Here is a 70,546-nt window from a genome sequence, read left to right as displayed (position 1 = left end):
ATTTCCAAGTCGCCCCCACACATCAACACGATTTTTTTACTCTTTATTATATGCTCACTGAAAAAGAATTGTTTTGTGTCACTCTCAAAGAATTATACACTGTCGTCAATGGTGACACCCGATTGTCTCTTTGAAACTTCTGTTATATATGCTCGGATTAGGGGAAAAAATATTCCCTATTAAGATCCATGAAGAAAAAAATCCTGATAAAAGGTCTTCCTCGATTCTACTTACGATAAAAACGATTACTTTCTACCAAGATAATTTTCATGTAAAATATAAGTTTGGTGAATTTATTATATTTTCTATAGGCGTGGCAGATATCCTCTATTCTGTAGAGGAGATGACGTTTCCATAGAATAGAAGAAAATCGTTATTATGATTGTGCTGTTTGATCTACACTGTTAGAAAAAATAAAAGAAGTTCCTGCAGCAGAGTCTCGAGAACACCTGTAATCTTACCGAATTGCGTAATCTTACAGGAAATTGGTATTTGATGTATGGAATCTTACAAATTTCCTTGAATAAAACACCCTTTTCCCCTTTTTAAACAGACCTGTTCTGTTAAATTGCAGAAAAATTCTTGTTTTATGAATTTACAGAATGATTCTGTTATTGCTTTCTACAAAATCTTCTGTTTATTTTCTGTAAAATCATGGGTTTTTTACCAATTTCCTGTAAGATTACGCAATTCGGTAAGATTACAGGTGTTCTCGAGACTCTGCTGCAGGAACTTCTTTTATTTTTTCTAACAGTGTATCAGGATAGGCTCAATGACTATAATGCTTGCTTTCTATAATTTATCTTGTATGGCTTCTAAGATGTCTCAGAATATCTTTTGACGATTACATTTTTTTTTCAGTTTTCATCCGATTACTCATTCATTATTAACAATCGCGATTCTTCTTTTGTACATTGTGTATCTCACGTTGAAATGTCATGTAAGTCAAGATTATTCATATAGATCCGGCCAACACCGTGCTTGAACTCTGAAAGCAACAATGCAAGACTTTGCCTGTGACATTAAATATTGATAATCGATGTCCGGTAATCCTTCCTTGATGATGACACACCGTCAACTCTGATAATCTACAAGTTGACATTTACCAAGAAACTTCACCCCTGAAAAATGTCAGGTATTTTCAAACCAACTATGTTTGGCGCAGCTCACCTGAGATACTGACTTCCACGTCACGCTTATTTTATAAATGTCCGATTTCCGATTAAAAAAATCCTGATGTGAGCATTTCACCTATGGTTTAAATGCACAAGTTGAGACAAGCCACACAAAATTGTTATCATTTCGTTCTTGAGATTTTAAAGAAAAATCTTCTTGACCCCCCGTTCCAAGTGCTCCCGAAACATTAAACGCTTGCTATTTGCAATAAAAGTATATATAATATTTTTGGGTGAATACATTCAGTATGAGTTATTACATAAATTCCTTTTGCATGCATAAAAAGACAACTTTTGCACCCAAATACATGATGGCGCTTAGAAATCGAAATCAACCTTTCTGCAGAGAATACAGAAGCCATTTTAAGAAATAAGTTGGAAGCTATATGGTTAATGTTTGTTGAGGACATCAACCTGTTCTTTGCAGAGCATACTAATCTATCCGTAAGACACGGGATTACCCATTTCAATTTGTTTTGCAGAAATTCACCACATTTCGGTGTAATGAGGTAAAAATGCATGTCTTATGGGAGATCATTATGGTTTATGAAGTATGTTTATGCAGGCTTTATGTCATAGGGAGACATTGACGTTTTGGACACCGAAATTCATCCTCGTTTCATATTCGCACGATGATAGAGCTATGCAGTCACTATAATAATCATTGCGGATAGTGAAAATGGTGAAATGGCTCCAAATATTCAGAGAATATTGCAGATTCGGTATCTCGGAGATTTCCTCATCAATATCAGTGTCTTTTGGCATCCTTAAAATAAAAGTTTGATATCATCTGTTTTCAATTTTTCCCTCACCAATTTTCAATATTCATTTTGTACTGGGAAATGTCTATGTACTTTCATTGTGCTTGGTATACGCTTGCCTTTAAATCCCTTATCTAACACTTTTTTTCTTTTGGTCATGTTGTTGTAGTCTTATATTTCTCGCTCTTTACATGTGATATTTTCATTTTCACCACCAACTGCTACCCTCTCTCATTTTACCAAATTCTTTCGATGTCTTAACATTCATGTGTTACCTATTATCTTTTCATTCATTATCTGTGCATATGGCATAATCAGAGCTATGATTGATAATTGCCAAAACACAAAAATAGAATTTCAAGGTATTCTTTATTTCCAAAACTATTCTAACATACTTTCGCTGTCGTATCGTACACCACCATCTAGAGTTACTGAAGAAAATGAGTTTTCCCGTTTTCTTTCTTCCTATTTCTATTTTGCCATATGAGAATGATATGGTGGATGTGAGATGATTAGTCTATGAGGAAACTCTCATGCGAGATGATACGAAGCACACCAAAACAAAAAGAAAAAAGAACCAAAAAACAAGAACAAAACAACAAGTAAACGTCCTCATATTCTTTTATATGGCACAGATTCCCTCAAAGCCACAACGCCCTATGCGATAAGAAAAATCTTATATGGCATCTTTGAACCCTTCATGACAAATATTTATTGTTTATTCATATGACAGAAAATATATCACCTGCTTGTTCTACTAAACATTTAAAATATTAACGTGGTGTGATGATATGAAGAGAAGGAAAAGTAGAATTCTCAAGACATTTGAATTAGGGTAGAGTAGGCCTACATACAATGGAGAGTAAGATTTTTAAAAAGGCGGAGGACCTTACAAGAGAAAGAGAAGAAAGGGGGATATTGGAAGGTTGTTCGTCCAAAATACTTACTTCAATTTAGCGGGAAGTTTGTGGAGAGTGAGTAAATTATGTACGAAACAAAAAAGAATTCAATTGAAAAATTGCATACACATCAAATTGACATGAATAAGAATCAAACGCTAGTAACAATAAGATATTTCTGAATCTTTATCCTGTGTATTCACTTGTGCAAAGGAGGTTAAAGCTAAATAGCTTCGCAAAAAGTTCTTGTGAAGTATTGAAATGTCAAATCTCAAAATCAAATCTTTAAAAAAGTGTATACTTAAGTAATTGTATATCAGGAAGCTATTAAAAAAAACGTATCCTGACTTTTCTAATGTTAATTCTACCCAATAAATGCCCGGATTTTATGAAGAATATTTGACACAAAATGTGAATTAGGAGATCATTCTATTTATAATCTGACAATATTTTTAAAGTTGAAAAGGAATATCCCTTACAGGTACCAAAACTCAAAACAGATTTTAACGTATTACCTCCAAGCTTATTTCCTTCACGTCTCTTTACGGTGTGAAAGTCAAATAATAAAAGTTGAAATTTTGCATTACACCATTCTAATTTCCCAATAACTTATTCATCATGGGCATCATGGGGAAACTCTTTCTACGTACAAGTGAGGTCGTTAAACCTTCGACAATAAAAAAACGAGATATGAAGCTGAGTGATAAAAGATGAGGAACAAAATTAAAAAAAGCACGAGAAAGAAAATGCCAATCAAACCATGCACGAATGAATGTTTATTTTCTTCTGGTAAAAAAAGCGTATTTACATGAGAACGCATTAATGGTATTTAAATAAGTTTATTTCAATAATTTACCAACATTATTTTTTCTTCGCTTCCATGGAAGGCTAAGATGCCATCTTGCTTATTCACTACTCATAGCAAGGAAATACTTATCTACAAAAATCTTTGGAATCAATTTCATACTCATCCGTCATCCCGTTCATTTGAACGCAAAATTATTGTTTTGGAAAAGTATTAAAAAATATAAACAAATCTAAGGTAACCTTGGGCTAATCACTGACCATTGCAGTCTTATGTTGGTTTAAATTATAGAGAGTTGAGAACATAGTAATATGATTAACGTTGCCGATTTATTTTTATTATTTTTTTACATTTTTTATTTCAAATTTCACTATTATATTGATATTGAACTCACTCTCTTCGAACCATACCCGCTGTCCAAAAATTATTGAAAACCCGTCATACCTCTCTACATATCCAGTTTGATATTCATTCTCGGTTTAAACCCAATCACTGATAGCGTGAACTTTTTCAAGAGGATGATTATGGGGATACCATGTAAGTGGAAAAGCATAATGTTATCCATCTTTCACCTATGCAGTTTTATGCTTGTGAAGCGCTAACCTATAGGAATCAAAATTAAAATGTGTATCTATGGACTCTCCATTTTGTTTGAGGTGAAAATTCCCCCTGCTATTGATTGACAGGTAGTGGGGGGACCAATTAGGACACAGGGTGCACTGCACTGACCTCCACTTTTGCCCAAACAATGCCTGTCTTTTAATGAAAAGGGCAATCTCCCCTTTTCATTGGCTTGTCTGCTTTCTTTAGGTATTAAAGGGATGGTCAACGCTTGAGATATTTATATCTCAATAAATAGAGTTAAATTCACAAAGCAATATGCTGAAAATTTGATCAAAATCAGATGACAAATAACAAAGTTATTGAATTTTAAATATTTGCATTATTCTGGTGAAATACATGTAGTTCTAGGCATGTTTCCATGAATAATCATTAGGTTGGCTGATATGTCATATCCCCACTTGTTCTTTTGCATGTTATAATATGTAATTATGTTATTTAAAAAAAAAAATTTACCAAGAACAAACAATGGGATTTACAACTGATTAAGTACATTAGTTATTTATTGACAACTTATTTCTTCATCATGGAGACACGTCATTTACACATGAATAAGAAAAAATGAAACAATTATGATTTCATGTAATAACATAAGAAAAAGGAAAGTGGGGATGTGACATCATCAGCCCACCTAATGAATATTCATGAAAATGTGCCTATAACTGTTTTCACAAAATATTGATAAACTTTAAAATTCAATAACTTTGTTATTTGTTATCCGATTTCGATGAAATTTTCAGCATTTTGCTCTTTGAATTTTACTCTATTTATTTAGATATAAATATTTTTAGCCTGGAAATCCCTTTAACATCTTTCTATTTGTTAATCAGGAAATGGCGATAAAAGGAAAATTTACTTACTTTCTGTGCCACCCCTGTTACGAAATATTTGATCTGCTCTTCCGTGTTGATGGATATGACATTGTTTCATGTCATCAATACCTAACTTGTTTACCCAAGATGAGCGAACATCGCACTATTAATTTTATGTATATTGTAAAAGTTTATGAGCATTATTTTTAATGATGTGATTTTATGAATTGCGGGGGTCGGGCGATTAGTCGGATGTGTGTGGGATGGGTGCAAGAAGTACAACATTTGAGAAGTAATAATTTTTTACACCTCACTCAGATCGAGAGGTTTTTTTTATAGGAATTATCTACAGTCAATATTTCAGTTCATTCACTAACCAATTGGTGATAGTTTCAATACAGGTGGAATAATGTTTTGGAGTCAAAATTGAATGGGTCGAATTCTCTTGGTAACTGGTTTCCTTTAATAAAGTGAAGTAATGATTTGAACTCCAGAACTTCGTGACATCTACAGTTGTGTGTTCATATTGAATGTCACTACACACGCATTTTAGGACCATTTGAAAAGGTTTCAATGCTGTACAATCGATTGACCCGATTCGGCTTTTATTTGAGTTACAATGCCCTCAACGAGTTAACCTCATTTTCGCCAACAGGCAAGACGTATGTCCTCTTTCTGACTTCTGCGCAAGTTCCGGTAATCGTACCCCTCCAAGCTATTTCTTAAGAAATGTCTCGGATGTGAAATTTACACGAGAGAGAAAGGATGAGAGAGAACAAAACACGAAGTAACAACTATCTTTAACAACAAAGACGTAGTTGCATTCTCGTTTTCTTTATTTTTATTTGTTTGTATACTCAAATTTGAAGAGGTTCAATGAGCGACCATTTCGTATCACTTTTCATTGTTACACTCTATCTTGTTTCATTTTCTCTCCGAAATAATTTGATCAGTTTGATAATGGCAGTGTGGCGAATGATTGGGACAACCCCCTGCCCGTTAGAACCTTTCCCCTCCAATTGCCCCCCCCCCCATTTCAAAAGTCCAGGGGAGCGTTTCATGAAAGGACTTGTCAGACGTTTTATCCGACAAGTCCCATGTTATCCGACAGTTACTATAGTAACAGCGCCTCTCAGCCAATCAGAATCAAGGAAAGATGTCAGATCTGACATCTTGTCAGATAAAAAATGTTGATGAAACGGTCCCCTGGAATCGCCAATAATTAATTCAAGGCACTCATCGTGTGAGATAAACAAACGGTAGAATCGTATAGTGATTGAACAAATAAATATTAAAGCCATCCATTTGAAGTGTATACAATAAAAAGATTTATGTTAAAAAACAAATTAAATTTCACCTCCCCCCAGAATTCAAAACATGTCTCCCTATTGAAAGAACACTATCATCATCATTAAAGGTTACTGACTAAAGATAATGATTTGATTACGAGTTTTCTTTCTACTTTTTGGTTTTGGAACATTACTTCTGAAACGACGCTGGAAATGAAACGCCTGAAATTGACAATTCAAACGAGCCAATGGAAAGGGTAATATGTTTTATTGATGCTACCTTGGACTTCAGAGATTGTTTGCACATCAGTGGTGAATTATTCATTGAATGTACCTGTGTACTTCCTAATCTCTAAATGTAAATTATTAATGCTATATGGTCTGATAAACAATATAGGCAGAACGGAAGAAAAGAGTATCAACTAAAAGTGATGGTGTAAGCTGAACGAAAGCTCCTTTCTCAATTTCACTTACTATCAGGGGCGGCAGAACGTATTTTCGTTGGGGGAGGGGAGGGGGTTGCAAAGCCATAAAAGGGCACCTATATGTCCAAAAAGACATTTTGGTGCAAACGAATATTTTCACCATGAGATTATCATCTGTGTGAAGAAGTTGTAGGCATTTTATTTAACCAGGAACAGAATGACTAACTTAATAAACAATAATTGGTGAGAGCGCAAAACACGAGCCACAAACATGACAAATGTGTAATATTTCAACTTTAAAACTGGACATTCTAGGCATTTTTGTATGAGTATGAACAGGATGAATAACTTACTAAACAAAATTATTGATGCAAGCGCGAAGTGCGAGCCAAAAACAATGTGATTTTCTCACCTGAAAACTAGATATTCTAAGCACTGTTTGTAACCAGAAACAGAATGAGTACCTTAATAAACAATAATCGATGCAAGCAAGAAACCCGAGCCAAAAATGTGTAATATTATAACCAGAAAACTGGACCTTCTATACATTTTTGTAACCATGAACAGGACGAATACCTTATAATAAACAGCAATTTACGCGAGGGCGAAGCACGAACATTTTTATTTTTTTATTTTCTGACCTTAAATGTATTGTTTATTTCAAAAAGTGTATTTCATTTTGAAAAAGGGCACTTTCTATTTCAAAAATTGGGATTTTTTTCCTATGGGGATTTTTTTTGGGGGGGCACTTGCCTTCATTTTTTTACAATATCATACGAAAAACGTAATAAATTGCTTGCGATCTATCTGCACTTGGATTTTTTTTTATAAGTTTCCCTCTGAGATACAGCGTAGTTCCAGACGGCCTGCATGATGGCAGCATCTCTTGGGTGTGGGTAAATATCATTCAGTTAGCTGTACCTGGGAACATTTTGAAAGCTATCAATAATACATGAACAATACCTTTGATACACAAAGTGGGTCAAAACATAATGTTGCATAGCCAGATACAAATCAAACATAATTAACGTCGGAATTAATTTATTGAACTAGCGTGGTAAATAATGATTAAGGAGACGATTCTGCCTATATATGCAACCCATTTCAATTATTGTTAATGCCGGTATTAATGTAGTCAACCACCTCTCCGGGGTTTCAACCAGCCTCCAACTAGTAGTTCGAACAATGAATTATCAATTATGTTCAGTATATAATTATAGACTACAACAATGGACATGAAAATAAAATAGTGAAATTGAAATTATATTTAACTACACGCCTTTGGTATGGAATAAACCAAGGGCCTTTTCACATGTGAATCTTGAATCATCATTGTAATGATGATTGCAATTAAATTCGTCTTTCGAATCATCGGATCTTTCACACGCTCACTCGAAAACTGTGTTTTGAACTTAAATTCCCGAGCCTTATTTTTCACTGGAATCATCATTCAAATTAATATTTTTTACCGTGCGAAAGGGCGTCAAATCAATTACGAATCTTAACAATTGCAAGACTGCTAGATCCCTTTATAAGGATTGGCGATTAATTCGGCATTTGTAATACTATTCGATATATTCTTGATGTAAAAAATATATTCGAAAAAGTAGTGGTTTGACAAGGCTGCCTCCTCTCCTCGAACCCTATTTGATTGAATTTTTCATTTGACTAAATAAGTGCAGAGATTTGTAAATTGGCGGCCATTACATAATTCTGAATAATAACAATATAATCATGCCATTTCAATGCTATTTTGGGGAGATAATGCTTTCAGATTATTTCAGAATTTTTGAAAAGCAAATAGAGACCACCTGTGAGATCCGACATAAAACAGTTCGTCCTTAATATCAGGCCTGTTTTGTTTCTAAAGTAAAGCATTAGTGCTACACGCATCGTGTCAATGAACCAATGCAAATGAAGCTTACATTAATGTCAGTGCACTTTGCACATCATGGAAATCAACAAACATATTTATAAAAAAAATTACAATCAGAGTATTTATATTCGTACATGCATAGTAGCGTAGTTTGAATGTGACATCACATCATTACTCCCGAACAATAAATTAAAAGAATTACGCGCGCTGCCACCTAATAATTACGTGGATATCAACACTTTGCATCCCTGTCAGCATGATTGCCTGTACCAAGAATATAATTCCCAACTTGTTTTGTTGGGTAGCAGTGTTAATAGAGTAGGGTTTGAAACTTTAAAAATTGAAATTATCTCCACCGGACAGAGAATAGGCCTGTTAAAATTAATAAATAGGGAAATCTTGGTATTGTGTATTTTGCTATACAGGCAAAAACTGTTTGATATGTTAAATTAATTTCTTGTAGAAATTGACAATGGCATATATTTACATAATCTACGGGAACGGAAATATGTTTATAGTCATGTACGAATTGCAATCAAAATAACGATTATAATAAATCATAATTCCATATAGGTTTTTACACCTAAGCTCGTTTATGTCGCCATATTGATACGTTAAGTACGAATTATTAGCAAACACATTGAGAATACAATTCTAATTCCTGATATGTTTAACACGTTAACAGGTCGATTCGATGTATAATGACTTGTCTAGCAAAATCTAAATTAAAAGGGTATTAGATAGAACCCCCAAATACTACAATCTTACAATGTTGGGCAACTTACTGTCCACTGTGTTGGGTAATGAATGTTGGTAAAAAGAAATCTTCTGGGCAATTATTATTGAACAAATTAATTACCCAATTTAGGTTTTACTTCCCAATTTGGGCAGATTTTAACCAATAGTTGTATGGAAGGTATGTTGCCCAGGGTTGCTTAAAAGTTGGGCATTTATTGCCCAATTATGTATAGATAGATTCTTAAACATTTTGAAGGATAATGTTGGAAACAAATAAAGTTGATAGAAATTAATTAAAGACGGCCAGGGAGGAGCTGACAGGGGGGGGGGTGTAGATCGAGGGAGGGGAAAGTCTCGAAAGAGACTTTGAATAGTTTCATATTTTGTTAATTGAATTTAAGTAATTTTTTATATCTGGACTTGCATGTGAATATGCAATGATCTGACTTCTACGAAACATATAGATGATGATTATGGGGAAAGTACATCTTTATATTTTTCTACTAAAATTGCCCCGGGAAAAAGAGGCTATATAACGATTCAGACTTTAGTCAGTTAAAATAGTTTTATTTTATTGAATTGCCCATTTTACGACCGTTTACTCCGATTTTTCCAAGTTATTCTTCCAGCTTATTTGTCATATCAGAATGGTATAAAGATAGATCAATGGAAATCCAATTTGTTCATATCCCTCTAGGCCAGAAATAGTCATTATAAAAATATAAAGTGATGAACAGACATTTTGAATATGATGTTATTTAATTTATGAAAAAAAGTTAATAAAGCTACGATGCGGTGGGAAAACGAGTTCATCTTTGTCGATGGAGAAATCTTTACTCAAACACAATGTTAAATTCAGCATTGTGCGTTCGACTGCGTGGGTGTGTGCGATGAATGAGAGTGCGTGCGTGCAGTGCGTGCGTGTGGAATCGACTGGAGTACATAAAAACCTGATAGCACGACCAGACGGCGAAACGCTCAATATCCCTTTGTATGTCTCTTGTCATGGACAGAACAGTTCTCGGCTCTCATCAAAGAGAGACAGGTCATTCATTACCTGGTCCATCTTCTACTTCTCAGGTGTATTATTCTAGTTTTCGTCAATGTCGAATTAAGTGACAATCTGATTGAATGGATTTTTGTAGATAGCTATGCAGTACTACGAATGGACATTGATCATTTTAATCAAGAGAGCTTGACAGGTAAATCAAATATTTTTGTATTAACCCGCAAACACCTTAACTTTTCTCAAGAGATGATCATTCATTTACTTCTTGAACTTCTTGATATTTTGAAGCAGATTTAGCCATGTTGTTAGACATAGTTAGAAATAATAATGCAACAGTTAGTGATCCTTAAATGTTTTGTTAATCGATATTGTTTGATGGTTATGCATGTCATGAGTTTAGCTGGTTGATAATTTTGCTTGATTTTTATTGATGATTGAGGACACTTATTTTTTCATCCATTCCACTGTATCACATTTGTCTGGTATCTTCTAATATTCAAATATTTTTCAATAGATTTGATTTAAACCACATACACTCTAAATGGTAACCTAATGAACTTCTCGTATATCTGCAATAAATTGTGAATTCGAATACCTCACCTTGAATTCATTTTATCTTTATAACAAGAGGGCGATTTACATGCTAATCGCAGTAATTAGAAATACAATGAATACAGTGATAATCATTGTCGTCTAACGAGGGGCAATTACTCCCCTTTTCCATGTTATTGTTATTATGATGAGATGCTATCGAGTCCAATCATCATTTATTACTTTGTATCTCACTCGAACTTGGAATCAACCTCCGTGAAAAAAGAGTAAGCACTAATCTATACCAATTTGTGCTTCACGCGTATTGAATGGAGATGCGATCTAATTACCTAAGTAGATTGCCTCCCTATTCCTAATCAACCTGATGTGTTTTGATAAATTTCATTGTGAAATGCCCTCTTAGTTTCTAAATAGTAAGAGACAGTCCTTTCAAAGCAAATTAATAGTTCACGATCTACAGACCTGTACTATCTCTCTTCGGGAGATAATACGAAATGTGAGTTAATTGTTGTAATTATTAAAGGAATATATTCCTATCTTGTTCTGAGCATAAGACTTGACACTTAATGCATCTGTATAATTGTCAATGCTGCTAACTCCTTACCCAGACTTGTAAGTAGATTCAAGATCAATAGTCTTATTCCATTACCACATGAGGACATGTACTATTACAAAATGAATAACCATTCAAATTTACTACATTGGATTATAGAATTTATGAATCATTGGAGGAAAATTGAATATAATTCGATTTTCATTGGGATGAATAATTCTATTCCAGCTTCCAAGACGTTTCTCATTTTATGCGAACTTTTTTTACTTTTAATTATCATGATTTTGGTCTTGAATTTGTTCCGGAAAATATAAATTCTTATGAATGTGATCCTTACTGACTCACCCATGTGTCCAAATACCTGTTTGAATATCACCGCCGGGAGATCCATGTTACCACATAAATTAACTCTAAAGTCATGGTCACACCGCCCGAGCGTTGTTAGAGCGGTCGTGGAGCGGAGAGAAAAAAAATCATCACCGCTCGCTACCGTTCACCATTTTCGATTTCGATTGTTGTTTTTTTTTTCGATTTAGGTTTTCGATTTTTTTCCCCAATTTTGTGAGCGAAATTCGGCCATCTTTCCCTACCGCTCCACGACTGCTCTAACAACGCTCGGGCGGTGTGACCATGCCTTAATGCTCTTTAAGTCATTTACGTTGAGTTACGTCCCACGCGGGTAGATGCGAATTGATGGAAGCGACATGGACCCGGACATCCGCAGGCATATATCCGCGGGGTCGTTAATACACGTAACTCTAGGTAACAGATCCGTCGTGAGACACAGACTTACGGCGCCAAGAAATTTGCGAAATTTTGACATGTTCAAAATTTCGCAGCCAGTAGCCGCCACGGATGCTGATTTCAGCAAATCACAGTAACTGAACGTAACTATCCGAAAAAATACGTAAATATCCGTAGCTTGTACGTAGATTATGAGTAAAAATTATCATCTCGCATCCATTTGCGTTCATTTACGTCCACCGCAAGTATTCGCAATTACCCGCATGTAGGCCTACTCGTATCCAAACACTTACGTCCGTTTTAGGACAGGTATACGGCTGCTGCGGACAATCGCGTCCTTTTACGGAAGGGAGCACCCAGCCTCCCGTCCTGCCTTCCTAAGCCCTACCATCTTGCTTCTTGGGAAATTTTCAAATTCAAGTTTAAATTCATTTTACTCACATCCATTAAAAAATATCAATAATTCATCCAATATGAATTATGAAAAAACAACAACAACGATATAATGACTTCAGGTAAGGGATAAAAACCGATATGCAGTGGATGTATGTGATTGGCGATGGAAATCATACATATTTCTTTCGAAAAAATGAGTCTGTACGGGAAATATGTTGATTTAGTTATTATTCTTTTGATTTTTAATAAATAAGATGCTGATGTGCTTCCCTATACTATATTACAATATATTATAATATGTAAGGTAAGGCAAGCTCATTGTCTTATATAAATGAGTGCGAATATATGGTGACGAAGTGAATATCAAGTCTACTCATAAATCCAATTATAGTACATGATATTTTATTTATATGGTCTTTCCAAGTAGGGTTATTGTCAATCTTATACACCAAGGAATTTTAAAGAAGTTCCCTTGTTTATTCCTTTGTTATTGACAGGCAACCTATATCCTCAACATTGTTTTTTAATGATATAATTAATTTTTATTTTCAAAACCTATCAATGATTACTTGGCAAGAAATCATAAATATAATTTAGTGATTATTCTTATGCAGGATTTGGCATTGAAAATACCTTTTTGACAAGCCGTACCTTGATTTTTCCCATACATTATTTTCCAATCCAATAATTATGCATATATTTTGAGCAAAATGGTATTTTCACCCTTTAAATAAAATATGCATGTTTTTTTACGGTTTCCACCTTTTAGACCTAATGTTTACACTTCATATTAATCGGTTTGTGATTGTATTTTGCATTTTTTAAATATGAATTTGATTTGGATTTGTTTTTAATTATTTCAGAATTTATTATAATCTTACGATTGAAGGGTCATTAGTTTGGAGGTATAAATCGCTAAAAATTATTTTCTCATATACACTGTTCGGACAGGGGATGTTCCGAGTATTAAAACCAAGTTGTTCATAATCATTTGTAATAATCCGTAACTTTCAGCAACCTTCCGCAACTCTCCGCAAGTGTTCAAAGTATTCGGAAGATTACGCAAGTTGAAAGAGCAAATTACGCGTCAATTCGTAAGATTATATCCGCAAGTGGACACAGGAATCTGCATCTAGTCGTATACCTATTCGTATCGTCCGCATCTTTTTCCGTCAATATAAGAAAAACAATGGTGACGGGAAGGGATCCGAGGCGATCCGCAGGAAAATTAACTTTTTTGGACGCTACGATGGACGCAGAGCACTGTGTAGCTGAGGCATTATGGAAGTAGAAACCTCATAATTCAGCTTATTGGCAGTTAGTTGTATCTGAAGAATAAACCAAAATGGAAAATTCTTCATTATGCGGGTGATTTTCGAGAGCGAATACAGTAATTATGTCATTGACTCTACCGATTCAACGATACCTGCGCTGACCTTTCAGTTGCAGTTGACTGCGTTTTGAAATTGGTTGCCATTTCGATTAAGGTTTCAGTCAGAATATCTGGAAGGTTTCAGTCAGAATATCTGGAATGCAGTCAGAATACAGTTGAAATAGAATACAATTCGAATTATTACTAATTTCTCCACTCTTCTTTGAATATACATGTTTCTTTTAGAATGATCTAAAAGAAAATCGTGCCAGAGTATACCTATATAGTTAGATGCAATCAAAATGATCTGAACGCACTTAGATTCTTCGAATATACAGGAATAACGAATACATGGAAATTCTTTGTCCGGTCTGTGCGTATTTTTTTATGACAGAATATGGAAATCGTTGTCATTGTGTCTGAAATGATTTATATGACGCTCTTCTTTCATTTCGCTCAGGTTGAGTGGCATTGTTCTATTGTAGACCCTTATGGTGTGATACACGGGTATAGTCATAACTTAAACCTAAGGGTGACGCCATAAGGGGCAGATGGTGACTGCTCCTAATTTCAATAATGTAAAAAGAGAAGAAAAAAGAAGAAGAGAGGAAAAAAGAAAGAGAGAGAATGAAGAGTGTCACGAAGGGAGGTATGTGTCTGTTCCCTCATTAGTTTGCGGTGATGCCATCTTTAAGTCCCTGCCTTCATTAAAATACCCCTGTGCTGTCTCTTTTAAACTCGCAGCAATTTCGTAATGGTTATATTCTTTGCATGTATAACAAATTGGAAATTAGTTCTTCTGTAATGCAATAATATTTTAGTATCACTATGATACTTGCTCTTCCATCATACGATCATTACGATCAAAACGTGATCATAAATATGATTGATAACCGTAATCATTTCAATGATTGAATTGAAAAGATGCAATTCACCTCGACCAACAACAAAGTTCATACATAGGTACAAGTATTCAGCATATTCGCCCTTTTCCCATAATTTCTTTAATCAACATCATCACTGTCGTAGTATTAGGGCTATCTAATAATGATTCTTGTCAGTCCATGCGGCGTAATGAGCCAAAAACTTAAAGGGGCCAACATTGCGTATATGAGGGAACAATTTTCTACAAAGTCGCGAGCAAAGAAACATTATCTTTTTAAAATGAAATTGTAATTTTAGGGCAGAATGTAATACGGTCGTGGGATTTTTCGGGGAAGGGGGTGGGAGGGGAGGATTGCCCTCCCAACCCTTCCCCGTCTATACGACATTGCACCAATAAATACGAATGTTAATATACCATGGATGGAGATGATTTATCACAAGTTAATCACAATTAAAATTAATGACACCTAGTCGAATAGAGTAGTGTATACCCTATATACATTTTAATTTAGTTTCGGTTCGCACATTTTACGCACGAATGAATAAAGATAATTTGTAATTTTCGGGTGGTAAATGATTTTCGTGAGATGCAGAATTACAGAGTGATTTAGTTCGTAACAATTAAAAGAATTATCGTAAAACTATTATCTTCCAAATTGATTTCATCATCTAAAAAAATCATTTTTATAAGGAAACCTTTACCTTGTTAGAACATTAAGGCGAATCGCAGTCAAATTAGACTGACGCAATTTCCCTTTAATTCAAATGAATAAATAAATTGAATATAATTGAATAAGTGATAATAAGACCCATTGAATTTACCGGGTCTGATTAAAAAAGATATATAAGAAAATCATATTCGATAGTTACTTTCTAGAAAAGAATCGACCTATTTTTCTATGATTCAGACAGTTTTCCATAATTTATTTTCTATTGGGTCATTAATAAAATTGTTGGAGTAATGTGATTATTTTAACGTATTTTGTTGTTAGAAGGCTATTTCCATTACGATTTTTTTGCCCGAATTTTATTCCCCATCTGTCTTTTATATATTTTTTGTTGGAATATGAACATTTCTTATAATTATATCACTTTTATTTGTTTAGTCAGTGATACCAAGAATTTATGGTTCATAGTTTATATCCGTGGCATATTGAGCACGCAAATTATTCTAATGTTGGCGCATTTGCAGTCAACACAATCATGCGATGATCGCAGAATTAACCAATCATAATGTGTCAATATTTATTATTCTCCGCACATGGTGTCATAGTAATTGATATACTCTCGGCCACCTTGATCTTGATGGCACATGAATTCTTAGTAGCTGAGAGGTGTCCTATGAAACCCCCTATCTCATCCAATTTCACATTGGTATTGGCAGACTGCTCACCCATGTATATTTATAATCCTTAATGGTTTATTAACTACCGCAGTATGATGTCATTCACCCATCTAATGTATTTCCAAGTAAAAATTAATTGAGATGACTTGAGTTCAGTCCTCTCACGTCCCTGGTCAAGAAGGTTGATAGCATTGTCGGGTATGTTGATAGCATTTAAACCTGGTGGGTGTTTCATAAAGCTGTTTGTAAATTAAGAGCGATTTTAAGAACGACTGGTGATCCTTTCTTGTGGTAAATGGGGGTCATGTCCATTAACGATGGTATAGCGCGTAAGAAAGGATTACCATTCGTTCTTAAAGTCACTCCTAACTTACGAACAGCTTTATGAAACGGTCGCCAGGTAAACAAATCTTGACTGATCAGATCATGCAATTTTCTCACACTGAGAATTCAGTTGAATATACCTGGGGAACCTATGTTGAAAATTAGGCACATAAAATGTAAACAGAGGTAGAGAAAGAGACAAAGACAGATATCAAAAGAGTAATCCATCATTATCTTTCATGATATTCTTGTGTGCCATCTTTTGGCTTTTCATTGTACACCAATCATGTTACATTCCAGATCTTATCATTGTGAATTCAAATGTTTTCCGTAAAACCAAATTGCAAGTTCTTCATTGTTCTCATAATGAAAGTCATTTTACTTTGGTGACATAAACAAAGCATATACCAAATCATAGCGTAGAAAATCCGTTTTTACCCATGACAAACAGGTTAAATGGTATAAATTTTTCTTGTTCATTTTGTAGACTGCGTATATGCAGGCGCAAATGGCACTTTAAACATTTATGATTTATTTTTCTGCTCATGCACTGATTTGTTTGATTTAATGTTACGTTGTTTTATGTTATCTGTGGTATTTATGCCCTACAAATCATGTTTTCTGTGCAATTCCTTGAAATTTCATTTTATTCATATTCTGTGCCGCGAAAAACCGGGACTTCATTAAACATTTCAAACTACTTTTGAAAGCAATGTAGAGCGTAAAAATGTCCCTCTGACATAATTATGGTTGAATTGATTCTGAATTTAAGTATTATCCTCGAATTAAATGTGCAGAACTAGAAAGCTCATTTCATGACCTAACTCATTAAAAAAAAATCCTTGGTCTCGCTTCAACTGTTTCGAATACACAATCTAATTATGAAATACATAGTGGTGCTTTTCAGCCCATTCCAAGTTTGTATGCAGCACCCATTTTGATTATCCAGAATCTGAACAGGCAATTCGAGTCATAATTCACATTTAATTCGAGGATTATACTTTATTTCAGAATCAATTCAACATTAAACATGTTCAAGATAAGGAACCAGTACTTGACAGTCCATTCAAGTTTGTAAATGGGTAATGCACACTAATGGATACAGGTCGTGCTTGTTTCATGCCTGATTAAATGTTTCCCTGATATTTCAACAATTCTATTCTGGTTTTTCATGCCCGATTTAATGTTTCACTTGTATTCTAGAAACTTCATTCTTGTATTCATTACCAATTTCAATTATTTTGCTAATAAGAAAAGTCAATTTCCACTGTAATGTTCGCTGTCCAAAATTTCGATGCACTTGTAGTTTGTCCTGCGTTGTTCAGCTTATTATACTCCTGCACCTTAATGCCTGGTCCCGCTGCACTTACGGATACAAAGCGGATGTAAAGCGAAAAAAAAATAATGCTGTCCGTCGGAAAACGCTATATATGCATCCGTTGTGTATTCGTTGCATACGTGTTACATAGTACATACCGTCTATCCATAGAGCATCCGTCCACTGTGATTTCATCCGCGCAAAAAGTTTTGAGCTGCACAAAACTTTTAGAACGGATGAACTTTCCGCCGTGTACGATGTAAATCCGCAACATTACGAGAAACAAACGTCCCATATGTCATTTAAAAGATATTGGTTGAAATTGCCCCATGTGGGTAATTATATGTCCAACCAACATTTGGCTTTTTTCCTGACATTTTCATTTATTCAGTGTGATGAAAATTTTGTCCATTCTGAAATAATTTCTGCCTATTTTATAACCTTACTGGACAATATGCATCCCGCATTGGGTAAAATACTGCCCAAAATTTGTTTGACACATAATTACCCTCGTGGTGGTAAAAATTTACCCAATATTTTTTACAGTGATGATGCTGCAAACTTGGAATGTGCTAAAATTCATCATTGTTACATGACATAATGTGTTCAAAACCAATGAACGAAGAAGAAGTTAGAAAATAAAAAAAGATATTGAGGTCTGCAAATTTTGTTTAAAAAATATTAAATTTTATAATTAATTCAACCGTTTGTCAGAGGGATATTTTGAGGGGACGCGCTATACAAATCTAAACATGCAGCGGAAACATTGACCGTATGTTTATTGTAATGTTTTCAGCGATCATTATTGTCGACACTGCCAAGGGCGTTAGCGGGGGTGCATCCTCCCGCTGAGGCAGAGGTGTTCCGACACTGGCAAGCAAAACGAAATTTGCACCCTTTTGCTTTTAACAGCTTATTTTCCAAACTTTAGTTCCACCTCCCAAAGATGTGCACTCCCATACCACTTTAGTTCCACCTTCCCAGGATGTGCACCTCCCCATGCTCTTACCATGAGCCTACGCCCTAGACGGCTATGATTCAGTATTGACTGTATATATTTTTCCGTCGACTTTACTTTAAAATGACGTGTCCCCCCCTACATGACGCAGGTTGGCGCCTGTTATTTACCTCTGAAATTTCGAACAAAGTTTTTTGTTCGTTTACATGACGCAAACACGCTGTCTGGTTGAAAACTGGGGAAACTGGGTCAAGCTTCTATCCAAATACCTTCCCTAGAGTGTTCAGAGGTTGAAGTTCTTACGGCTAGCTAATTAAACGGTTGTTTGTACTCCTTAATCAATCACGGTCTGTAGAAAGTTTCACTACTAACATGACTAACTTATAACTGATGTTGGTTTTGCAAGACAAAAACAGCATTTATTATGCTACTCGCATGCACAGTCCGCACAATAGCCAGGCTGTATCCTCGAGTGAGCGTAACATCAAATTTATTATAATGCTCATGCTATGTAGTATACAAAATCTTCTACCCTTATACTATCTGCTGGCAAAAGAATGATTCTGATAATGGTGACTGCATAAATCACGCTAAAATGATGTTTTTAATAGTGTCAAATATTTCGACACTATAATGAATATAGTTATAGCTATACGCACAACGATCATTCTGCTCATAAATTTACAATTTCGAGAATACAGATCTTGCCAACAATATAAACATTTTATAAATGTGTAAAAAATGTGGTGTCTCCATTAAGATGAAATAAGTTTCAGCAATAAATTACCAAGGAATAGTGTTCAGGGAATTCGGTTAGGGCACCGTGTGAAAAGGATTCGCGATCAATTCAAATCAAACTTGAAGTGCGATTGGTCTATACTGTTACGAGACGTTATATCGGCACTCTTTATAGGACGGGGCGGATTTCCTATCTTGATTTCAGCATCAATTATAATAAAGTCACAAAGTTAGCATCCAAACCCTATTTCCCCAGTCACAGTCGTAAAAACCGGCTCAAGACTTCTTTTGTAGAAAATAACTTGATCTCGTTTTTCGTGCAATGTGCCTGTGAGTGTGTTTTTTTTTTTTTTTACCTCGGGTTGATTGTCCTGAATACGATGGATTCTTAAAGCGAGAGATTGGTTTATCTCACAATTTCACAAAGTATCGAGTATTTACCTTTAATGTAGGCCTATATCAGTAAGAAATCCATCGATCGCAAAGTAATTTTTATATGGCACTTAAAATTTCGCATGTATTAATTTGTTTTAAACGTGAATTGCCACGGGGCTTTATATTGAATCAAATTTCACGGGCAATCTATCATCGATTTATTTTTATTTCTATACATTTGCAGATCTTCCCCACATGAAATGTTGTAATGGACTTATTCTAGATTTTTATCACATCAAGCATTATCTGAATATATATGCCGTATTCCCTGCGTAAACCTTGCTTAATACGGTATTTTGTTTTTTTCTATAATTATACTCCATATTCGATAGTATTGGATTCTCCACGTCTTTATAAAAGATTCAACAATGCTTTTTATCAATGATGAATAATTATTATTGAATGGAATCTATTTTTTTTTCAATTGGTGCTAAATGAAGCAAACAAAAGTATTCATACATAAGGGAAACAGAAATTGTAACCTTGTTGCTGCTCGTCAAGGTACAGCATCAGTCTCATTACTACTTCCAGTACATTCGATTTGCAAGAATGGTGCTGCTTTTGTCTTGAAAATGCTCCCTGAAAATCAGAAACGAAAAATTATACCATAGCATATTATTGGGGGCATCATATTGCTTGAAACTATCCTTTGAATGAAAACATTTTCAGTTTCATTTCTTAAACACTAAGTTTTCCTGAGGGAGTGCAATACGTTCTGAGATCCTAAATGAGCATGATGAAACTACTTTTAATCCTTTGCTTCATTGTTCTGCAGTCAACAGTCAAGAAATAACGATAGTATGTGCACGAAATGCTAAGTTACCCCCTAGGCCCAATTTTCTTACCTTAAAACAACATTAGTGTTTTAGTGAGGTATTGAACTCGTCTGTGGGGCAGTTATAGAGTGTCATTGTCTATTGCTCATGGCGTCTTCTGGTTCCATATCAGTCAGAGTGAAACCGTTGGAACTGATCTATCTAATGTGCGTTCGGCAGTGAGAGTATTCCTTATAACTGCTGTCATGATTGGTGATCACCACGCCCAAAGGAGGTGATTAATGATGACGGCACCACGGGGTTATTGTCGTGATCAATGACAGCGAATTTACATTGATGACGCTTCATTAGATTGATCACATCGACAGACGATGCTAACCTAGAGCGTTTATAACTCGATTTCTGTTTTCAAAATATACCCAAATAAGATTGAAATTTAAAAGAGAGAGAGAAGACTCCGATATCGTTACGACCTTTTCTCGAGGTTCCAACAGATCTAGAAGGAAAAAAAATCCATTTTATTTTTCACAATTATTCTTTTTATCGATATATTCGGCAGAAATGATCAAAAAGGAATGTCAACTGAAAATCATACTAAGGTATTTATGCACCGGGATGCTAGAAAATCAGGATGCTATTTAAAATCTATACCATGGATAGAGGTGACACGACATTTGCTCCTGCGACAATTGCTCCGGTCTTAATATCTCAGAAGGCATAGAATTAGAGTTAGGATTGTAATAGAGTTTTTGGTTCAAAATATTGTAAAGATTACGATTAGGGTTTATTCAGTTTTGGAGGTTAGGTTTCATCATGTTTCGCTTAATGTGTAAATTCTCCATCGGAGCAATTGTCGCCGGAGCAAAACCTGGATAGAAGCCAGTCAAATATTGGTCTATATGACTTCACAAACTGTTTTATGTGGGCATGCAATAGTTTTATATAGTATTTCTGAGTGGAGCATGATGTAAAACTATCCACAGCCCAGATTTGATGGAAATCATTCCAAGGAGATCAATACGACCTATTGACCCCATTTGAAATCAGTGTAGATTGGACCGATTCCAGACCGTTATGACCCAGGCCAATCGACACTTATTTCAATGCGGCTAATTAGTCAATCATTGGGCCACAGCGATCCATGTCAAATGTTGTGTGTCGAAGTTTTCATCTCGCCCTACAGAAACATTACCATAAAAATGTTGGGATGCAACAAATAATGATAAGGACGTTGCACTTTAGTACTCGGTATGCAAACAGAGCTTGCTCAGTCTCTCTGATAAAACGAATTGAACACGTGATGGAGTGATATCCACCAATCAAATTATTGTGCACCGTTGCAGAAAGATTAAAGCGCAACTTGAATTTAAAAGAAATCAGAAACGAGCATTTGGTAAAAGCGTTTGATTCTTAAAGTTGCGTTTAAGATTTTTTTTGTGCAATGTGTCCAAGATCTAAGTTAGATATAAAGATATTCATTGTCACTATGTAAGCATAATAATACATGGTCATTGGTTAATCGCTGCCATGTTCAACGACTGGTTCATAGCGTATCCACTATTATTGTGTTTTCGACACTATTCCAAATCCCCGCATGACTTTACTGCGTTGTTAACATGTTCCCTGCATGGAATGTAAACATGGTTTGATCTGACATAGGTCATCGCTGTTTCAAAAGTGTGATGATGTTAAGATAGAATTATGCACTGTTGGAAATGAGGCATGTAAGATGAAAAACAAACATGATTAAGCAGAGTCAAAGAGCTTTATAGAAAGTACAGCTGACTGATGAATTCACATCGAAAAACATTCTCGGTCTAATTATTTTTGAAGAGTTGTCACTGGTCACTGCTTTGATATATTTTTTAGCAATTATTATGATACTCTGGAGGGATCGATACACATCGTAAGGTTGATATCCTTTAATTGTAGCGTTAGAAAATATGAATATCTGAAATCGCAAGATTTTTCCTTTAAACTCATACAATTGCATCTGTGATCCAATACCTATTGGTAATTTACATTCCTGTATATCAATATTTAAGATCTATTCCCATTTCATAATGAAACCTAATACCAAGAAAGCATTCTTTGAGGTCAGAAGCATAATCAAATTTTCCTCTGACTATGCTTCCGTGACCAGTTTGGGCGCCAATTCGTGGAATGGACAATGGTCTCACGTGGGGATCGCCAAGCCTGGATTACCCTTTAAATCTAAAAGCAGTCTATCCACATCTGTTTTATATACATAACCCTGATCATGACCATGGTCAAAATCAACCGGCCAAACAAGCATCTTAATTCTATATTCATTATCCTGAACGCAATGACAGGATTAGGCTATAGCCAATTCCCCACCCCTCCGAGACATATTTGACCTTCATAACCACAAGCGGTCCTGCATTATTTAAATTCTTAAAAATCTAAATTGAGGCCGAAAAAAGTATACCCTGCCATTCGATGTTTTTAACGATTTCGAGATTTCGAGAGTGTGTGTAGACGTAGAAAAAGAGGACCGATTTTATGTAGATTATAATGATCAAATGTATAAAAACATTCTAGAATTTGGTTGATTTCGAAAATTTGATAGGCCCAGACAGATACATTTCAAGCAATGAATTAATCATTTGACATACTATATGCTTACAAAATATTACCATGGTCGTGATTTATAATTGTTAGGATGACACATGTAAGAGTAATGTTTGTCCGGAACATTGCATTGTTAAGGTGAGGTACTAAATGTTTTTTTAGAAAGAAAATAAAATTTGTTTGGCGATAAGATGATCGTGTATCTTAACCTAATAGACTGCCGATTCTAGACCATTCTGACACTGCATGGCTTTTGTTAAAGCATTCTAGTTCTTGCCTCTTGCTCCCCTTCACTTTTACTTCCCCTTCTTCTATTACTTCTTCTCCCTCGTCTTCTCCTTCTTCTTCTTCTACTCCTTTTTTTTCTTCTTCTTCATGATATTATTCTTTTTTCTTCTTATATTTTGTTTTACTTCCTTTTCTTCTTGACTTTTTTTTACCCTACCTCAACCCCTTATTCAAGAGCAAACGTTCTTTTGAGGTAATTAACATTTCTATAATATCGACCTGAATATGTTGTTACATAATGCAAATGTCATTATACACGAAATAATAACATTTATTTGTCTTTAATTCTATTGTTACGGACAATGATAATCATCAACATGCCTTGATTTCATTCATCATAATATGAAATGTAAATTCGACGTTTAGTTGGAACAATTATATACACAATCCGCGTTAATTTATAGCTCTCTTAACTTAAAGATTATGTGATTTGCTTTTTAGGCTCTTTAGCGCCATTCACTAGTTGCTATTTATTATTGACCTAGAACAATCTCACAACGGCTTAGACTCCATTCAAAATCTAGCTCTCAATTTAATGACATATTAACGGAGGGGCCCTGAAATAGTAATTCACTTCATCACCTTTCAATAAAATATTCTACTGAGATGAATTGGTTCAATGAAAGACGTGTCAATACTTAGTCATGCCCAATCTGTCTTGGGGTTTTTAGTTAAGTGCATCATTCACACACTAGTAATTGAAAGTAAGTCAGATGATTCTTCTACAGTGGATCAGTGGGGGTAGGTCGACGGGGGAGCTTGTTAAGCCAAAGAGGTTTTTCTGAGGAGTCAGAATCCCTTTTTACTTGCATATTAGAAAATGATATCTGTCCCACTCATTAATTTACTTCTACATTATATCCAAACATCTAGACCTATAGTTTTGGGCTATCTGTATTTCTTGCTCTAAACTTTAGTTTGTATTAATTTTAGACATTTTGGAACAATATGGCTTTTCATGATTATTAAAGAGAACCCACACCAAGGTTAAGTGCGCGATACAAAATACCATATTATTACTATTATCATCATCACCATCGTCATCATCATCATTATTATTATCATCATACCCAACAATATGGATTAATCGCCTTTGTATGCCATGTTTTAATCATTGGAATTGCAGGTCGTTTTTTATTGTTATTTATGTAGGGGAGGAGGTGGGTGATGAATTATCAATTGTTACATCTTCATGTCAACCTTAACAGGAAAATATGTACAAATAACATTTTGGTTTAGAATTAGAGTGTATTTATTATAGTTCATGGCTATCAAGCTTTAAGAATCTAATCAAACAAACGGAAACGAAACCTGATAGATTTTCCCTATTTCATAGATTCTTACCACTTTTGACCTACAATCGAATTACAATTGATGTGTCGTGTTGCTTGTCAACTAGGCCTTAATCGTGTTTTTATCAGGGTATATATGTGAATCTATAGTTTCTTGCAGTGCTAATGGTAAACGCTGACATTCCTATTTCGAAAGGCATCGTATCTTTTTTGGGGGGGAGGGTTCTCAATCTTAATTTCTGTTTGAACTCTAGCCAACTTTGGTCACCTTAGTCCTACTTACCCTTTTCGCCTACGTCCCATTTCCTTCATTCAAGTTAACATGATGAGACTTCCGTGAATGAAAGACCGTATCAATGTGGGTCTTATACGGTTCCAATAAAATTTCACAAATTTGAATTTGATATGGCTGATTGAAAAAAAGTGTATGAATATGATTGACCATCTAACACGGAGAATTACGGCTATTTTTCTGTTTCAGGTGGTGAATTTGATTCCGTTAGATATATATCCTATCTATTGCCAGTAAACATTCGTCCCTCTAATTTCATCCTTATTTCAACACACGAGTTAATGTGTTTTTTACCCTAAAGAAACCGGTAGTTCATAGAATGGTATATTCATACGAACACTCCTTTTGTACATGCGGGAATCGCACAATTAACTTCTGGTTTTCATGGCGTTATTGTAAAATTCAAACAAAAATATTCTTCTGGCCAAACAGGACGAGGCATAGACCAAAAGCTTCGGTCTCTGTTGGTTGGTTGTTCAGCTGAACTTCGTTGGCTTCATCACCAAATACAGAGACCGAAGTTCGAGCGCGATCTGTACAGGGGACTCAATGGCCATATGTTTATGTACTTAAGATCGGATAAAACGGGGAAGTGAATTTGCGCGACAGCCGTGGTAAGTCACTGTTTTTGTTCCTTTTAACTTCATTTTTCTCCGTTTTTTGGCAATTGATGCCAAGAGGGAATATAAATTTGCACTCTGGTCACTATAATTTTCGAAATTTTTATTCATTAAAGACAAAAATTGAAAAGCCCCGACGGGGGGATTTTGCATTGCAAGTCCCCTAAAGGTGGCTGCACGATAGCGAGCCGTCTGTGTACGAGGAGAAATAAAAAAAATGTTAAAAAACTCCTCGAAACAGACGGCTGCCAGCTGTCTAGACGAGGCAATGCTTTTTGGAGTATTAGCGAACGTTTACTGTATTTACAAAGAATATTTTCCTGATCTGGAATGGGTGCATAATAGACTGATCACGTCCATGGGTTTACATGCATCATCATCCGAACTGTAGTATTGTAAGTCGGGACCCCTCTATTTTAGCGACATCTGAAATTATCTATAAGTAGGCCTACATGTAAAAAGAAAAGAAATGTTTATTATAATGACTTTTGCATGGGAAAATATTAACCTTTTACTAGAATATAAGTAAATTATCCATCATGCAATTTGAGCACCACCATGCTAATGCTACATTTACATCAATGAAACCTACCCCAAACAAACCGATGGTAAACCGTTTAAGAAATAATATTTGATCGTTGGAATCAGATTCGTGACTCCATGTGTTCTACGTCTGCCATTGTAAGTTGTTATTTACAGTTTACGATGTAGGTTAGTGCAAGAAATTAAGCGAAATACATGTACAAAAAAAAACCGACATAAAATACTCCCATTTTATGCCATTGTCATCACATACCAGTATTTAAAGCTAATATTTCAAAAGTTCAAGGACGTATATCGGGTAACCTTCCTCTTTCTTTCTGCACGTACTGATTTGTGAACATTCTTTCAAAATATTTGTCATTTAACACTTAAATCTTAATTGCTGTATATTTTTAGATAAAGTAGATACAGAAATAGTGGTAGTACAATAGTGTTCATTATAGTGCAAGCGTATATATGGGAGGGTGGATGTGAGAGAGTGTGGGTGTTTGTGGGAGGGCGTGCATGAATGTTAAAGATGCTAATCTTAGTGTGTGTGGATGTGTGCGTGATTTGTTTACAGACAATGTAGCGATCAATGATCATTGACGTCTGGAGACCGACTTTTCATCATCAACATCTCACATGGTTCACTCTAAAATGATTGTGTAAAAATTTACCAAATATTGGGTATAAATGCAACAGGCATGTTTGCGGTGAATGTTTTCCCCAATATAGGAAAAATGCAAGTTCCAAGGGAAAATTTCAACACAACATTGCCTCAAATTTACAAAGTATTTTGTATTATTTTACCGAGCAACATACATGTTCCCATTTTACACCATAATGGATTTTTTTAGAGTTCGAACCATACACCTGTGACTAACTTTTAAAGTGCTATACGTCCGATTGATTTACATATACAAATTTTTTAAAAAATCCAAAATTTTATGGTGAATCATTCATTTTTGAGAACAAGGTTGATTTTGAGAGTTATACACTCTAAAAAATGAAGTGCTAATTCAGCTCTAAAAGAGCGTGTATAGTGACTGCACTTCGGAGTGCTGATTATCTCGTTCAAATTTGAACTAGACAAATCAGCACTCCGAAGTGCAGTCATTATACGCGCTCTTTAAGAGCTGAATTAGCACTTCGTTTTTTAGAGTGTACAATCAATGTAACAGATCAATATAGAGTCAATTTTGTTTTTGTTTAAGTTGTTGTGTTTTAATCATTAGAATACATAATCAAAGAAGTAAGAAAAAAACTTGAACTGAGCTAATGAAAAGTGAATTTAGTAAAGATGAGTAAGCGAGCTGTCTACTGCTGGTCCATGTATACCCCTGGAAATAAAAAAATAACATATTCATAACAAAAATGAAAGTATATTTTGTTGTAGTCTGCAGAACAAAAGCCCTAAATATGAAAAGAAAATGAAGATTTTTATAAGAGAACGAACTAATTAAACATTCCCTTTTGTGGAAGGTTATTTTATTATTAGATTTCATTCTTGGTCAGTTGATGGATAAGTATTGATACCTGTGTAAATGGAGATAAGGACTTAATCAATAATCTGCCTTGTTGCTTGTAGTCTCTCCAGCACAACTCGTTTTGTTTGTCTTTTATTTTAGTCTTATTAATTCATTTATATACTTATCATCCTGTACGAAAACTGTTTCTAAGATGAATCCAAACGAAACCCAACACTTCTACATCCCAAACACCCCCTATTAGAACAAACCAATTCATTTATCTTGCTTGACAAACGTGAAAATGTATAGCAAAGTTTTACCAATAATTGCTGTAACGAATCTGTTCCGGTTTCATTAGATTGAACCAATTCATATCAGTCAACTTGACATATCTGGTGGGGTAACTTTTACGATTTTGGAAATGGAGACTTCCCTTTTTTTAATTATTGTTTACATGAACGCTTTACTATGTCATGTATGTTCTTGACAGATGAGTGATGATGTTGCCTTGAGGAAACGTAAAGAACTTCTCACTTACTACATCCGCGACATGCACTAAAAATAAGCCGCCATATAAATACCGATACAAGATTTTTGTCATTTTTGCGTATGCTATTACGTAAAGATATTGGTTTAGATTTGTTTAAATTTGGAAATCACTGGAATTTACCAGATAACCCATTGCCTACTGGAACCAGGTGATCCCTGTGCAAAGCCTATACGGGAATTACAGGATTCAGTTGTCAACAGCTTAAAGAGAAAGTTCACCCTGAAGAAAAGTTTGTTGTGAAATAACAAAAAAAATAAATATTTGTGAATGTTTGGGGAATAATAAAGATTAAGGAATTTATTCGAATTTCAAATTTTTAATTTATGACGTCATAGACGAGCAGCTGCCCCATATGTCATGCAACATAAAATACATAAATTTTATTTTTTATTTGTTGGTGATTTTTTTATTTTTTACGAACGGGTGTAAAATGATTTGTCATTTGATATACGGTATAATAAAAATCATTTTAAATTTTCTGAGAAAATGAAATTTCATTGATTCTCTACCTTTTGATATGAAGGAAAGCTGCTCGAATATGACGTAAAATTCAAATGATTAAAATTCTTTAAATAAATTATTCTTTGATGGATTTTTCTCAAACCTTCAGTAATGTTTTTTTTTCATTTTTTACAATAAACTTTTTGTCAGGGTGAACTTCACCTTTAATCATTTAAAGAAGCAGGGGAGCGTTTCATGAAAGGACATATCAGATATTTTATCCGACAGAGTCTGTCTAAATCGAAAGTTACCATAGTAACTGTCAGACACCTGTGCGTCTCAGTCAATCAAAATAAAGCAAAATTGTCAGATCTGAAAATTTATTGGACGACAAAGTATATATTGAATGTTGATAAAACTATCCCCAACTCGCGTTTTGCTTGCTTCCATTACTTTCTCGATCACGTGTTGGCTTTACATCGACCCATAATCAACTTCATCAATAGGTTTTAATTTTTCCTCATTTTTAAAAAAATTTCCTTTCAAAGCAAAGACACAAATCGATTTTAGATCTTCATTATCATTTTGTAAAGAGAGCCTTTTCGGACTAGGGGGGGGGGGGTGTTGCAATAAAATATTTGCAATCAATCACAAATATTCATTTGCTATATTTACAAATGACAGATCAATTTTAACTGTAACCAATAAAATTGCAATGCTTGTTTTAAGAACCAGATTGGCAACCAATCACAAATTTGCAATTAATTTCAAAACTAATAGTTGATTTAGGGACCTTGCAATATGGATTGAAGTGTTTTGAAATACCCCCATATGCCTATTTAAAAATGGCAGCTTCCATCGAAACAAATATCATTTTGCAATTCACAGAACTAATGATTATGATTTGGCCAGAAATTATATGAATTAATTATTAAAAAATATTAAAACCTTTCTAGATGTGAGCGATATCATTCTTACCAAGTACTGCTTAGATTTCTTTATAAAATAGAAGGTGAATTATTAAAAGATATACATTTTTCAATAAAAAAGAAACTTTTAGACATCATGTTATTCACCAAAGATCAATGAATGAATGGAATATTCATGATGGGAACATCAGATTTAACAATCAATTTACATTAAGTGATAGGTGATATTTTAATAGGACCATCACCAATGCTTTGATTCTTTACATTTCAAACCACATGCATGGTACATGATGATGTAATAGCCACACAATACACTTGTGCCGGAAACATAGCAGTATGCCGTGGTTAATTCCACCTTGCAACATCCCCCAAATCCAGCTTCAGTTTCAGTATTCTGACTTGAAAATAAGGAAGAAACGAGGATAACAGGAACGGTTAAAAAAGAATGGTTTTTAGAACTGTATTACCTAGAGGCCCTATGCACCACCCGGATACCATACCAATTTGGGTGAATGTTTGTTGAAGAGCTTGAATGTTTGGAAATCAAACACGCTACAGTCACAACCAAATCGACCACAGATCGACCGATCAAAGATATACGTTGTTTCGAATGGCAAACCATCTCTCTGTTTGGAGTTGGTTTCGTCGGTGTGACATAGCATAGATGATTCATTGAACATACCTCACCAAAGTCAAATAGAGAAACCGATTCGAGACAGATGTTAACTATCGCATTATTTTGGATAGGGTATTGTCGGTGAGACCGTGTGTGTTGAAAGAGCCACACCAATGAAATCGATACAAACCGACCAATGATATGCCAGTCGACATACCGTAATGAGTTTTATCGGTCTGGGTTTGGTATCGTTGGTGTGACTTCAGTATTAGGCTGTGTAATCAAGCGATGCAATGATATTACTGAACTACCTGTTAGCTGCTTTCTGTTAGTAATAGATGAGTACAATATCCCTTGATTAGTCTTGATACTTAATAACAACAACATTGATTACATGTGACAAGTATAAGACATTAAAGAAATGAACCATATCATTATTGTAAAAGTGTATGGAGGAATTTAGTGAAATCAGAAAATATATCTGAATACATATATGTTTGATACTGTCTTCTTAATATTTCGTTAACATGTTCAACATTGTCTCTTTTTATCAATTATAATGCTTTTCCATTGAGTGAAATAAGAACTTTTATGAATAATAAAGGAAACTTCGTAGAAGAAACAATACTACATAAAATCAGATGAAATTACATGTTGTGTGCTGACCCAGCGAAAGAAATGCGATACTCACATTCATGATAATCATGCAATTAAATGAAATACTGGATTGTGTCATGTTTCATTTACTTTTATGAAACACATCCCACGACCTGGATAAAGGTTTCATAATCATGAAATTACATTAAAATACATATCTAATAAATGCAATGATGAATGGGGTTTCAAGATGATGGCTTATCTAGACAGGTAATTTATTATTCCTATTCGCAGAGCATATAGATTGTACTTCAAAATGTATTTCAAATCCGGAAATGGATCTGGAATCCGACGAAATCTCATTTCTTCGCGATTGAACACATTACAATGTAAGATTCGAACCGACATCAACTTAGTGCTTATACCACTTAGATCCCCACAGAAATACAAATTTATGCAGTTCTGTCATAAACAGTTTCCCTGATTATTTGCACTTGTAATTGTTTTGGTTTTCATATCGTTATGTTCCCTTGTTTTTCACACTTCAGCAGAAATTGAACTATGGTGTTTGTGTAGTATCTTTATGTTCTCACATATTGGTAGAAAGGTAAGTCAAGAGGTGTGCTAACTTATTCGATTATAAATATTAAGCATTCCATCAAAATAGCCCTACTACACCACCAGGAAAAACATTTCATGCATCGTTCTATAAGAATTACCCACGACGTTTATATTGAAAGTGAATTAACAACGTATCATCCATTGTTGCATAAAATAGTAAAAAAAAAAATCAAGACCCCCAAAACATCAATCAACATGACAGAAAATAAACAATGAATGCAAGAGAATGCTGTCATCAGAGTCGAGTTTGATGAAGACGGAAGCTTCGAGGAATAAATTGAACAGTTTATTCAATGTATACCTGCATGACAATAAATGATTGAACCATGAATTACCTAGCGATATCTTGAGAATTGATTTCAGCTTAAGCCAACAAAGTGCGTATCTACAACCATCAAAATAATTACATGGCTAAGTTCTAACGCACGTCCTCATTTCTTGTTTTATTCCTATGCAGAATCCAGTTGGAGCTGTACTCCAAACGATACACTTGAAACCTGACTGCTGGCTAGATGCTGTAAGGATTGCCAATAAAGCTCGAAAACTTTGAGGACAAAGTACTAATCTTCTGGTATATAGAAGTGGGCCTTGTAAGAGGTCAAGTATGAAAGTGCATTAGCAGATTAGGCATCCAGGTCCGAGGTACGACAGCGTTAAGGACTTACTCCTTAATCACAGATCATTACTATTTTTTATTATATCTCTACGAGGAATGAACGACAGACGATTGCTTGATTTGGGGTAGGGCGACAGATGAACAGTATTCGTAAAATGTATCACTGATGTCCTATATTGGCTGCATTCGTAAATAAATGACAACATGGAGACAACACAAGCACCTGTATACGTGACTGAGATCATCAGCGAGACATCTATAAGCATCATCATAAAGGAGGTCATTGTAAACCAATCCAATGTAACAGATATATCACTCGGATCAAAGAATATTCCCTGGCCCCAGGTGTCTATCATGATCCTGGTATTAATTTTCGGTGTCGTAGCCAATCTCTCCATCATTTGGATCGTACTGAAGAACAAACGCCTACGTTCAACACCGAACATCATCGTAGTGAACTTGACAATTGGTGATCTCCTGTGTTTGATTGTCAATCTACCATTCATCATTGACTTTCACATCAGGAGAGAGCGACACTGGGTCTTCGGTGAATTCATGTGCAAGTTTGCCCATAGTAGTATGGTGACTAGTGGATGTATCACGGTGTATTCTCTGATGGCATTAGCTATTGAGAGATATCTTGCCATCGCTTGGCCGTGGCGTAACCGTGACAGCAGCAGATGCGTAAGGATGTCTCGAAGTTGTTTCTGCGGACCCACATGGCAAATTGTATTCTTGATATGGTTAGGAGCGTTCACTGTCGGAGCACCAATTTGGGTTACAGCCGAAGTACTGTACTATCAGTTCCTTAACTACAGTGTATGTATTCCATTGAACATTGGAGGCCACTTTGCTCGGGGCTACGATGTATTTCGCTTACTGGTGGCATATCTTTTCCCGCTCGCCGTCATCATCATTGCTCATACTCTCACAGCACTTGCACTACTCAAGAGTGTGCGGGGTACTGTGACAGGAGCAACTGAACAAGTGTGTTCCAATAATCGTTCCACACCTCGTGTTCGCTCTCGGGTCAAGTTGGCCATTGTCATCAGCATACTTTCTGTGATGTTCTTCATCGCTTGGCTCCCGTTCTACGTGTATAGCATGTGGGTAGAGTTCCATTACAAGCAAGATATTTTTGAGGGAATTGCAATGCATAATTTCCTTGCGTGGAAAGACATCCCAATTTACCTTCTCAGCTGTCTAAATCCTATCATGCTATACGTCCTGAGTACTCGGTTCCGAGAGCAGCTTTATCAAGATTTATTTTGCTGCATCGCAAAACAGAATTTTGACTGGAGACCAGCAGAAACCTTCAGTTCTTTGAAGAGTTCATTCTTGACGGCGAGTACCTTCCGGGGTCGTTCAACCGTAGCGAGAAGATCATCCCCATCCAAACACGACCCAATGCTTGCTAATGCAAATGAACTCACAAAATTCTAAGATAATCTATAATTGAGTTAGGCAGGTCGTAATGTTCTGGGAATGGAATGTATGGACTCATCCAGAGCAATCCTTTACAACACGAAACAGATCTACAAAACGACATCAATAATTGTAACCCTTCCAACCGATAAAAGCAAACATGGTACATGAATGCAGTCCTCTTTCAGATTGGTGGCAATAATTTCAAATTTTTCATATTCATATTCTTCTTTTTTTATTGCGGCCAGTATACAATTTACACTGTTTACAAACAATATCTACCAAAAGTATACATGTAATTGCCACTTTTCTGAGAATAGGTTTGGAATTCATTACTAATGTCGGTGAAGGAACGTCAAAATCTTGAAAAGTCAGTTTGGTTTAAGTAAACCTGCCATATGATTTCTATATCAGCCCCCCCCCAAAAAAAGTAATGAAAATCGAAATTAAAAAATAGAATAAAAGTAATGCATTTTGATAATGAAATGCAGTTTTGACGTTTCCAAGCAGTTTCTCTCCCAATTTTATGCAAACTGAAAACATTACTTGAGCGTTGAAGAAGTGTCATACAGCAACCTTTGGATGATATAATATCATGACCGTGATTCACGGTTTAAAAATGAATCCAACCTGCCTGAGATAATAACCAAATTATATAGTAACCAAATACAGCCCTGACTGAAATGATTCTGTTCAAGGTTGTTATCATTTTATGATCTGTTAATTATTGTTATTAGGCCGAGGTGGATAGACATGTATTCCAAAGTGTGTCATGCCACAGTAAAACGGTTATTTAAAGTTTTATACAACGCCGTTTACTATATGAACCTTACATTTGTTGTTTAAGAGTTTAAACAACCATGCTTAATTTATTGAGAATTAAATATCATAAATTTAGCTTTGTCGTTTAAGATTTTAAACACTTGTTTAAACTGTTTAAACAACTATTGTAAGGTTAATACAGAAAACAGCGATGTACAAGAAAAATGTAAACATGGTTTTCAATGTGTAGGTATGATGGAAATTAGAATGTGACAATGAAAGGAATTCCTTTCGAGACAATGTGCTTTGCCATAGGAATGATGGTTTAGTTTATTAATATGAAAGTGAATCACTGTTATATTGATCCGAATGAAGATTGAGGTCCATATTCATGCAATCTTTGTTACAACCTAACTTTACACCGTGGATGACGAGATTAGATTACGGATACAGGTGGCATGATACATAAATATACTTATTCAGTGCAATAATATTCGAATAGTGTAAACAGGTAAAGAGCATCTTTGCAATTTTGTAGTGAATCAAATCTTACTTTTGTCTTAAGCCGTCAATGATCAAACTTGGATAGAACGTGAAAGAAAAATTCAAGAAGAAAATTCAAGGTCCGTATAAATATTTTTTTCTCGAAAAGTTAACCCGTGTACTCTAAATCTTTAGCTGCAGGTGAACAATGACAAAAAAGGTTTTTTAAAGTATATTTTAACAACCATTTGGATTTATTGTATATATAATCAAAACATTTTCTAGTTGAATTATGATGAAAGTGTATGACGAATTGTCTATATGGACCTTTTCTCTTACTCAGTTTTCAATTACTTTCCATGATTGTATAAATATACCTTGTATACAATGAAGAGTTAATCTGCACAAATAGTTTATAACTATAAAACTTTGCTTTCATTAACATAATGTTTGTCAAGTCTTCTTTTCTTGCCACTCATAATATGTTTGTATTTGTGTTATCACTTGATTCGTGATTGTGTTTGATAAATGGGATACGGAATATAATGGCGAATTAAAAATCACGTTGGAAAAGGGGGATTTCCAATCGCATCCGCTGATTGTCCTGTTTAAGTCCCTGGTACTACAAATCTAATTATCACTCTTCCGAGCTACGGATTGGTTTTGGCGCCATTTCCACTTACAATCATAGCTGCAAGATTGTTGTCATAGTCATATCAGTGTTTTAGTGTAATTTATTTATGTGGGAGAAGTAAAACAAAAAAGAATGGAGGTAGAATGTAACATATCGTGAAATGATTGTGTTAGTCTTGGTCAAGGTGGTTAAGAATTTTTTTATAATTGTGTTTTAATGAAGATTATTTAATTGAACGTCTTACATCACATCGATGGTTGTAACAGGTAGATGTGAAAGAAGGCTGAAATAGATGTGTTTTCAACAATGTTCATGATATTTTGTGAGCGTGTATTCCTTGAAACTATAGTACTTAGCTTGACCATTGAGCATTAAGAGATGAGATATATCATAATGTAAATATTTGATTACGGTTGTCTTTGAAAGTGTGAAACAGAAGAGAGTAGTGTTAATGCCTTTTCTTGTAAATATTCTCGTGCACAAATTCTGTAAACAATGTTGATATTGTACACAATGTACGAAAGATGATTTATAAGAATATAATATATATAAAATAGTCGTATCTTTTTTCAATGATAAATATTGCCATCTTTTTGATCGCAGAGTTGACAAATCTTAATTCGCTTTATGAACTTTTAAGAATTTAGTGGGTGATTATATATTTTGTCCGTGTTTGATTCGAGTATTTCATCGTAGAGTGTGAAGCTCTATTCAGTTGTGTGTTAAATGAATAAATAGCAAATAAACATAAATCACAGTTTATTGTTTGATATTGTGTCTAGTGTATAGGGAGAGAATGGGAGTGAGAACCACTGGCGTAGAGATGAGGGGGGGGGGGGCTGCGGCCATGGTCCCCCAAAGTTTTCATGATCAAGAAAAGTTTGATAAAAATAGAACGGAAAGGGGAATAGGGTGGAATATATAATTTTCTTAATGCTTTGTCAAAATCTATTTCTATGATTACAAATTCAGATTTATGTTGTGTTAAGAAAGTCAAAATTTTGGCTCGACCTGTTTTAGAAATACCCAATACCCCATTTCTGACCCCCTATTTTTGCCACCGATGAGAAGTAAACGAGCGTGGAGAGGATAAAAGAGAAAAGGAGGGGAAAAGAAAACACCAGAAAGTGGAACGGATAGAGAGGCAGTATAGTTAACGAAACAGTAAAATGGAGATGAAGAAAATGAAAGAAAGGTCGAGAGAGCTATAGGGGGGGGGGGGGATCTGCACAGAGAAGACGTTGTTTGAAGGAGAAGTCCACCCAAACCAAAATTCCTCCTATTTTTCACAAAGCAGTTTTATGTACAACACTGTGCTATGCAAATGAGAGAGTGGATGATCTTACACACTGTTTCTTGTGTAATTTATTTTATGAGCTGAACAGTATTTCATTTAATAGGGAAATTCTGTATTTAATCCACAATAAGGTACAGGGCGATTCCACACTAGAACTTCAAAAATATCATAAATTTCAACATGCTTTCAATAAGTCATAAGTAGTGTAATATTTTACTATGATACCTAAATTTTATGAAAATTATGAGTTTTAACCAAAAGTGAAGACAGATATAGTTTTAATTGGGGGGAACAATGGAATTTAAATTTTCAATAATTTTGCTAATTAAATAGTCAAGTACAAACACAGCCTGAAACAATTATTTGCAAAGCAAGAGAAGATTGAAAATATTGCAGGTCAATAGAATAATATATCATTGATGGTTCCAAATAATATCTACAACATTTTCATGATCCATAATAGGGGCAGCCCTGATTTTTCCGAACCTATTTTTGGCAATGTCTCGTACGACACATGACAATGCAAAAGTTTTTCCTACAATTTTATTTTTGATGATGCAATTTCATAAAATCAGTTTCTCTTTGTTTGAGCCATGGGTGATCGATTTATCCCATAAGGATCTAATTACTGCCCTTCATTTTTCAATTATTGTCCTATTAAAAGTTGTCCCGTACGACACACGCTGTGTCGTACGACACACAATATAATAATGCATTTAATTGCAGGATTTGGATTCAGAAACCATAAATAGTAGGCATATTTAAATTCATTTAATTGATTTAACATAAAATGAACTGAAAAAGTTTTTTTTTTATCTCCATAGAACATGAAATAGGTGATTCTAAACATTTTAATTGATTTCATGTAGGCTTATTCTTTTGTGAATCCCTTCAGCTAAACTGGTGATTTTCACTGATCAGAGCAGGTTAATTTCTTTTCATTGAGCATGAAAAGAAAACTTTTATAATTATTTCAACCTAGCCTGGAAGATGACTTCCTCTTGCATGCTAATGTGGAATTATTATATCATCATGGTCATCTATTTGGACTTCCCTTGATGATCACTATTTTTTATATACAGTATTGAAACTCCTTACTTTTTTCAAGTTGTAAAAAATCTGGAAAATAAGACAAACCATATGGTTTCATGAAATGCAGATGGGTTTGAAAAAGTAGAACCGCATTTCTTTAGAAAAAAAAATTGTGGAATTACAAGTGACAGTTGTGACATATATCATGTAGATATACATTTTATATAAAAAATTATAACATTTTAGCCCCATAATTTACACAAAGTTTCATTCATTCATTGTTTAAATAGTGTTTGGAAATCATCAATTAATTCCCTAAAATATAACTTCACACAAAACCTCAAGTTTTTCAGCTCGTAAAATGCTGTGAACACTTGTACATTTCCCATCATGAAAAAAATTATAACATATTGCTCCCAAATGTATATAGATTGAGGTTACTTAATTATATTGTCCTGAATGACTACTTATTAAAAGATTTTTCATAAAAAGGAAGAATTTAGGGGCAATGCTCCTTCTGATTGATAAAAAGTTCATTTTTTATTCAGGCTGCCCAGTACAACACGCAAGTGCCTGTACAACACACAAGTGTCCCGTACGACACACAAGTGTCCCATACGACACAGAAGTGTCCTGTACGACACACAATTGTCCCGTACGACACATTATTTTGTTTATGATATATTGACAGAAATATTCAGCTAATAGCGGTTTCTAACCTAATGAATGTCTTAGTTTGATAGGATTATCATTATCATCAGCCAAATAATGTGATTGAAGAAGTCAAAGTGACATAAAGTAAGAAAGTTTGGCTTCAATTTAGAGATGTCCCGTACGACACATTTTGAATGTCCCGTACGCCACAATGTTCTCGAAAATTATAATTTGCTTTATTTATTCATGAATGTTTATTTTGGTTTCTTTTATAAATGTGTTTGTTCTTGGGTAATTGAGTGTCAATTTGAGTTCAGTTTCTATGAAATTTATCTGCCCAACTCACAGACTTTTGAGTACAAACTTGAGGTTTCTAAAAAAGCCACTTTTTCTGCGTCCGTACGACACATTACTATTTTAAATCTGTATTATACAGGATGTGAATTCAAGTCATGTTAAGTCTTGGTTTTTCTAACACTCTGGTAGTACTTGATGATCACCTATAGTTACTGGAATATTTTGTGTTTTTTCTTGTAAAAAACAGTCAAATGTTCTCTAAATGTCCCGTACGACACGTATGGAATCACCCTACATCAATGTTAATTGCACACGTTCAGGGAGGAACCAAATTTTCTTTCGCGTTATAATGGAGGCAAAAATAATCTTTAAAAAATCTTAAAAGAAAAGACGAAAGGAACAGTGAGTGTGTAACGTCATCGGTTTAAAGATCATTACTGATCTGCATGCATGATTAATGTTTAAATGTCATAACCTCCTATTTCACATCTAATTTTCTTTAGATTTTAAATATGAATCTTTCTAATTTTTCTCTTTTTAATCAAATTAACTTTCTGTCATTATTCATTTTCCCTTTTAAAGACAGATAATGACAAAATTTAAACAAGATAAATGATTCTCCTGTTTGGGGAGGGGGCTAAAAGAAAAGATAGATAGGGGTTATAGAAATGAATTTAAAAAAACAGTCAGTGGGAGAAAAAAATTATTAATAGAGGAAAAAGTCAACAAGTGCGGACATAGATTTTGGGGATTTGGAAAAGGAAAAGAGAAATTGAGAAAAAGGGTTCAGAGGGAGAGAGAAAATAGGAATCAACTATGAAATACTACTGTTATCACTCTAATAAAGATCACTCACTTACTTTAAGAAAGAATTTATTAATGAACCCCCGGCCTAGCCCCCCCCCCCGTAAAAAATCGCCTTAGAAAATATCAGGAGAGGAAGCATACAGCGAACGTACATAATACACATGAATTATAAACAGATTTAACCTTCGTCGGTTTATTTATTTATTTATTTATTTATTTATTTATTCGCATCTTTTCCTCATCTCCATCGATTAACGTCCCAAACGAGTTCTAAATAGCACTAACACCAATAACAATACCTTCTTTTATCCAGGGTAGCCACTTAAGTATAAAAAAACTGTTCTACGATCGGGCCCTACGTAACACACGTTACCTGTGCTATTATCATTACCCTTCTCGAAGTGTTGGGCGTCAAGCTAGAAGGTGAAGGTCCTTTTTTTTTAAGTCTGTGATATGACTCGTCCGGGGATCGAACCCATGTCCTCCCTTTCAAGGGGCATGCGCTCCAACAATGAGTCACATGCCTGGTCCATGATATCTTATAACTTAATTAAAGCTATGGAATGAAATGATAACGTGAATAATTTCGTGTTTCTTCATTAGTAAATGTTCAAGGCGCATTAGAAACTAGACAGAGATAGAAAACAAACATACGACACAGAAAACAATATGAGTGAATAAAATATCATAACTACAGATTTTTTGACAAAAAAGTGCTATATTTTGTATTATTTGAATGAATAAATAAATGAAGTATTCTAAATAATTTAGGCTTCGTGCAATCTATATAGATTACCTGTGCTTATTCATACATTCTTTTTATAGACAGTTTAAAACAGGGGCCGCGGAAGCGAGGGGGAGATGGGGGGGGGGCTTCAGCCCCCTACTTTTTTCCAAAACCGTGTACAAAAAATGTAAAAAGGACCATAGGATTGTGATTTTTTTTGCATGGTCATCCCCCCCACCACTTTGAAAACCGTTCCACGGCCCCTGTAAAAGGTAATAGCCAATAATCCGAATTCTGAATGACTGGATAAAACCACGATGTCTATTTGAATTATCATCAATGGTCATTATGTCAGGAGAACATTGTTGCTTAAATCTATATTCACGACGAGTTCCATCATTGATCACTCTTGTTCCAGCAATGTGCTGCTGATGAAAGTGTTTGATCCAACTTCCCCAGGTTTGGCTATCATTAATATCATTTACTTCGGCAAAGTAATGCTAATACCAGGAATACCTTTACGAACACTGTACCAACCATACCATTTATTGCTATGTATAAAAATCGTTTCGTACACCGATCGGATATAGGTATTTGTGACCGTAACATAAGATGATACATGTAAAGCAATAAAGAAACCATAATGCATAATACAATATAACAACAATTAAAAGAAAATGTATTTCGTGTTCTTTTTAGGGGAAAGCCCTACTCCATAAATAAATAAATGAATAAATAAATAGGAAAGTTATCTCCCAATTTAATATCGTGTCCCCTACTATTTTTGATAGAGGGACGCGCCCTCCCTGATCTCCCTGGGGTTTCTGCTCATGAACAGTCATTTCTCGGCAGATGAGGAGATTGTTATTTTATTTTTAATTGTCATATGCTTATCAATTATTTTTTAAAATGTTCTACCAGAAATAAACATCGTTTACTAACTTTTCTGCTAGCTATGATTGCTTATTTTGAGAGGCCACATATTTGGAAAGCTGACGAAGTGTGTACTATCCTTGTACAGAAAATGAGGTGGCAAAGTAAACCTTGGTATGATGTCAATATCCTCTACATGTATGTCTATATCATTATTATGAAAAAACAGTGGTAGTGATTTGAATTTTACCTGATTGCTAAGAAAGCATTAATGCTTGTAAGCAAGCAACCAGTGGACCGACGACTTAAGATCCTCTCCGAGGGACCTGCATGGTAATGAGGATAAATGCCTCACCCAAGGAAACTAGCGCACCAAGTGGGGATCGAACCCGTTTCAACGGAATCCGAACCTCCGCTCTACCGACTGAGCTATTATAATGAAGTATCCCTTTCACTTTTCCTTCCTTCGTTTGGCCTGCTAGTACGTAGGCCTATATACGAGGACATTAATGAGCCTCGGAAGCAATAGACCAGTTCGTAGTTACTTCATGGATAATTTTGGTCAAATTACCTTTCATTTCTTTCATCATGATAGGCAGATTTCAAAGAAAGATATTACGTAAGCTTGCCTTACATAGCAGGATGAAGAAATTGAATAGACCAGGTGAGTAGAATAGCACACCAATGAACACTTAATGAAGGTATTTGTTGCATTCCTACTTTGAATGCATATCTTAGCATTTTGCACAATGTACTTGGCAAACTGTGAAATACCAGTCGTTCGTGGACGCATTGTCGTTTTTTGTGAATGTAAATGAAAACCACAATTCAATAGAATATATGAATAATTAAGACATCAAAGTTGGTGCTTATCTCATTAGATTTTAAACCACCATGTCACTTTCGTACAAATGACCTTCTTCTGATCATGCGTAGAATCTTTTAATCATGCGCAGAAAGGAACTACGAACTGGCTTATATATTCTGCAAATTAGGTGACCGAATGTATCTGAAATGTCTAATTGTCTCATGTGAGTATAACATATTTTTATATTTCACTGAATTGAAATAAAATAATAAAGCATTGACAACATGGTTTTATACATAAAATTTTCTCAAAATGAAAATAGAAATATTAGTGTTTTCTTACATGATAAAGACAATAATGGGTCACGATCTCGTATTTTGCATTGGTTACGTTAATTTGAATTACATCACGTTTATTCTCCTTGCATAAATCATATTTGTTTCAATGTTGATTTGGGTGACAACTCAATTTTTATTTATTTTCTCATTCATTATTGGAAATCATTTCTTGCAAGCATTTATGAGTTTGGTTTGATTAATAATTGGACCAAATCACTCTTTATCGAAGAGATCTGGGCTAAATGATATCTTAAATCTATTATCATTATTAGTTTTTCTTGTATCAAACACGATGTTATAATTGGACCACATATCTCTGTGTGATAATATCTAGGTTAAATGATATCAATTGGCGTTCAGTGCCCATAAAATGGCCATTCTCGCACACACAATCCCATGAGCCTGCATGGTCTTGTGAGATGGTTCCCTGTGATTGGTTGAATATATGTTGTCGTCACAAAGACTTACTAGACTCCACCCTTGATAAAGCCCACGGTAATGGTCAAACTATGAAAAGGGACGGAAGTTGTAATTTTTGTCAGTTTGGTTCTCTTGTTTAACCCAAATTTGTTCGTTAAGTCTGGACATACAAGTTCAACATCTGAATTTTGCATCAGAGGATTTACAGAAGATAGCAAACACCACTCAGAGCTCTGATATCCTCGAGGAATTTTTTTTGCGTGATGGAGAAAACCATCGTTTTTACACGCATTCCAGATTAGAGCCACAATTCGACTGAAAACTACAATTCTTAGCCTCTCACTGATACGAGTTTTGAAGAATGTCTTCGGAGACTTCTCAGTCACGGAACACACTGACTAGTGTGATGAGTGATGGTTCGATAGAAGAATACTGGGTTACTAATACTTCAAATGGGACAGAGCAATGGACCTTAGCTCCTCTTCCAGATCACTTCAGGAAGGTTCCATGGCCTCAGCTTACTGTAATGATTGTCGTATTGGTCTTTGGAGTGGTAGCTAATCTGTCCATCATCTTCATTGTCCTCAAGAATAAACGTTTGCGATCAACACCGAACATCATCGTGGTCAACCTCACCGTTGGTGACTTACTCTGTCTTGTGGTCAATCTGCCTCTTATCATTGACTACCACTTCCGATATGAGAGGAATTGGGTATTTGGTCAGTTCATGTGCAAGTTTGCCCACAGCAGTATGGTAGCCAGTGGGTGTATCACTGTGTATTCGCTGATGGCTTTAGCCATTGAGCGATATCTGGCCATTGCCTGGCCTTGGCGTAACCGCGATAGTAGCCGATGCGTCAAGATGTCTCGAAACTGTTTCCTGGGTCCGACCTGGCAGATTGTCCTGATGATTTGGGTTGGAGCATTCCTCGTGGGAGCTCCTATTTGGTACACAGCACAGGTGTATGTCTACTACGATGACGTGAACGTGTGTATGTTTATCAACCATGGTCAGCCGGTCGCACAGGTTTACAAAGTATTTCGTCTCTTGGTTGCTTTCCTCATCCCTCTGGCTGTGATAATCGGCGCCCATACGTTGACTGCTTATGCCCTGATCAAGAGTGTCCGAGAGCCAGTCTTTGGTGGAAACCCACAGGTTTCTCCAACCAACCGCCAGACCCCACGCGTACGATCACGAGTAAAGCTAGCTATCGTCATCACGGTTCTATCTGCGATGTTCTTCATCGCTTGGTCGCCCTTCTATCTCTTCAGCATCTGGTTCCAATTCTATTACAGTGAGATATTCGAGACCTACGCCATGCTGGAATTTTTCCGCTGGAAAGATGTCCCAATCTACATGCTGAGTTGCTTAAACCCCGTTGCACTTTACATTCTCAGTACGCGGTTCAGACACCAGTTGTTCAATGATATCTTCTGTTGCTTTGGGGATCGAAGATTTGCTTGGAAGCCATCAGAGACATTTAGCTCATTGAAGGGATCCTTCTTTACTGCCAGCACCTTCAGAAGCCGGTCACACTTTAACAGGAGATCCTCATCATGCCGCTACGATCAGGGGACACCAGTAGCAGCATCTTCTGAAGAACTTTAAGACTGTAAAATAGACTTAGGCCCGGTCAACGTCAGAGATCCTCAGTTCTTCTGTAAGTTTACCATTAACTGACACCTCGTCAGTTATGCTAAATTACCAACCTTTATGACATAGCGGAGAGCAATTTTTCATCGAGCTTGTTTTCAAAACAGGTTAAAAGCTACGGAAATTGTATAGTTTGATTGGCTGAAAACAAATAGAATTCAAAGATTCGTTACCAATAGCAACAGTTCATCTACCTAACTTATTTAGAACAATGTAACCAAGCATGAATGTCAAGCGATATCATTTTTAGCAATTGTTCAGGGACCCAATAGGAATATAGCATATTTAAAATGGTTGACATTTTGTAAAATGAATGTTAGAGTAAAATAGAATACAGTAGAATAAGCGTATTGCCAATGGAATGTGTAAGTAAAATAGACCTTTCATGTATGATATGGGATAATATGTGTGCATTTTTTTTTATTTAAGCTTATACTTATTGAATTCTAGTTTTAAATATTCGTGGCAAAATATTTTAACTTTAGCTGAATGCCTTTAATCATGTTCCCAGATGAAAATGATTTTGTAATACCGACAAGACATAAAGGCATTCATGTATTATATCTCACTGTCTGGAAACAAATGAACATAGTTTTATTTGTTTAGGTTATAATGTTGAAGGTTGTTATTCAATCATTACATTGAGATGAGAAGTTCTTTAGCAATACTGAAAAGGAAATTGAATTTATTAAGTTTCGGTTCTCCCAATCCAGTCGCATAACGCGAAAAACCTTAACGTAACATTTCGGTATAAACAATTTATGATTGACGTATTCCAAATCTGAAAGCAATGATGAAATGAGGAAATCTGATTCCTCAATTATTTAGAACTTGAAGAACGGATGAGTGATATATCTCTTAATGATGACTAACCTACCAGATGACCTTTGTGACTTTCAGAGTATTATTGACAATATATCCATAGACAGCTCATGAGAAGAAGGCATGACGAGGAAACATCTTCTGCTCGGTTACACTTCGTAATTCCGAAGGTTCGTAATTCTGAAGCACGTAAATTGCCTATACCTCGATGTTCGTTAATCCGAAAACGTAAAAGGGTTCGTTAATCCGAACATTTGTGGCGTTATTCCGAAGGTTCGATAATACGAAATAAGGTTCGATGTTCCGAAGGTTCGTTAGTCCGAAAACGAAATAAGGTTCGTTGTTCCGAAGGTTCGTTAGTCCGAATACGAAATAAGGTTCGTTAATCATTACGTTTTCGGACTAACGAACCTTCGAAATTACGAACCTCACTTTTTTTTCGGATTAACGAACCTTCGGAATTACGAACCTCACTTTGATTTCGGACTAACGAACCTTCGGAATATCCGAAGCTTCGGAATTACGAATGAATGCGCTTCTGCTCCTGATGTTCTTTTCAGAGGGGTGAAACCAATTGAAAAGATGTTTACTATGTGATGATGAATAAAAATCAAATTAAAAGATGTAAATATGTATATATTTTAAGTCTGCATCTTTAAACAAAATTTCATGCAAAATCAGTGCAATATTTGAAAACAAATTGTTAATTTCCTCCATTACGCCTTCTAACTTAATGAAAGGTGTACAATCAGTCGTAACGACAGAAGGTAATAATCGCTCGTTTTCAAGGGTGGAAATCTCTCCCCAAAGGTAGGGGGACCAAAGGCTGGAAAATTTGACAAGCAAAAAAAAGGGTAATCACCCAAAAAGTAAGGTCATCTCATCAAAAATACATTTTTTATTTCGATTTTAAATGATGTATTTCTTTCCAGCATAAAAGACTAAAAATAGTAGGGGGACATTTGATTTATTGTGTCCCCCTACTATTTTGGGTAGGGGGACGCGCCCCCTTGTCCCCCTGGGATTTCCGCCCATGCTCGTTCATGTAGTAGATGTATATTTGTTATCAAAGATTTGAATATGTGCGAATGCGACATGTGAATACTATTTTAGTAGCGCTCTAATCAAAATAAGCAGTGAAAACAACAGAAGCTACAAAAAAGGTCGCTTTTCATCGACACAATTAAACCCCAAAATATGATCATATGTACTTACTTGGTCTTCAAAACGAAAGAATGAACTGACAAATTCAAAGGTTCCTTTCATCCGAAGTCACCATTAGGCTCATGATGAATAGACATTTTAATTCCGACCCAAAAACTAATTAGTTCACTGCCTTTGTAAAAGGGTGTCTATTGATAGAACCTAATTAAATGAGTGCAGTAATATTAATTTAATTGCATTTTAAGTACTTGACTTTTACAAAGGACTTTTCATATTGAATCTTGGATCAATTTTAATTTTATCTATATTCTCGATACAATATATGCATTACCTTATTTATTTTAAAGTCACCATGCACATTGGTCATGTTTGCACAAACTGTTCGTAATTTATCACAAAAAAGAGAGATAATGATAAAGGTTGTACGAATAATGCATTTACAAGTAATACATGTATAACCAGTAGAGTAATATTGTACAAGGCCATAGTCATGATAGTAGCTTGAATGATATCCTTGATTTAGTTATTGAGCACTGTTATCATGGTAATTACCATCGGATTGCAAAGTTACCATGGTAATAACCATGATAACTCTGATGCAAGGGAGACCTATTTTTTCGTTTTTTAAATGAAGATTTCGTTTGTGTTTGGTATGGTTTTATTTTCTTCATTACATTTCCCCCTTTCTCTACTCATAGGCTGGATAGCCCATTTCAGTCAAAGTAGGTTGTTTTACTGAAGGGTTTGAAGGAAAGGACATGCAGGAGGGGAAAAATCGTGATAATTAGATTCTTGCTAGTATAATGAACGTGAAGTTATTGATAAAATTTATTTGATTTATATGGTCATTAGGAAATTAATTAACGAAGCATAATCAGCCCCGTTGTGTTAATTGATTGCTTCTAAAATTGACATTGTCATTTTTATTGAGTACTCATTAAAATGGTGTTGTATTGTTTGGCATGTTGGTCGTCTGGTAATTTAATGTATTTTTACCCTAATGACAATCCATGTATACCGCTGTCGTGTAAAAGGATCAAGAATAATTGTTAATGCACTATCTCATCACTGATCAGGAAAGACAATATAAGGTACATTATTTTGAATCACTCGAATTATCCGAATTATTGATTATATGGTAAATATTATTGGTATGATAATTACCCTTGTAAATATAGAGCTCGAATAAAAATGATGTTCGCTTTAACTTGAATCATGGTCACTGGAAAACTGACGAGTCCGGTCAGTCAAGCGCATAAACAAAGTAAAATTGATTTTAAGTCAGTAACTTTCGAACCAAAGCGATTGGGCATCCAATTCCCATCATTTTTTAGATTGTCAATATAGTCATTGTTCAAAGGTTTATTAGTATTCAGAATAATTGTCAGTCTGGATACACAGTAAGACGCAGTTAAAAGAGAAAGGAACATCAATAATTTTAAAGCGGGCCGAAATGGGGAGCAGTACATACATATACATACATGTATCTTTTTCTACAGTCACTCCGATGAAACCAACCCTAAAATCAAATGACTGTAGGTCTACACTGCAAAAACTCAGGTGTTGATTTAACACCAGCCTGGAATCTATATTTATGTCCACACCAGAGAAGTGTTAAATAACACCAGTGTCGTTTCGGTCTAACACCAGATAGGTGTTTATACCACACCAATAGTGTTAAAACAGCATCTGTTTGATTCCAAACTGGTGTTGTTTCAATACTTCTCTGGTGTGGACATATATAGATTCCGGGCTGGTGTTAAATCAACACCGGAGTTTTTGCAGTGTATATCATTAGTATGAATATTACTGTTTGTATCATATTTAGCAAGAATTATTATGATCAGACATCTGAAAGGTTCGTGTTTCTATGAATGATTTTCTGTGGTGCTTTTATCTGTCCTAGAATTGATTTCACACGCAGTCATAACAGTTTTAAGGGCAATATTGAAAGCAGTGTGTTTTACTAACTTTCCCTTTTATGGTATGTTTAGAGCTAATAAGATAAGAACAAAATATAAAATATCGTGAGCACTAATTAATATTGATTCAGTTCGATTTCATACATGTGAACAGAAAAAGTGAATGAAATAAACATTTTGGAATATGTTTAAAGATAATTCAATTTGATTTTGATTAATGACTTTAATTTTGATTGAGGATTTATTTAACTGCTTGACTAGTGACGATCTGTGAAACCTTCCCTAGATTCCCAATGAGGATACAAATCCTCTCCTAATACAAATTTGATTTCATCCTTAGCTGAGATCTATACATAGATAAAGTTCTCAGAGCGACTATCATCACAGCAAACATAAAAAAGACCAAGTATGATGGGAAAGAGAAAATGCAAAAGAATTTTCAAAACAAGCGTACAATATTGAGAACTACAGTGCGTATCAAAAAAAGTTTACACTTTGAAAAAGCCCTGGGAATTAAAGAATATACAACATGCGGGTAATTTTTTCACATATAATCTTTGGTTTGGGTCTCATCTATCCAATGAAAGTAAAAGTTTTGTCAGAATGTTACACTTGAGTGAGTGAGCACTGTCCATTTCTGTAAAGCTCGCAGAAATCTGTTTGCGCAGAAATGCTCGTTTTCATGCTGTGTCAAGGGGAAAGGGCGAAACCAAACTTACACTACGAAAGATTTATCATACATTTCCCTTGCACTTTTAGTCAATTGGAATAAAACGGATAAATTCAAGCATTTTGTGACAATTTTGCCACCCAAATTGAAATTTCAACACTTAATAAGCACAACCTTTTCCCTATTTCTGCCAGCTGGATCTGAGGACATAACTGACTCTGAACAAAAGTTTATATCAGACATCTCCAGCATTTTTTTACTCAGTTTTTATCATTGAAAGTTGGTTTACATTTCATACTTGTTTCTCCACACTTTTCCCAAGCTTAAAAATGATTAACAAAATGAAAATCAAGCTTAAGCCATTCCATGCAAATCACAGCTCAATGTAAAGCAAATATCGTCACGATGGCCTCGGTGTGTGGGGGAGTGGGGTGGGGCGAAATGCACTCTTCGAAGTGTTTTGGGGCAAGGAAACAAGTCAAACAATGTAGAAGATATCTTCAAATCAATTTTACTAGCTAGATTCCATGTGTTCTTCATGATTTAGGTCTACTTTTATTCGCATAACTATTTCAAATTTCTGCGCAAATCATTTTTCACTAACTTTTCAAAAGTAAGTGGTGCTCACTCAAGCGGAAATATTTTTCGACAGTTATATCGTCATTTGCTTTAATGGACCTGTACCAATGTTAAAATGTGGAACAATCTTCAGGATATTACAAATGTATAATTTTACGGGATTTTTTAAAAGTGTAAACTTTTTTGATACGCACTGTATAGTATATTGTTTTCACTAAAGAAATTACAAATTTGGAAAGAAAAGAAAACACCCATGCCAACTTATTCGTGTATATTTTCTCTTAGAAGATATTAGATTTTTCATTATATGCATCCTTGATATAAGAGCTGTACATTGATATGTAAAAGAGATTTCAGTGTGTTTAGATTCGCAGTTTTCAATTTATGTATACTGTAACATTTGGATATTCAGATTGCACGCGAGTTTCAATAAGTGTTTAATATCATTACAATTACTTTGATGGAATAAAATGTATTTTTGTGTGCATGCCTATTATTGTATTGTATCTTGAATCATTGTATCGTCAAAATCGTATAAATTTCTTAAGTATGACATAAGAGAGAGAGAGGGAGGGAGAGAGAGAGAGAGAGACATTTTAATGAAATGGATTCGATGTATTATTTTCATTTTCAGTGATATGCCCAATGTATTAGGGTTTATTTAGGGAAGTGGAATGGGGATAAATCGAATTGAAGTCGGGAGGTGGAATACTGCCTTTAAGTCAGTTTCATATCTAACATCGCAACCTAGAACATTTGCATATGTAGCCATGGTAACCTAAATAGTGTCAAGAGGTTACAGAGCCCCCACCTCCTCCCCTTTCTTATCTCTGCCTTTTTCTTCTCTCTATACTACATGTAGAATTCCTATTAAGAGCCTCAACTTATGGTTGAGCTATAAAGATAAATACTAGATTTAAAAATAAGTTCGAGCACAATTCAATGAAATGACACCCAAGTGTTTGTATGTATGAATAAAAATCTGTGCCAATTAGCTCTGGGGAAAATTGCTGAGAAATGATAAAAATAAGCTCGGAATTCAAAACAATGTAGGGTATTTTTCCAATCAATATTCATGCACTGTCCCACACACGCCCCTCTGTGTTAGTTATCATCATAATTATCGGTTTTTAGCTTAGATTTCATGATTTCAAATAGATGAGTTGATTTTAATGTACCAGATCTAGATCTATGATAACATGATGGTAATTATTCTTGATTTAAAAATAATGGTTTTAAAATTAGTAAATGGAATTTCTATTGAATACTATTGATGTAAAGAAATCTTTCCTATCTGGTTAAGGCACTGTAATAATTGCTCCTGTCTTTTGTTTTCACAAAGAAAAAAACAAATGTGTGAATATTATAGAGGTACTGGGGCTCAGTAAATTAGTCTATGGACTTTAAACCACAAGTTCCAGGTTTTGAAATATTATATTATAAGGATTCTTTCGAAGACAACACCACGAAGGTGAATAATCATTATCAAATTATTAATGTATTCACTTTTTAATTATATTAAAAGATTGAAGAATCATTTAAGCTGCAAGCTGTCTGTGTATAATAGAGATGTCCGAAAATAGAGTTTGTTTATAAGATCAAATTATATGCATGTATAAATTATTATCATAATTAATTTATGTGTACAATTTACACGATGGAAAATCTGATTTCTTGCAAATACATATCATTCCACAATTTCGTTCTTCCCCTATATGCTTCGCTTCATGTTCATATATACTTAGCTATATTCTACTGGAAAGAACACAGTGTAGAGCAGTGTGAACACACAGTGATTACGTGGGAGATTTCACAGGGGAACTCTACTGCAACAATTTCATGTGGTGACAGTTGTGTTCACACTGTGTTACACATGTTATTATCAAGTAGTGATGTTAGCTTGACATCTAATGTGCCCACGCATTCTAGAATAAAAAAAATTAATTTTCACCATCCATTTTCATTCCAAGTGTCCCCAATTTACAACATTGGATGTATTTATTAATTATCTAGACGTTTCGTTGAGAGCCATGCAAATTTCGCATTTCACTTTATATTAGATCAAATAACAACGGTTTATTAAAGAGCCGAACATATTCATGGTATCTCAGGGAGAATGTGTGTGTGTGTGTGTGTGAGAGAGAGAGAGAGGAGGAGATGATGTGAATAATAGATGTTAGTGTATGGATGAGATTGTTTGTGCATGGAGAAGGTGTGTTGCTCCTTGATTGCATTCATTCGGAATATTTGCTTTTATCTACATTAATGTGTTTGTAATGATTTTATTTTAGTGAAATTTATGTTAGAAATGTGTATAGAAAAAAAAGATGCATGTCTGTGTGCATATTTGTGTGTGAGGGTGCGTGGGAGAGAGAGAGAGAGAATAGGAAAGTTGTATGTGTATGCGTGTTTATGAATGTGTAGTGCTTGTGTGTACGGTTGCATATGTGGTGTTGGCAATATGTATGTTTTTTATATTTTGTATTATACATTCTTTGTAATTTTTTTTTATAGACATTGTTACATAATCATTGATCATACATTGTATATTTTGTTTATATCTTATGTATTTTTAATCATGAATAGAACCAATTCATGCCAAACCAGAAAACCTCATCATGAAAATCATTAAAAAAAATGCTTCACACAATTAAAACAAAACAAAACGGAGAGTGCATAGTATCATCTAATTGTTCATTTGCAAATCGACCGAAATGTAAATTTTGGTGAAAAAACCCGAAAATTTAAAATTCCATTGACTTCTCTTGTTCTAACTTTATCAGCTTTTGATCACAATCTTCAGTTACAGTATTATCTCATTTTCTACATTCGTCATGTTTATTTAAATCATCTTATTTGGAGTGTATTAATTTGTAATAAAATAAAATTTATTTTACAGTTCGCATATAATTTAGTACACTGGTTAGCGGGACTCATGCAACTTATTGGGTTATTTGAAGATCAGTGTTGACTTTTTGGTGTTGGTGTTAGGTCAATCTTTACATGAGTACAACACCAAACATAAAATGAAGATGGTCCTGAAAAGTCACTCAATGGGTGTTGATATATCAATAATAGTATCTGGATCAGTTTTACAGACTCAGAATAGCTTTTGGAGCTAGGGGAAGCAATCGAAATTCCAACACCAACGCTTACACCGGACTTGAAATCACCCATTGTGCGTCTTGATTTATTTGCATAAATCAAAGTATTGAAAGATTACTAATATTCTTATTTTGGGGCTTATGGAGGGTACATATGCATAGTATGTTTGGGCTTAAAATCACCACCTCAAATTCGTCATTATTGATAAATTCCTTTGAGTGTATGGAAGAGTTATATTTAATTTAATGTAACGATTTATATCGATCGGAATGTCTACATTTCTAAATGTCAAAATGGATGATGATAGAATAACTTCATGGTTTTAAACAAAAACAAGAAAGAACACGAAGCTACAAAATACACGTTTTATGCGCAAATGTAAAGGATAACAAGGTATTTATGAACTTAAACTGGCAACAGGCTCAGATTATTAATATTTGTTTACTTAATGTTCATAACAAAGAATTTTTCTCCATAGCAAAACTAGAAATCCAAATCGAGTATAAAAAGGGCCTTCTTCTAGCCGTCACAAGCTGCATTTTAGTCTGTATAGATTTTAGATCGAATGAGCATCGCAATACTCACTATACTTCAATTTTACATGCGAAAATCTTTATTTTCTTCGTCATGCTAAAAGCCTTAGAAGTTTATTTGAACTCGACCTCTTTCCATCTCTCATCGTCGCAGAGAGGCGTGTTATGGCTGATATAAATACACTCTAAAAAATATCGGGTAAAATTGCTCCAGGAGGGTGTCCAACCAACATTGGGCATTTCTTTTGGACATTTTTATTTATCAAGTGTGATGAAAATTTTGCCAATTCTAAAGTAATTGCTGACTTTTTTTAACCTTACTGGACAATGTGCTTCCGTCATTGGGTAAGATACTGCCCAAAATAATTACCATCGTGCTGGTTTAGAATTTTGTCAATATTTTTTTTACAGTGTATACACATGTACATCAACCTGAAGTCTGTTTCATTCTAGAAGGGAAAACAAAGAAGACAGGCATAATCTTTGAATAATTAAATGAATTTAAAGAAAATTTAAATGGTTGTTAATATTATCTATTCATTTTTCTACATGTATAATATTTTTTCTCTTTCGATTTAACATACGTTTAGGTTACAGTATGAAGTCTATTCCTTTCGTATGAAGTTATGAAGGTAATTCAAATGGTTGTAAGAAAATCTATTCATTTTCTGATTTCCTACTTTATCACCTCGAGTTTTTAAGCCTCAAATAAACATTCATTTCCTTCCATTTTAGCATATTGAACATCTAAAGCTTACACTAATTTTAAACACTCTCAGAAAAGTCTTAACCAACCAATGAGGTTGGTTAATTTATGAACCTATCAATTGTTAGTTAAGAAAAAAGTCCATTCGTTTGACAGGGCAATTTTCTTTTAACCAACACCATAGGTTCAGATGTTAACCTATATATTTTTTTTTCTGTGAGTGACGGAGAGAAATATTATTCACAATAATAATCTTAGACGCATAATTTCACATAATAGATGTAATGCACATGCTTTAAAGTTACATTTTTTTACATTGTATGTAACTCAGCTGATGAAATATCAATTGTGATAAAATGATATTTCATTTCAACTCGAAAATTGTCTTTAAATTCTACATTCTAAAAGTTTATTCATAAAAAAATACAATTCTGGACAAATTAATGTACTTTTCGTTTTACTATATTACTACATCTAAACTTCATATAATAATAAAAAAAATCTACATAAACCCCCCGATTCTTATAATTCTTCTACATTGAATGCAAGATATTGAACTCCTTAAGGAGATGATTGAGGGAGAATGTCCTGAATGATTGATGTACAAGTATGAAATCCTATAGTAGAGTAAGACGATCTTCCATAATGTACCTTTACTTGGAACACATTTCACATGGGAGACGAAATGAAATGTCGGCAAACCTGAGCACCGGTATCACGAAGAAGTAGAAGAAGAAGATAAAAACAAGAACAAACACAGTAAATCTTCGAATTCGAATTCGGAGTTAGCCAGAAGATCTGACGAAAGTTTTTTATGTCTCTCAACTCCTGCAATAACCACTGATCAAAATTGAGAGATAAATTACTGTTCAGCCACCTCCCCCGAATGATACAGGAAATAGTACTTCCATGTTGGTGTCATCCTTTTCATAACATCTTTATAATCACGTAAGCCTGGCTAATATACATGTATAGCCTTAGTTCTACAGAACCAACATTTTAAATTTTCGCACTGAATTTACTTAATTAAAAAAATATATACAACTGTTTTATATCTAGGAAGTTACCTTTTTTAGATTAAAATATAAAAGTGAAGCATAATTATATAAGGTCCCATCGCTATGTATTTATATAGTAAACATTGCATTAACATATCACCAATCAGAAGAAATCATAAAAGTTTATAGGAAAGGAAATTGATGTTTTCATACTTTTTTACCTCTGTATTCCCCCAAATGTTATATACAGTAGCTACATACTCTTCCACATTAATTGAAATGACAATGCATTCGCTAATACATAATTATATGAGGCTTCAAGTATATCATTTTTAACTGTCAATCTCCGTTTATTAAACTCAAAGGGTTTATAATAGATCACACTCCACTCAAGCGGTCATTTCTTATGCAACCGTTATTGGAAGAGAAGTGGAGCGTGAAATTCACCTCCACTATCCTACACTTTAAAACGCAACCAACGTACTATACTCGAATCATTTTCATGTCTTTATTATTATCTATAAAACCTCCGTTATGTGTGGCATGTCGTATTATCTGCACGATTTCAGTTGCACTTAACTTCCCCGTTTCATGTGTGGTTTATTTTTCGTGTCTTAATAAATAGGTAAAAGGATTTTATGATCGGAATGCATTTATTGAAGCATACAAGAATTGGTGAAACTTATCATGCCTCTACCATCTCATGTAGGATGGCAGTAATGGATCTATACTCCCCTGGTGGGTAGGAATTATCGATGATGCTTCTAATATTACTCGAGAAACCACTAGCCCATGTTCGTCAGACTCACTGAAGTTTAATTAAGAAAGACAACACGTGTGCAGTAAAGGAGGAGGGGCTGTACACCTTCCAAGGTGCCCCTCACAATTAGCCTGAGTCTTATTATGATTTTCGGTCAAGGTAAAACTTAAATATCACTTTTACAAAACATTCAATTTTTTCCCTCCGTAACATAATTCTCTCGCTCAAGAGAATGCGGACTAGAACCCCTATAAACGTTAAAGTAATTATTTTATTTCAAATTTGTTAATTTGAATCATGATATTGTATGCCGCTAAAATTTTCATATTCATCACATTTTCAATATCCAAGTGAGGGGGTTGGGAACGTAACAACGTTGGAATTGGGTACCTTGAGAATGTGCATGTGTCTTTATTAGGAAATCAATGTTTTAAATTGTAAGATTTGCACACAGGATAAAAATGATTAAATAAATACATGAAAAGGCAAAAAATATAAATTTGTCTTCTAGTTAACAATGTTACAGGAGCAGGACCGTTATATTAGAGTTGATATATTAGGAAATAAGCAAAAGAAGGCACAATGGACATTTTTAGAAAATGAGCAAACCGCCGTAATGTGATAAGCGAGACCACCAACAGAGGGCTGGGGTAGCGAAATTGACAAGCGAGCGAAACCGCTGACCCCCCCCCCACCTAGTCTACTGGGCAAACCCTTCACTCGAGTTTAGGGTCTGAATGTGCAGCCTACTCATGCCTTGTGTACTGAAAGTCTAACAGCAAGTTTTGCATGTGCTAGTCTTTGCGTGGAGGCACACTTGTTGATCAAAGTTCAAATCAGGGTCTGTGCCTGCAGACTATCCCATCCCACACACGTGGATACCATAAGAATTAGATAAAAACAATAAGAAGAAATATTGCATCTCCCAATCTCATACCGTACACGTAATTACATGTCATTGTCTGACAGTCTATTGAGACCTGTGGGTTTAATTGCTACCTATAACAATTCCAATTAGAATATTAGTATGGATTTTTTTATCTCTGAAAAAATTGATTAGTATTTATGATTTTCATAATTTATCATAATATCTATATCCTCCATCTAAAACCATTTGCTTTGTTTAACAGAGAAATTCCAGTAGTTGCAGTTAACACTGATTTCATGAGAAAGTCTGTAAAACAAGGCTTAATTGCAAGTATATCATTGAGGATCTAGATCTGGTACAGTTACATTAACTGGACTTTGTGAAATCTTGAAATCTACGTTGAAAAATGTTCACACCGAAAATCCCCAACACAGATAAGCGCACGTGGGACAATGTATAATTATTGCTCAGGGCGTCGGGCCCGACGCCCTACCCGAATCCCGTGCTTATTTGCTGATTTCTCAGCAATTACACAATTTCTTCCAGAATCCTTTGGCACATGCGTTTTATTTATACAAACATACACTTTAGTGGTCATTTCATTGGATTCTGTACGAACTCATTTTGATTTCGTCACCAAAAAGCATTTACTTTCTTTAACAAAGATCAGTGGATTAAATAGATTTTTTCTTGAATATGCGTGGGATGCAGGCTTTAAATATATGATGTTTGGAGACTCACAGGGGATTAGTGGATAAACTCACGTAATTTTGGTTAATATGATAGCGATTTCCAACCACAGCGAAATCTTGGGCTTTGTAACCGCAAAGAAACGTATTCTGAATAGCATTGTTGTAGCCCACGAACAGCTTTATTACACGTACCTATGTAAAAATCTGCCTTTTACAAATGCTTTCAGAATAGATATGATATGATGGTAAATTACATTGTAAATATTAAAAATAGTCGAATAATCCTATTCCTGTTTTGTTTTACATTTCCCTTCGTTTTTCTATCACACTCTTTCTCCACAACATATTAGCTCGAGCGCAACAAGTAATTTCTCCCTCACTTTCTAGGTGCGTATTGATAAAATTGATAATGTGCTCCTTTCATAAATCATTTCACAATAAGTTTGGTGTGGATATAGATTCCTCTCATACTTTTTACCACCCTCTTTCTCGTGTGTGACCATAGAGGCATTCTCAGGATACGATAACCTTTATTTACAACCCAGGGCTGGATCAAGGATCTTCTAATGGGGGAGCACATTTTTCCGATGAAAATTTTACAGCCCCCCCCCCAAAAAAAAAGGTTTTCACCTAAATACGCAGGTCATTTCGTCCTCGAAAAAATTTGAAAGCCACCCCAAAAAAAAGGTGCTCACGTTCAAAGGAGGGGGGGGGGCACACTTAGTTAAAAGCGGTATAACTTTGGTTGTGGCTCTCAAAGGGGGGTATGGGCCGGCTGTACCCGCCCCCACACCCATCCTCCAGTGCTGCAACCTCTCTTCCCACACGCATCTGGTTTTTGAGCCGCCTCCAACGCCGACTTTGAAGCCATCTTCATATTCACACCTCGAGATCATGATACCCCCTGATGCAAATGGTCTACAGCCTGCAATAATCGTGTGTCTGCTTAACGTCTCCTATTTGCGTGACACGAGCCACCTGACTTTAAACAATAATTCAGTTCGTAAAGGCCTGGTCCCACCGGCCGACGGACACAAAACGTATTAATTGGGACCTTTCGCAATCATCACGGACGCTAGTATTAGGGTCCCCTAACACAAAAGTTAACGCTTAATCATACACTTGATTTTTAAGATTGATTGTGCATTACAGTCAATAGAATCAAATGTAGAAAACTGCTCTACGATCAATGCTAAGCTTTGTGTAACAGGGGGTTACAGGCCCTACAAATCTGCTTTTCGTTTGCAAAATCCCTTTCCGCGACACCCGTACCGCATACATGCATGTATATTACGACTGATGGCTGGAGATATTCAAAATGCAGGACCTAAAATAGATTTATGACATGGAGAAGAAAGTGGTTTTTCAAACAAATCGAGAACATATTGAGTGAGGAAAAACTTACTGAATGAAGGCTTAAATATAGATCATTACAGTCCATCGAATAGATATTACATTTAATGTGGATTATTGGTGGATCACTGGCAATTGATTTCATGGATAAGATCCACCTCTCCAGCCGAACATTTCGCATGCGTTGATATGTACACATCATATGCGATACCTTTGAACTCGTTTCCTTTTGTTTCTTTTGTTTCTTTGTTTCTTTTGTTTACTCCTTATACACAAACGATATGCCTCTCGCACACGATGTGAGGGGCATTATGTTTTACATTCCCCAGAAATGGGGATTAGATTCAAATTCCGGGGGACCACTTCCATTGATGAGTGGATACCAGGCACGACCATGGGGTTTCGAAAAGTACCCTAAACATGCTAAACAAGGGAAGCAATTCTTTTCCAGATTATGAAAATGCATCTCTTAACAAGTATTTGGCTTGTGAAACCCTACAAGTATTGAATATATATCCCTTATTTCAGCATTTTAAACATCGTTTTGACACCCTTATAACGTTACATAGGCCTATATACGTAACGTACCTGCCCACTCTGTCCCCTTTTACGGGTGGTCGCTACTGGTATCCACTAATCAATGGAAGTGGGCCCCCGGGCGGCCTCTCGAGCTCTAGGAGGAGTCAAATGTGGCTTTGGAAAGTCGTCCTCAATCGGATAAATCGCTGTTACCATAGTAGCAACCAGAATTTTGCACACGAAACGCATATTGAATGTTTCCGTCGCAGATGCGAAACGAAAAAAAAATCTCATGTCACACAATTTGCATTGCAGGACTGAGTTTTACGACCATGATGACGGGCCCAAAAAGTCCCTTCCAAAGTCAACGACCGTTGTAAATAAGCGTCCGCGTCCTCAAACGAAAGGTCGGGATTAACGGATACAGCGGACAGGCAAAATTTCGGGGTGGCTCCAGAATTATGTTTTCATCCGCTCCAGATAATGGACAAAACGGGCGAGCACATCAACAGTGGACGGATGCTCGACGGATATAGAGCGTATGAAACACGTAATACGCAAAGAGTACACATCGGATACTAATACACTTTTTACACAGGCTAAACTTTCCTTAACCCCGTACTATAGGTGGGGCTAAATGGCAATGGTACTTACAGTACGGGGTTAAGGAAATTTTAGCGTGTGTAAAAAGGGTATGAATGTATTCCAACAGATGGCAAGTTCCTCTCTGTTTCCATAAGTGCAGTGGGACCAGGCCTTAAGCTGTCACTATGATCGGGTATTTCTAGTTCAGTGGTCAAGCCGGCCTGAGTCCACTTGCTAGACCGAAGCGGGCGTGAGGCAACATTCAGACCACATCCAAAGGCGCGCTAGCCCTGACCCGAGACATCTGGGCCCTGTAGCAAAAAAATAAAATAAGTATAACTCTAAATCTATGGAAAAAGATGTATAACGAGTTATTATGCAATTGTAACTATTTATCGCATCTCGTTATTTTAAATAGGAAACCAGAAACGAAACACTGGATACCGTTTCATGCCGGTTCTATACAAACACACGATAGACAGCATAAACTGTAGATATAACGGAGTACGGAGATGTAACATTAATCTGTTATGTTGTTTTTGCCATCTTGCACACTGTGTCAACACGATGGTCTAGTATCTGCTATCTGGTGTCATGTTTCCGAAGAAGCACTTATTAGGAGAATCCATCTGGTAGTACTGCTTAAGCTTTTTGACCGGAGAAAAACACACATTTGTATACTATACGGCGAAAGCGTAACTATACGCGCTTAAACGAATGAAGCAAACCAAATACTTATAAATTAGAAACAAGTACTTCATAATAGTTGGATAACAAGTTCAGTTACATAAACGAAATGAAAAAAGGAATGTGTCTGGAGATAAGAATTGTCTTCCATGACACCTTCAACAGATGGTCTAAAATGATGACTAAGATATACTTTCCGCCTTCGCCCTATGTTCATTTGATATAACAGCTATAAATTTACTTCTCTTATTTTACTTCAATTGACGATTTTACTGGCAATCCCTTCGTGGGAAAGAAAATCATCTGAATTGGTTTCACCACAACTTGATTTTCTTTCAACCACAGGACAGTTATAGTATCCCTTGTGTACCTCTACCACCCCTCAAGTTTTTATATTTTTAACAAAGAATGAGCAAAGGTCTCTTGGTTGAACATTAAGGACCAAATAACAACAATTCATTTCCTAGAAGGGAAAATCCCTTCATAAACTCCACATCCCCTAACTAACTAACACTATCTGTGCGTCTCTTCTTCATATCTTTGTTGATTCAAAATACAAGGCCTGATCCTTTAGAGCAGTTTACATCAGGAGCCACTTTCAATGTCTACCAGTATGATGTTATCTTTGTTTCATTAATTATAACCCAGATTAAGACATTCAAATACTCATTAAATTAGAAAAATCTAGGAATTATAAACATTATTCAAGTATTTAATATGTTACGTGATGTGTTTAATTCCTAATTGGAAATGATTAAAAAATATGAAAGTAAATCATGGTAGTGTTCGATTATGTCTTTCATTAAACTAGTTAATTTAATACTATTATACTTGTATTTTTCTCTTTCTTTCTTTCTTTCTTTCTTTCACTGCGCCTTGGGCACTTTGCCGAGTGGATTTGGCGTATTACAAATCACATATTATACTATCATATATTATTCTTACGATTCCGCTTTACCAAAAATACACACTTGTTAATTTACATGTTTTGACACACAACATTCCCAAGGCTCGGCCTAAGGGCTGGGTGATTTCGAATTCTCGTACAATATATTTTTTTGCGTGTGTCTGTAGATAACAATGTATGTGTTAAGAACAATGTATAGGTGTTAATATTCGTTTACATGTTCAGACCGACTAATCTAACGTAGATCTTAACCTCTCAACCAGTTTCTCATTATTGGGTGCCAAATTGAATTTAAAGGTGCAAGGAATTCAGTTTGATCATTTTAGTGACCAACACTGTTTATAAGTGCCTAAATGTTTGGTGGACAGTATATCACCCAGCGTTGGTTTAGTGACTGGTTTGAATATTTTGCAGGCATTTTACTATGTTAATTTGTCTTTCACTATAGTTTAAAGTGCTACAGCCGCCCTTATAATCTATAATTGAATATTTTTCATTTGGTTTAACCGAATAAATACAAAATCAAAACAAGAAAGGGTGGCAACGAGGTGATAATCTTTACATAAGTATGCGCAAATAGTTATAGTTATATTGTCCGGAGATCCAATGCTAGAAAAAAAAAGCATTGACCGTTCGTATAGATATAAGTCCCTTGAGAATCTAAAGTACTTATGACTCGTTACCACTTACAATATTTTTAATAAATTCATGTTTGGAAGTGAACACTCTATGTTATAAACATAAGAAATATACCCATGTTGTTAAATTTTCAATATTCAGTCATGATTTTAAGTAGTGTTCCACTGGCCATGCACTTGACATTTTGATGAAGTGATTTAAAACAACAAGATATTGGCGGGAAAACCAGGACTAAGTTCAATCCAATTCCAAGAAAAAGACTAGAGCGCTGACATTAATGTTAATGTTGAAATTTGTTTTGCTACAGCCGTTAAAATAAATCATAAATTGATGATATCTGTATGCTAATCTCTGTGAGAAGCCACAGATTGGTATGATTGATGTCTGGTTGCGCCAAAAGAGAATTAAAGTAAATGTCAGTATATTATCTCCGTTCGATAACGTTTAAATGATTTTCTTGCGTAATATGAATCAATTACATTCGTGCAAACATTCAAAATTATGGTATAGGAGAAAGAATGAGGAAGAAAACAATAACGAGAGAGAAAGAGGGAATTGAAAAGAGTGAGAGAGTGAGAAAAAGTGGAGATGGTATTTTAGAAAATCAATATTCTTCTTTGGAATCATCAGCGATAAATATAGGTTGGTTGTCTGTCTGGAGATCTGTGATTATAAGCCATGATAGATTTAAGTTTGGTCGATACTTAAAAGCATTTGGTCAGAAGTTTATGTTTTCGTGTTTTGTTTTTTAATGGAAACCTGAAATTCAATTATCGTCGCGACGACAATGAGTTTCAGGTTTCCATTAAACAACACTCTTCTTTTCTGTAAAAAGTCGATGTTTACTTTGCCTTCCAGCCGTTAATCTCCTAAGCTGAACTGAATATGTTTCAAGAATTGGAAAAAAAGGACGAAGAATGAGACATTTCATGTAGTTTCAAAATATTCGAATAGACCTTTATTTACCAAAGCAAAGCAAAATCGCAATTACTTGCACATACTCCTCAGTCTTCTACTCCTTCTTCAGGCTGCATTGTCGCGCTGATCATTGTCTTCAAAGAATTCAATAAAATGAATGACCGACAGAATTATCAATTATGATGTTACCGTAATGATCGTCATATTTGAAATGGCAGAATGTGTATTATTTTTTAAGAAGCATGAAAAGATAATTCGATGTACGTCTGCAGAGACTGCCCAAGCGTCACTTTTCGAGAAGTGATCTCGTAGCAACATTCAACCTGAATGCTCTTCCCTCCCAACACCGGATCTGGAATGATTAAATAAAGAAGGAATAAAATTGAATAAACGAAAAGGAAAAAAAATAAACAAAAAACAAACCATAACCATTAATATTTCAATAATATATATGTGTAAAAACTCCTTGTCGAATCGAGTGGCCAGTCTCCACCCAAAATGATACAAATATCCTGCCCTGCGCCCTTAATAATACCACAACAGACGTTACCCTCCCCCTTCTCCCCCTAATAAGGAGACATGATGACGTCATAATAAATGTGAGCCATGCGAATCCTTATGGGTATTTGGTTTCTGTGATTACTGTGCTCCTTTATTAATGACAACACATATCACATTTATAAGACCAACACACCGAAAGCCAGTTTATGAAAGGGTAAGACATTCTGATAAGGAAAACTCATCTGTTGCATTAATGGCACGTCACATCCAGGTTTTCCCCCATCGGCGAACACATCTACAGCCACAGGTGGGGAGGGGGTATCTCATATTATTCTAGATCCTCATTCCCCTGGGAAAGGAAATCTAAGCCAACCTTTAATCACCATCGACCCTCCGGGTCAATGACATTTTCTGCTAATGCTGTTCTTCATCCCAAGTCTTATGTTGTCGTCCGTTACTAGTATACTACTCTGCCGAGATTTATTGGTCACCCTTTAACATTATGATCTTAGCTCCGTGATTGAATCTTATCCTATAGCTTGCATTACACCCAAAGGCATTTTTATCATGTTGCAGAATTTGATTATGAACTCGAGAGATTTGGAAAGTAGCCAGGTAGAACACAGATGTTCTGCGAATCCGAGGTCATGACTGGCTACAGAGATGAATGAAGAGAGTAATGCTTCCTTTAAGAGGGTAAAACAGTGGCGACTCCATGGTTCTTTCATATAGGGGTAGATGACCTTATTGTGACGTCATCGTATGAATACAAAAAAAATATTGTTCTTCGGACCAGTCATCTGCCTTCAACGCTCTTCCTTACCCCCTATTTGTTTTATTTACTTCAACTTTTATATCTTAAAAAATATCATGGGTGTGGTAACCCCTCCCCCCCATGTCGTAAATATTGGTCACGAATATAACTTACAATAGTTCGATACATATTTTTTTTCTGAAGTGAGCTCTCTTGATTTTCACCAGATATATTGTGATTTCTACAGTAATGGTAAGCGAGGAGTGAAACATTCCTATTTATCCGAAATCCTAGACGTGCTGATAGGATTTTTCGGTAGGATTTTTTTATTTTCTCAAAAATGAAATTTTCCAAGCTGCAGTTCAAAGAACATTTGTAATTTGAATGAGTAATATGAATGGGTAGATATTAGTGAAGATATTTATGATGTTCTTCTCAAAAAATTAACCACGAAGTTTAAACAAATTGAACATAGTAATATGAAATTTAAGTATTAATGAAGGTATTAATGATATTATGAAAACTACATCAATAAAGAGTAAACTTATTACTACTTAGCTAAGACTTATTGACTGGTGATGTTTCTAATAATATTGTCAAAAGGTTTTTTAAACTGTTGTTCGTGAGGCCTCAATGATAGCTGTACATAAACTAACCACGAATCGATACATTCGTGAATCGAAGTATTTTTCTTAATGGACTGTATACGTATGTAGAGACACGGAGTAACTTCAGATGACTTGAAATTATTGATCCGATGACTTGAGCGAAATGGCTTTCCGTCGTCAGCTGCATTAAAAGATTGATAAAATTACTTAAGTAACAATAATTGTAATAAACGATAATTTACTAATTTTCAATCAATGTATGCTGACATTTATCTATCTACCTATATAAATCTATCTATCTATCTACCTATCTACTACTATCTACCTATCTACTATCTATATATCTATCCATCCATCCATCCATCTATCTATCTGTCTATTTTTCTATCTATCTATCTATCTATCTATCTATCTACCTATCTACTATCTATCTATCTATCTACCTATCTACTATCTATATATCTATCCATCCATCCATCCATCCATCTATCTATCTATCTATCTGTCTATTTTTCTATCTATCTATTTATCTATCTATCTACCTACCTATTTATTAAATATGACAGAGAACCCTTAATGAAAACTTTATACCTTTCTAAGTTTATTTTTGTCTGTCTGACTATAATATGTATATTATTATATTTTCTATTTATACATGAACTTGAAATGTTTGCCCTTAAGCGAGCGGTTACAAAATGAGTTTCCTTAGACTGAGATTTATATTCCATTGTTTGTTGATTTTTTTTAGACGAGTTTTTTCACTTATGGATATATTAATGTATTAATAGTCAATTAATTACTTTCAGATTTTTTACCGTGCTTTTATCAAATTAGCCAATAAACTACTGGTCTCTGTATTCCTTTATTACGTGTTTTCTTCATGTTCATTTCAACTCATACACTCAAATTATCTTTTGTTATATAGATTTATATTATTTGAATATTCGATCGTGTAAGATAACATTTCATTCGTTCTTTTGTGTGAATATTGTTATTGATGCATTTATTGATTTGCATGTTAGAGATGATAAAAGAATGAAATGAAAATAACAAATCTAATTCCAAACCAAATTGATTTAAATTTTCTATTTGCAATTTCACTTTCCATCTCTGTCTTTCTTCCATGATTACAGGTGGTCTAATTTTGAAGGTACTCTCTTCGAACATTTTTTTTATTTCATTCAAACTTTATTTGAAAAAAAATGATTTCTCTGGAATCTTAAAATGTCAAAGATCACAGAAGAAAATAATTTCACAAGGCCTTTTTTTCAATCGTATGTTAGGTTGTTTTCGTTATACTTTAACCGTCAGTATGCAGCGCTCACAACTTGATATATTATTTCCAAGAATGGGCTTCTAATGTCGGCCAACCGATATGAGCAAATTAATGTGATTGTTACCAGACCATTTGAACTGCGTTCACGAATCAAATGTCACAATATTCCAATTAACCGTATTTACAAATGACATTTTCTTAAATGTGGCGACTTTTATACAAAATGGAACATTTCCCCCATGGAGGTAACGAACGCTATTCAAACTTAATGTCAAAAGTTGCATATTTAAAAGCAAACATTTTTCTATAACCTTCATATCCACGAGCATGAATTCCTTCCACGAATTTTACACATCTCCAACGAACACAAAATTATAACCTACAGAGCAGAATAAAGTTTTAGCAGTTTAGAATTAAAAAAATAGTTATAATTCTGAATTCATTTTTCCTAACATGTCATCACCTGGTTAAAAATAATGATTTTGATTTTGTATCACTTTATTTCAATATTCATAAAGGATCAGATGATATATAAAATAGAACGATTACATAGTAGTTTACAAACACAATTAAGAAAGAAAGTAAAAGTAGCCCAGGTCCTGGCTTATTACTGCCGAGGCAGGACATACAATATAGAACATAATACAAGATAGGAAAGAAAACAGAATAATATATCATATATAGCAAAGATCTTGGTTGCGATTAATCTCGTAATATATTCTTATATTCCATAGTCAAAATAAATCATAAATAAATCATGTAAGCAGGTAAACATATGAACAAGCCAGTTACTCTATATAATTATTGATTTTATCATTATACATGTATTTGGTCTTTATCATCTTCGTCAGTAATATTGTTTATTTTATATAACTGCTTTTATTGATATTTTACTATATTATTATTATTGTTTTATTTTTATTTGGTTATTATCATATTGTTTGCTTATTATTATGTTTATTATAAATAGTATCATTATTGCCAGAAGTATTATTACTAATACAAAGGATTATAATTCGGCTGAAATTGGTGTTTGGTAAAACGCGATCAGATTCCCACCCAAAGTCATCGAGTATTCTTCACAGTGAGAAAAAATAGCACATTTTTTAAGCCTGTCACTCTTACAACAAGTTATTTTTTGTAATTATTTAAACTTTTTAAACAACTTGCTTAAAAAGTTTCAACAGTAGATGTTAGAGTGTCGGGCTTAAACAATGTGCTTAGAATTTTAAACAGCGTTTTTACAGTGTTCCACAGTGACACAATCACTCAAATAAAACTGAAACCAAACCAAACGGCAATGTCATGTCAAGAGAAATAACATTGATCATTGGAAAACCGGTTTCCTTCTTGTGATCAAGCATTATACGTATCAAATGAATATGTAATAATATGCCCTCCTACCTTGAGATGGGAAGAAAGTACAGAAATACAACTCAAATGCCCCATCCATTAAAATGCAAAATTAATACATTTATATTAATGGTTTCTTCAAAGATATAAAGCGATACTGCGACTGACTCTTCAATCATATGCATTATACATCGTCTGAAATGGATGTGATCTGATGACCAACGAAGTTTGTAGGCCGGGTTGTGTAATAAAGAAAGATTAGCCATTGGGCACTTAATGGAATTGATTACGAATCATGCAACAGGATATTGAATATTGATTATAGAATACAGTAACCAGTATCTGGCAATTAATTGGAATTTAGAAGCATCATGATATGATAGATGACGGCCGTAGTTCATCTGATGTCGGTCACCTACTGAAAAGAAATGCAAATATTATCGTCATAAATTGGTTTTTAGTGAAATTACAATTTCAAGTAAACGCGATCCCGTAAAATATACAAATAAACAGGCAATGAAAAAAGAATAACTCTTTCACATGCTTCATGCGTCAGCTCAAGAAATGCATTGAAAGTGTATGAATATTATCAATAATTCATAAATGGGCATTTGATCAAATTGGATGAGGCGAAAAACATGATAATTACAATGTCAGGCTTGCCTTCGCTAATACAACGCTAAGTAAATTATTTCCCAGAGCAGCACAGAGTCACTCTCCTCCCTTTAAGATGATTTTCTGGGGAAGGAGTTATGGGTAGAGTTTAAGGAACAAAGAGGTGGAGGAAGAGAGAGGTGAAGAAAGAAAAAGAAAAAAAAAACGCTCAAATTAGATATAAGACTTCCCTTAGTATACGTACTTGTTGCACACGGAATATGGTGGGAGGGTGCCAGCACCCCCCCCCCCAAAAAAAGGTAAAATTTTATTTTTAGTGTGCATAAAAATTTGTATTATTAAAATCACTGACGTCTTCTGTGTTTTCTTGAGAATCTTATTTACTTTTCTTTTGCATTGTTTCTACAGGTGCACAGGTCTGTATATCCCACGCATTCACAAAGATCCTAAAGGCATTCTGTGTGTTCCGTAAGTTAAATTGTCTGTTTTATCTCGAAACACCTTTGAGGGATTATATAGGCCTACACTTATTTACTGAAATTCAATTATGGTATTGACATTCACACTGAGATAGTAAATGTGCATGTCCACGTTTGCACCCACGTGGATATAGTATATAACCATAGGCAGACTAGATCCATAGCAGATATCATAGTCAATATGACCACTTCAAATCAAGACAGTACAAAGAATAACACCTCTCGGTGGTTTGAAAGCTAGAATGTAGTAGCTCTTAAGAAAAACAAATATTTTGATGAGATACTCGAAATGGGGTTTGTTAAAGGCTTGAAGGTTTTAGTCTTATAAGAGGATAATGTATCAATCATTTACAATGTGACGCTCATTGCCTTTATGTTTAAGATGCAGATTAAAAATAGATACGATATCTTGTTTATATGGCCATCTTAGATGGAGAAAAAATATGATTTCACTAAATTATTAGAAACCGATTAAATTAAATCGATTCAATAGCTTGATTTATCTCTATCAATCAAGAAAGAGATCAATGATGGAACTGTCACACCAACGATACCAAACCCAGTCAGATCTAAGTTAAACGATATGTCTGCAACACACGCGCGCGCACCCACCCACACACACACACACACACACACACAAAATCATGAAATCAGTTTTCCGTACACAACGGTATGCATCACTCAAGATTTAATTCTTTTAGATTAAGTTCGCTATGTTCCTCAATACATATTTGGTTTATCAAGCAAGTGTATGTCTTCATGAATATGTTGTAGCCCCTGTCTCTTTCTTTTATTGTTTCGTCTCGGCTATAACATTAGAAAAGTAGAAAAACATTACTTCCTCTATTTCGATGTTTTATACCTGTTCTCTCTCCTATTCTCTTTCATTTTTGTTTAATTGATTAATTGATGGTAATAAGATTCATCTCATTCCTGGCACTTAATGCTCCAGGCATTTCCTCGCAATGTATGTATCAACATTTAAAATCTAAGATCTGACAGTATATGAGCGTCCAACACCCACTAAACACCCATATACACACACAAACTCACATTTTTTTCTCAGTGGACTCATCAACGTTTCCTTGGTATCTTGCAAATAACTTACTTTTGTCGTTCCTAAATGTTATGACATCGTTTGTTATAGTTAACATTATATTCTCAGAACAGACAATGAATACGTAGGCGAGATTAGTATACATAATTATTCAAAGCTGATTAATTACTGAATTTGATCACAAGTTTTATACTTGATCTATTTAGAGAATCCAACATGGAACATAACAAAAATTAACATTTTAATATTTTTAAAGGAAAAGATGATAATGCGTCTGACATAAAGGATTGTAAGGTTACATGTGGAAGTGTAAAGTGCGTGAGATTGTGAGGGAATGCGAGTGTGTGTGTGTGAGGAGATATAAAGGAGTGTGAAGGTGGGTGCGAGGACACAATTATTGGGAGTGTGATGGTGCATGTGAGTGTGAGTGTACATTTTGGTATTGTGAATGCACATGCGGGGTGTGGGTGTGTAAGTAAGACAGTGTGTTGGAAGATTTTGTAGGGTGGAGGTACCTGTGATTGTCTGAAGGTACATTAAGGCAGTAAGAGGGTGAGAGTGCATTTGGGTGTGAGGTGAGTGTGAGGGTGTATTTACGAGGTTTCAGAGGTTACATGTAGGGATGTGAATGGTGTGTGTGTGCATGATGGAGTTTTATAATTCATATGTGAGAGTAAGGGTGCATGTGTGAGTATAAGGATGGGTGTGTGTGTTTGTGAGGGTGGTGTTTGGATTGCGACGGTGCGTGTGTCACATGAATGTCTTTGCCTGTGTCAATTCGCATGATTAGAATGAACAACACTTTCCTCGTTTGATATTAGATTACATTCGGTAGACATGCGTCAAAGATCGTGGTAATAATTAAATGACCCCTTTCTACGTCATTACGAAATAATTTTCTGTGTTAAGGTCATCCCATATCTCGTGTGTAGGCCGACTCACTCTCATGGAGAAACTCTGGAATAAACTTGATTGTAATTTGTATGTTAATGTTGCTCTTTGATAAGGTTA

At 35.0% G+C, this 70,546-nt stretch overlaps 2 protein-coding genes across 2 annotated transcripts; both read left to right on the top strand.

Annotated features, from left to right (window-relative positions):
• Positions 1-10,310: 10,310 nt before the first annotated feature.
• On the top strand, positions 10,311-34,284 carry LOC121408332 (neuropeptide Y receptor type 1-like). The gene is made up of 2 exons (XM_041599763.1): positions 10,311-10,603; positions 32,096-34,284. Exon 2 carries the CDS (start codon positions 32,459-32,461, stop codon positions 33,695-33,697), a length of 1,239 nt encoding a protein of 412 aa, XP_041455697.1. The 5' UTR covers positions 10,311-10,603; positions 32,096-32,458; the 3' UTR covers positions 33,698-34,284.
• Positions 34,285-42,984: 8,700 nt separating this feature from the next.
• LOC121406168 (bombesin receptor subtype-3-like) lies at positions 42,985-44,775 on the top strand. Its single transcript, XM_041597191.1, has one exon. It carries the CDS (start codon positions 43,173-43,175, stop codon positions 44,418-44,420), a length of 1,248 nt encoding a protein of 415 aa, XP_041453125.1. The 5' UTR covers positions 42,985-43,172; the 3' UTR covers positions 44,421-44,775.
• Positions 44,776-70,546: the final 25,771 nt, after the last annotated feature.

The sequence above is a fragment of the Lytechinus variegatus genome, chromosome 1 (genome assembly GCF_018143015.1).
Source record: "Lytechinus variegatus isolate NC3 chromosome 1, Lvar_3.0, whole genome shotgun sequence".
NCBI lineage: Eukaryota > Metazoa > Echinodermata > Echinoidea > Temnopleuroida > Toxopneustidae > Lytechinus > Lytechinus variegatus.
The sequence above is the reverse complement of the archived record's forward strand: the minus strand, read 5'-3'. Positions and strand labels throughout refer to the sequence as shown.

Coding starts and splice junctions, on each gene's coding strand:
- LOC121406168 (XM_041597191.1), top strand. CDS start 43,173: ATGTCTTCGGAGACTTCTCAGTCACGGAACACACTGACTAGTGTGATG.
- LOC121408332 (XM_041599763.1), top strand. CDS start 32,459: ATGGAGACAACACAAGCACCTGTATACGTGACTGAGATCATCAGCGAG.